This window comes from Physella acuta, unplaced genomic scaffold (assembly GCF_028476545.2).
Source record: "Physella acuta isolate Inbredline_101_S28 unplaced genomic scaffold, ASM2847654v3 ptg000878l, whole genome shotgun sequence".
NCBI lineage: Eukaryota > Metazoa > Mollusca > Gastropoda > Physidae > Physella > Physella acuta.
Window position 1 is genome coordinate 438,850 of NW_026732395.1, and position 65,413 is coordinate 504,262.

General features: G+C 35.9%; 1 protein-coding gene across 3 annotated transcripts; it reads right to left on the reverse strand.

The window, feature by feature from the left end:
• Positions 1-20,980: 20,980 nt before the first annotated feature.
• LOC131952581 (sushi, von Willebrand factor type A, EGF and pentraxin domain-containing protein 1) lies at positions 20,981-56,269 on the reverse strand. Of its 3 annotated transcripts, none has more exons than XM_059315323.1 (33): positions 56,258-56,269; positions 56,006-56,150; positions 54,858-55,044; positions 50,447-50,560; positions 49,079-49,217; positions 48,203-48,327; positions 47,918-48,112; positions 47,329-47,505; positions 40,020-40,265; positions 39,280-39,456; positions 38,723-38,896; positions 36,995-37,243; positions 35,299-35,511; positions 34,969-35,160; positions 34,522-34,757; positions 32,517-32,745; positions 29,501-29,662; positions 29,050-29,211; positions 28,640-28,847; positions 28,304-28,449; positions 27,885-28,037; positions 25,934-26,173; positions 25,594-25,758; positions 25,207-25,368; positions 24,241-24,414; positions 23,911-24,120; positions 23,606-23,803; positions 23,236-23,313; positions 22,878-23,063; positions 22,601-22,711; positions 22,346-22,477; positions 22,135-22,228; positions 20,981-21,383 (listed from the first exon to the last, which is right to left on the reverse strand). In XM_059315323.1, exons 2-33 carry the CDS (start codon positions 56,129-56,131, stop codon positions 21,299-21,301), a joined length of 5,445 nt encoding a protein of 1,814 aa, XP_059171306.1. In that variant the 5' UTR covers positions 56,132-56,150; positions 56,258-56,269; the 3' UTR covers positions 20,981-21,298. The 3 variants fall into 3 exon arrangements, with proteins under 3 accessions (XP_059171306.1, XP_059171307.1, XP_059171308.1); XM_059315324.1 differs by having other exon boundaries at positions 56,248-56,266; XM_059315325.1 differs by lacking the exons at positions 50,447-50,560; positions 54,858-55,044; positions 56,006-56,150; positions 56,258-56,269 and having other exon boundaries at positions 20,983-21,383; positions 49,084-49,111.
• Positions 56,270-65,413: the final 9,144 nt, after the last annotated feature.

Below are 65,413 nucleotides of genomic sequence, written 5' to 3' on the forward strand. Positions count from 1 at the left end.
TAAAAACGTTGAACACGACACCAAATAGGGACAGAACACATTGGAGAATCCCCGCTATCGCCAGCTGAAGACACCTGAGTAAAAAGTCTGAGACCAAAAACTCTCTTGTTTCAGATATAAAATCATAGATATGTTCTTCATCCATTAATAGCAAAATTCTTCGTTAATCTTTAAAATGAAAATTGACGAAATTGAGATATAGAGAAATTAAGGAAGCTAAATTGCATTTAAAATTTAATCATAAATAAAAGTAATTTTATCTTTCAAAATAGTATTATGTAGAATCTGTTTTGTATGGCACTTATGTTACTAGTATAAAATGAACATTGAAACAATTTATAAAACGTATGTAACATTCTGACATTGTGCTGATCCTCTTAAAGGCAATTATCATACGATTAAATAATGACAACGAGCGGAGTAGAATTTAGAAATTATAAATTTCCTATTAGCGTTTACGAAAATTGCCATTGATTTTTTCGGGGGGGGGGGGTAAAGATTATACAAAGCACGTTATTATGACTATTACGTAAGTATTTAAATAACATACTAAAAAGTCTTTTTTGATTTGCTAAACGAAGGAAAATTATACGTTTGTTTTAAGTACCAGCAAAAATTTAGCAAAATTATCGTGAGGTAAAAATTATGGTGTCGTTTTTTTTTTCTTTTTCTTCTGCATTCCAGAGTACACCGATTATACACTAATCGAAACTTAATTATTGGTTTTTTCTCGGATTTCACCAACAAAGACTAAGTTTTTGTTCAATTATTTTCTGCTTCAAACACGCGAATTATTGTGTACAATGAAATGCAACGCTTTAACGTATCGGATGGTTAATTTTAGGGTTGTCCTTGAAAGTATCGTCTTTGGTAGTTCAACCTTTTATTGATCCGTTTATTTTATTCCCCATTTTATTTGATTCTTCTTTTAAAAGTATACAACTGTCAGACATTATTTAAGCTTTCTTACTAAAAATAAAGTGTGAGTGAACTCCATAAGTTTTCGAAAATATTAATTAATTTTTAATAGAGTAGACTAGATTAGAAAATAGAACAGCATAAAGAAAAACTTTGATTGATTTTCAAAGCGTTAGGGTGAAGGGTGTTTCTACCATTCAAAGACTCATGAGTAATTGTGTAAATAGTAAGTAAAACACGGTACACATGACAAAAAGAGTTGATGAGAAAAGTTTAGGGATAGTAAGATGACGTGTTGATAGTGATGGTGCTGTTTACCTGCTGTTTATGCATCAATCTGATTTTTTTTTTGCTACGTTGCTTTTATCTATATTCTACTCAAACTCAAAATTGTTTACAATTTTTTATATTTATTTTTGTTTTAATCGGTGTTTTGTTCGATACATTGTATTGTTTATAAGCAAAATTATAAGTGTTGGATCTTATAAAGCGTGCTTGTAGTAAAAAAAAACTATTAATTTAAAACATGAAAAAAAAACAAATGTTAAAAAGTAAGAGAAATTTAAAACATATTTGTATGTAAAAGATGTTAAGGGTTATTCTCATTATTCAAGTCACATTACCGTATATTTCTCGAAAGAGTGATGATCTTATGGGACACGTGACAGAAATATGAAGAATAAAATACTCTCAAGCCACAAGTGCACATGCTGAATCAACAATCGAGTTCATAACATCAAAACATTCCTGGGTTACTTACGCAGTTCAAGGGTGATACTCTAAACTTGAAGAAAATATACGAACCAATATTTACCCGTTTACTCCCTCATTTATCTGCGATATTTTATCTAACATCATGTGTTAATGGTACTGTTTGTCCAAATATATTTTTTCCGTAAGATCATTTGTCAATAAAATATTTAGTAGGTGATATTTTATCTGATAGAGTAGGATGGGAGAGTTCCAAGAACTTAAAGACACAGAGAGATAAAGAGCAGCAGAGAGAGTTAAAGTGTAAATACTTTTAAGAATGAGACAGAGCGAAAATATAACTAACACAGAGGGCTATATAGAAAGAGGCAAACACACAGAAAGGGCAAACGACCCTTTACAGAACCCAGCTAAATAAATTGTATACACCGAACAGGTAATAATGGAGTAAAGTACAAACATTAATTTATAAATGTATTTACTTCAAGCATTTCAGATGGGCAAATCTATAATTTGTTTTTAGTATAAAAGACATGTACCTGTAAAGTTTGTTCTATGTGGTGTGTAAATATTTACAAACTATCGATGGTTTTCCAATTTAAAGAGCAATGCTCATGGGGTGAAAATCAACAATAAAAATTAAATTAATAAGTTTACAGTCCTTGTCGAAAAAATTCGCTACACAAAATAGAACTAACACAATAAAAACAATCAAATATGGATAAAAAGCTAACTGCAGTAAAAAAAAAAACTATATTATTCATTTTCTTTAATACACCTTTTTAATGCCGCGTTAATTCTCTTATCGTGAATACTAAACTGGATTGTGGTCGTAGTAGTTAAGACTACCAGAGTTTCTTCCAGGCCGCCCCCCCCCCCCCCCGAGGAAAATATATATAAAGTATATATAAAAATATATACTTTTAATAGTGTCCGCCCCCCCCCCCCCCCCGAAAATTTCAAGTGCGCCACCGGAGAAAAAAGTCTGGAAGAAACACTGGAAAATACTATTCATATGGTGCTTTCAACCACCCCAAGAAGGAATTTTTGGTTGCCGATAAAAAAAGCTGTACATTATTTTAACGTTTTAGTGCACTGATTGTCTATTTTTTATCAAACGAAGCGTTATGCACACCCCAGAAGAGGCGTCTAAATAGTCTGTAATGTTAATTTAGCGAATTTCTCCAAGTCAAAGTGACCTTTTCGAAAAAAATTGTCAAAAACAAAAAGAAAATCGCACTACTACCGCTGATTATTTGTATACAGGGTGGAATATGTTCACTTCTGATAATCAAATATTTAATGCACATTTTAATGATAAAATTAATATTGATTATAGTTCAGGAATCAAAATTAACCTACATTTCTCCCCTCAACAAAGGTAAAAACTTAGCCCGAATTTTTCATCTTGTGAACGACAATAGCATCAGCCGGGATAGGCTTCACATGTCCTTTATTGCTTTATTGGTTTTTCAAGAGCGAATCGAAGCGTGACCGATTGAGCCATGGTTCAATATTGACAAGTTTCGATTTTGTTTTGAAAGCGCATGCAGTAAACAAAGAATTGGTGCTAGTCTATTCCTTATCTCCAGTGTGTGCTGTCCTTGTTAAAGGAAATATTTGTTTTCTTTAAAAAAGAAATGTGTATATAATATAAAATTATGTTTTTTGGGAATTTAATTTTTATTTCAAATATAACCAGAGTAGGAAGTGGCGGAAAATTCTATGATAAATGTAAGAGGATATTTCGATTTTATTATTATTCATCAAAATGTGATTTTGAAAATTTTTTATTTTCAAAAATATATTTGAGTAGTCCTGTAATATAAGCTGTGTTCATTATTTAATTATATAGATAATTTAACCAGTTTTAAAAGTCTTTAATAATTTTGTTTCGTTATGTTTATCCTTCTCAACTAAATCCATTTTTAAAGTACATTTAAGTGTAAACTAGCGATACATTGACATCATTCACCTTTTCAGCCAAAGTATTTTTGGTGTTAAGAAAATGTACTATTGTTTTCCCGGTAACGATTAGAAGATAGGTAGGTAAATATTGGTTTACGATTTGAATTGCTGCACTTTAAGAATGAGAGCTCTCAAAAGTTGAGATGAAATACAAAATAAGACGTCATTGTTAGCAATAGGCATCAATAGACGGATTACATTATTCTACTACATGAATTCAAACTGTATGTAATTAACCAATCTTTAGTAAAAAAAAATGTTTTAATTTATATATCATTTGTTGAACATCATTTTTATTTTAAAGTAGAAGCTAGTATTACTAATCTAAGAAAAGTTTTTAACTTTAAAAATATTAGTAAAAACCGCGACTAGGATTTTTTAAAAATTAAATCTGACACATTTGAAACGACGAAAGTAATAATATTTTCTTTCGTCTAAATTATTTTACACATAAGTAAAGTGTTACAATGTAAATATATAATTTAAAAAATATTTACATTAAATTCATTCGATAGCAGTACGGAAAACCATTTTGCTGGAGATTATGCTTAAAACTGAGAGTGCTGTATTCATACAAAACGTGTTTGCTAAAAGAATTCTTCATTGTTTATAATTTTACAATGTTGGTTTATGTTACGCTGTTGATGGTGTGCGATATGATGGTCGATGTTGGCTCGTCCACTACAATTACAATACCGTGTAAGTAGTCCTATGTTAATTTATAATTTGTCATGTCCCTGTGTGTTTCTGTGTTCGTGTGAATGTATGTGTGTAGGATTGTGTGTATACATAGTATCAGTGAGTGTCTCTATGTACGTGAGAGAGAGAGAAAGAGGGGGGGAGAGAAAGAGGGAGAGGGAGAGAGAGTGTGGTGAGGAGACAGGGAGAGAGAGCATGCAAGAAAAGCAAACTGGAATATAAAAAGAACTAGTCTCATTCCCTACAAGGAACAAGGTGGTCGGTGGGAAGAATGCTCAAGTTTGGATTCCGAGTTGAAGTCTACATGTTATCCGTGTCCACTCAGCTCAGCTAAAGAAAGTTATAGCGCCTGGTTATAAAACTGACCACACTATATATATATATATATATATATATATATATATATATATATATATATATATATATATATATATATATATATATATATATATATATATATATATACATATATATATATTAAGATCTTATGAATAGGTGAACTCTACCTCGTCTGCTCTGTAAATTTCTTTATCCAAAGAAGGATACTTTTATCAATAATACTTTCAACACTAGTTTTAAAGGAAACGTATCTACAAACTCTTCCTGTTCATTTATTTAATGACCATACGATATTACTACTAGCTGTTCAGTGGCTACACTATTACATAACCTGTTTAGTGTCCATACTATCTAGTCTAGCATCCGCTAGTTAGTGACCACACTATTACAACCTCTGCTAGTTAGTGACAATATGATATAATTACTACTAGCTGTTCAGTGGCTACACTATTACAGAACCTGTTTAGTGACTATACTATCTAGTATAACATATGCTATTTAGTGACCTCACTATCTATTACAGCATCTGCTAGTTAGTGACCATACGATATGTTTACTGTTAGCTGTTAAGTGACTAAACTAGTACAGAACCTGTTTAGTGTCCATACTATCTAGTAAAGCATCTGCTATTTAGTGTCCACACTATCTATTACAACCTCTACTAGTTAGTGACAACAACTGCAGCAACTGCTAGTGACCATACGATAAGTTAACTACTAGCTGTTCAGTGACCTCACTATCTATAGCAGCCTCTGTTTTTTAGTAAACATACGATATCTTTACTACCAGCTGTTAAGTGGTTACACTATTACAGCACCTATTTAATTACAACCTCTGCTAGTTAGTGTCCATCTGATATAATTACTACTAGCTCTCTAGTGACCACACGGTCTGTTACAGCCCCTGGTTTCAGCAAAAGATACCTGACATACACGTCAGTGACGTCAGCTACACTGACCCAGGCACAAGCCAAAAACGCTTGCGACTATTTGTACGGCGGTCACCTCGTCCGGTTCAACACTCTGGAGGAAGAGAAGAAAGTTCTAGAGGTGGTCAGTGCCTTATCTATGTAAGTTCTTGGATACTTTCATTTCACTATGTTTCTTTATGTACTTATTTGATCCAAACTTGTGATGATGATATTTTTTAAAATATGAATTAAAAATTACCTATCGCAATTTGTTTATATAATAGTTTATTTTAAATGAGGCAAGTGTTTATATATATATATATATATATATATATATATATATATATATATTTATATGTATGTATGTATATATATATATATATATATATATATAGAGAGAGAGAGAGAGAGAGAGAGAGAAAGAGAGAGAGAGAGGGGATATTATATATATATATATATATTTATTTATATATATATATATATATATATATATATATATATATATATATATATATATATATATATATATATATATATATGATTTACATGTGTAGTGCCGAACATTTTTGGATCGGACTACAGTGGTACCCCGACTATATAGGTGCAAACCCTCCATACAAGCTACACTGGGATGATGGAAACTGCACGTCTGTTGTGAGTACTACGCTCTCGCGACTTTATTTTGTCCCTCGTTTGTATCGTGTGCATTGATGTATGTGTAGTTTGCCTGAATTCTCTCAAATATTAACTTCACGACTTTCGAGTTTGTAGTGTTCTTGTGACTTACAGTAATATGTGTCTTTTAAAATGCAGTTTGTCTACACAATAATTCACCAGTAACATTTTTCGTTTTTTACACCGCATTTTTTTTTAAATATGGACTTAGCTCGGTCAATATTCTAAATTCAGACTAATTAAGTTCTGATCCAAGTTACTAAAAAGAATGGTATTAAAACCCGAAACAACGAAATTTCAGTGTCTACCATTTTCTTTTTAATTCTTTTATTTCAAAATGTCTGGTCACACTTTCTTAAGAAATGTTTCCCTTATTACACATCGTCACAAGTGCCTGAATCCCACCTCCGACCTAACAGTGTCACGTCATTTATGGACGAACCTTTTTTTTTTTAAGTTCTAGTCTCCCCTGGTTCGAATTCTCATGTTACCAAGGACGCGAGACTCACACTTAGAAAACAAATTATCTAATCGATTATGAGCTTAAACTCATATATTAAACGAAGGTTTCACACATAAAAACTGTGCACATTAAATACAATGAAAATATTTTTACAATCTAAAAAAGAATTTCAGTACATTTCAGAATTTAAGCTGAAGTTCAAACATAATATAAAAAATTAACACTATGTTCACAGTTTATATCGACGTTTTGAAGCCAAACATTAAATACTGAAGAGCTCTGCCAAAGTTAAAAGGAAAATGAAAAAAAAAATCTTAAACAGTGCCACTCGCACTAGCTCATAAAGAACAGTAAATAACTTGTGTTTGTATCGAATTTGTTGAGTTATTTTCAGTCGACAAAGAGTGTTTTCGTTCTTTTGAGCTTTTTTTCGTCGTTTATTAGTCCTACTCCATGTAAAATAAGCATTGATTTTATTACCTTGGGCGATTTCACAATGTAACAAAAACTAACCCAGAGGCTTGTATTGTCTTCATTCAAAACAAAGGCCCGCAGTTTGTAGAATGAATCAATGACTTTTTTATTATGCAATTATTTCTTAATAAATGTGTTTTAAAGGACCAGGATCAGTAAAACTTTTATACAGAAATCGCAGTTTTAAAGAAACGAAAAATGCAATTTTGAGGTGGGGGGTGGGAAATAATAAAATGTGTGTTGCGTTATTTAAGAGGAGGAGTCTAGCTTTTTACGGTGATGGGGGTGGGGTCGTTTATGGATGAATCCAACGTATACTATGATAAAAAATAAATATATAAAATATATATATGATGACATTTCTGTTGATAAGTAATTCAAATTTAGTTTCGTAGACAATATGTAGGTTTATAATCCATGAGTTAGTAATCGCTGTTTTTACATATTGATGATCTTATATTTTACGGATTAGTTCCGAATCAATTATTTCAACATCCATGTTTAATCTTTACATTATCAGAGAGTAAACTTCGATTGTTAACAATCCACAATCATCCACCATCATCTCTAATTCATTGTTTAACTCTCCACCGACTCTAGCCCCAATATCGATTATCACATGGATGATATTACACTTCAGAAAAAAAATCGATATGATGGAATTGAAAATCGACCTTATAGAAACGCGGATCAGCCCGCTAAAAGATAATGACACACAAAAGGAAATTGGTTTTTCTCTCTCCCAGGATGCCAGGAACAACTACAGAGACACGGCGAGCTCGCTGTACTCTGTGACGGATCAGTGCTATGTAGACCATGGTACGACGGACCTGCTATGGGAGCACTGGCCATGCTCGGACAAGCACCATTTTATCTGTCAGAGCGAGTCCAGTAGGTTCAATGTCCGGTTTTGTCTTATCCTTTAATGTTAGGTAGGCCTACCTCGTTTTAAGTTATGGAAGGTGAAGTAGAGTTCATGATTTTGTCTTATCCTTTAAAGTAGGCCTTCCTCTTTTTAAGTTATGGAAGGTTAAGTAGAGTTCATGATTTTGTCTTATCCTTTAATGTAAAGTAGATCTACCCCGTTTTAAGTTATGGAAGGTGAAGTAGAGTTCATGATTTTGTTCCTATCCTTTCATGTATAGTAGACCTAACTCTTTTTAAGTTATGGAAGGTGAAGTGGTGTTCATGATTTTGTCTTATCCTTTAATGTGTAGTAGACCTAACACTTTTTGAGGTATGGAAAGTGAAGTAGAGTTCATATGTTTCTTGAGTTTTTTTTTAAATCTTGTTTGTGTTCGTAATTGAAAAAAATAATAATTAATACCCTGAAAGTGCCAGCATGTGAAGTAGAGTTTACATTGAAAGCATTGAAATACTGAGATATAACTTACAGAGGTCGAGGTTTTATTGTTGTTTGGTAACAATGAAAAGAAACTTGCTTTTAGACACTGCAAGAGCAAAAACATCCATCATAATTTTGTATGTGAAAAGATTGTGTGGTCAGCATTAAACAGCCAAAGCAGATGCACATGAACAACATAAACATAAGAGCACTTCACGACTTCCATTTCAAACGAGTCACTCAATAAATGTGTACAAAAACTTCTTGCCTATAAACAAAAGAAACTCGTAACACTTAGAGTAGGGCAGACAAATGTTTTGTATTAAAATTTGGTTTAGTCTATAGTTGCTAAAGTTTCCCTTTTAAACCTGACGGTCTATAGGGCAAGTGAAGTAGAGTTTACTTGTTTCTGTGACCTCGGCATATGAAGAGATAGTGTGGTCAGCGCTATGCCCAGCCGCCTTTACTTTCCCTAACGCGAGTTAGGTACCCATCAGAGTTGGTTGGACTCAGGGACGGTCTACTGACTTGAACCCGGATTCGAGCTCGAGACTAACGGGTTGGCAGTCCAGCTCAGTTGCAAAACAGAAGTACTAAAATTTTAGAAACGTCCGTACTGCTGAAATTATTTTGTGTTTTAAGATATTTAAAGTGGTTATATTTTTTTCATAACTTTTGATTTCTCCAAAAAATATCCGTAATTCAGTATGACATTTTTTTTTTATTAAATTCTAACTCCAGTTAACAACGATCCTAGCTGTTCGTTTCCATAAACATAGGCCTACCTCAGCGGGAATTCACCAGTAGTGCCAAGTTAAAAATGTGTATTTTTCTGCTTTGAGGCTAGGGGCAAATCCCTTAAAATCTTGTAGCTTGTGCAGCGGAGTACTTGTTTCACGTACACAATAAGTGCTTTCAAATCTTTTAAGATTAATCGTATTTTTCCCACGTTTTCTTTAACTTGCTTTCTCTGTTTGTTTGTCTTTCCAATCAAATCTTGCGATCGAAATTTCTGGCACTTCCCAGTTAGCTAGCGCGCTGAAATTTTCAGGGAAGCTTTCTTTTGGATGACCATTGAATATTCAATTGTTATTATTACTAAATTGATCAATGGAAACATTTTATTGAGCATTTTAGACCGCTATATAATCTATATATATAATTCTCCTCTGCTAGCCATTAGAAAAAAAACCAGCGACGCGTACCTCGCGCGCAGTGAAGCGAACGATCACATGTCGCCACAGGCTTAGGGGCAGAGAATTTAGCTTGAACCGAGTTTAAACTTACAGGAGGTAGGCCAGTTTGGGGGAGACGATATGGTCGAGTGGTTGGGCACACGATTGCTATCCCACTCGACACGGGTTCAAATCTATGTGTTCTAGTCAGTAACGTATTCAAACAACGTGTTTTTTACGAGTTGTCTTTTTACGAGTTGTCTTTTTACGAGTTGTCTTTTTACGAGTTGTCTTTTTACGAGTTGTCTTCGTTTACCCAAAAAAAGTGAAAAGATAAAATCGATAGCAAGATTTTAATGCAAACAAACAGACAAAGACTAAAAAGTAGAAAATAATAATCATTAAAAAAGTTTTAAAAAACCCACGTTTTCTGATTGAACTAAAAAGTAGAAAATAAACGCTATACATCACAATAATGCAAGCGATCACTCTACTATAAGCGATCAAAAACGTGGGGCGCCGTGATTTTCTTACAGTTTCTAATACTGTTGACTCTCTATAAGCTCCCTAATAAAAGTCAATAGTATTATCTAATCAATAGTAATATAACTTTTACTTCGGCGACCCACGTTTTTGATCGCTTATAGTAGAGTGATCGCTTGCATTATTGTGATGTATAGCGTTTATTTTCTACTTTTTAGTTCAATCAGAAAACGTGGGTTTTTTAAAACTTTTTTAATGATTATTATATAATACTTTTTTTATCACAATTAAACTTTTTTTGGGGTTCGATATCACGACGAAATAAATAAATCAATAACGTTCGTCATAGCAAAAGATCAGCTTATGTTTTTTTTTATTGTTTGATTGTATGTTTTTTCCTGTAAATTCTTCTTCTTCGTTCTTAATTTTAGTGTTGTTAGGGATCCCCCTCCAACACAGTTAAGGATACGTGTCAACTGGTTATGCGCCAATGAGGCCATTGACTCCGATTTCAGTCTGCTTTTCGTTTTGAATTTGCTTCTATAGCCTTTGTCCAACCAAGAGCAAACACCAAGTCAGCGATTGTCCCCAGTTAACGAGCCTCATCTACCCGAGGGTTCGAACTCGAGACTTTTCGGTTCGGCAGCCTTAAGCTTTGCCGACTCGACCACGCCGACCCCTACCTGCAAATGAATGTAATTTTTGTTATACCACCTTGGGTAGCCGGAAGTTTGTTCGTAAGACACATTTACCTGAAGTGCTTTTTCCGGAATGTTTGTTTGTCCAAATTCGATACGTGTTTTGATTTAAGTTTTTATTAAGCAATGGATCTTATTTATTTTAGACAATTTAATAGTTAACATACTTATAAGCATACATGAAAAGAAAGTTGTTTTTGATGTATCTTTTGTAGTGTCCGTTCATAAACCCCATGGACAAAAACGGGGGGGGGGGGTTTGTCCAGGGGGTTTATGTCGCTGGGGGTTTAGGTCCAGGGGATTTATGTCGGGGGTTTTTTGTCCAGGGGATTTTTGTCCAGGGGGGTTTTGACCGGGAGCCATCTTTTGTCGTTGAACCTCACTTGTTCGGGGACAATACTTAATTAAATGATAATGGGATGATGTAAAAAAGTATTTTTTTTTTAAATATGTGCTTTTGTACAATTAATAAATGTCATCAGAATTTCTTACATTTTATTTATTTCAGTTGCGTTTGTGCCAGTAAATGCGACATTTCACGTCATAGAACTCAGCAACAGTGACGTCACTACCTGTCAGAATCTGTGTCTATTTTTACAAGACTGTTTCATCACATCCGTGCTGCAAGACGCATGCGTGGTGGGCATTGTGGGAACCTCAGCAGGGGCGTACACCGTTAAAGTGGACACTGAAAGTAAAGCTGACTGGACATTAATCTTATAGAGAAAGTGTATATGGTTGTAGTACTATTTAGGAGTATCTAATTTTTAAATTTCTATTTGGATAACGAGTTTTATTGTTTCACAAATATGCTTGGAAAAGTTGGAAATTGCATGTATTCCCCCCCCCCCTCCCCGCCCCAGAATAAATAAATACTAATTTAATATATTTATTAGTTGTATAAATAGAACAATATTTTAAATTTTTTGAATGCATTGTAAAACATTTTTTTTTTAATTTAATATTTGAAAAAGAAAATATTTTACTACATTTTACAGCATATATACAAACTGACTTAGATTGGAATGTTCAAATATTGTACACATATTTTTAAGGAATCTTTTTTTTTAGTGAAAACTGCGACCCCGCCTCCTGCAGATCTTGCATTCATTATTTCCTCCGCCATTGCCTCGTCACTGTGTAAGCAGGATGGTAAGTGTAATAGTACTTTATATACAATAATTTATGTAATATGATATCCAGGTTCATTGTATAATTGTATGTTTCTATTACTAAAAGTTACGATAAACAAAACATATTTCCCAATCGACTAAAATCATCCTAATCACTATTTACTTCATACCTGAATAGAGCACAATCAACTATAGAACGCCAAAGTCTTGAGAGAAGAATGATTAGAAAGAAAAGGAGATCTAAGCCTATCTTCTTCCTACACTTTCCTAACAGTATTACATTAATGATTAATGAAATTAACTACTATGTGTAAAATTTAATACACTATTTGGCCCGTTTTTTTTCCAACTTTACCCTGTTTTTTCTTTCCTACTTTGCTGCCATTGTATTCATCAACCTAAGAAAATTCATCATGGCTAAAGATTAAAGTTGTTTGATTTTGGTATTTTCTGTCGTACGCTAACAAACATCATCAAAGCCCTAACTAAAAAGTGTATTCTTTACATGGTGGACAATCGGACCATAAAAGACATTCAAATAAAACTCATGCTATTTTATTAGCTGAGTGAAAGCTTATTTCAAGTAAACAGATTTAAAATATTGTAGATATATAAAGGTTTCAGCTATGACTTTTAATAATTGTTCATTAGTGATATAAAAATAAAATTTACCTAGCTTAAATATGCCAAATCAATTAAAATGTGAAGTTTAATTGTTACATTAAAAGACTTATTAGTATAAAATATCGTAGACACAGGAACAACAGCACATGACTAAGTTAATAAATCACGGTGAAAAACTTCTCTAAACATAAACATCACTTGTTTTTTCTGTTGTTGTTGGTTTAACATGTTTGCACGTGAAAACTATTTTCCCTCAACAGCAGATAAATACGCGGACGTCAACAACTCCACCCTGAGTGACTTTCTAGAACTGAACTCAACCAGAACGGTATGCCCGTCCTACACCTGTCCCCCACCCCTGACCTCCACGGTGACCCTCACTATGTCCGTGACGGGTACGGTTACTAGAAGTGTCATCCAAGTGGAACCGTCGACCGTCACGCATGAGATCTGCTCATACACATCTCGTGAGAGTTATTGTAGATTAGCCATACCTAGAGTTAGTTTAAATATCCAAAGGTTAAGATGTATGTGTTGAATTAAAGATCGCTGGTTAAAATTAGTTATAGCTGTAGTTTAAGTAAGTATTAGATTAAAAAAATTAAGTTTGACAATTATAAGATCGAGTTCAAATTAAACAAAGAGTAAAAATACAGTTAAAAGGAATTATTATTACGGTACATTTAATGAAAGTTGGTAGGAGTTAAAAGATTAGAAGTGTTTAGTGTTAATTTACATATAGAGAAGGATTTTTAAAACAACAAGGTAGTTGGATTGTAATAGGTGGTACATCTCTAATATCAAAGTAAGCAACAGTAATTTATGGCAACTACGATATCGAGTTCTTGAAAACCCACTGAAATACCTGCATACACGAAATACATGTTCGTAATCCTCAATGTTGAATGTGTAATGACGTGCATGTTAAAAGACAAAACAGAAAACGAATTAGGCCAAAAATGTGTACTCAACAGAGCAGCCTGTCGTTTCAACCGTGATGGTAACCATAGCAACAAGCACGCACTACGTGGTATCAACGGAGACAAGAACGGTCACCCATTCTGACTGCAGCATTCTTACAACCACAGGAAACTCCGTCGACGTCATTACAGCCTCAAGTTCGACGCATAACATTTCAGGTAAAACTGTACCATACAATTTGACACGTTCACTTTCACCCATCCCCAAACCCTGTTTTCACAGCGTGTATTTGTGGTTCAAACACACGTGTGGTTGTGGGTTTGTGAATTCAAGAAACTGGACTCCATAACTAGATAACTTTATTTACACAGTAGAAATAATATGAATTTATTATTGAAGGAGTGTACAGCCTACACTTGATGTAAACTAGTATATTTTGTATATACAGTATATTTTGAGCACACCGACTGTCTTTCACACACTTCTCGGGCACAGTCCCGTCTTATATTCGCCTATGGTAGCTGTATGGTGGCTGTCTAGTATCGCATTTACCCCGGGTTATTTAGCCCTGGGGGGGGGGGGGTTGGGGGACGGAGACAAAAGTAGGAAACGGGTCTGGATTATAGAATTGCATATAGCCTGTATGATCTACAAATGCGACCAGTGTTTCCTTCAGAATTTTTTCTCCCTGTAGATAGGGGGGAAACTAATTTTTTCGGGGAGTTGAGGTGGTGATTTAGGTTTTGGTTTTGGTTTAGTTTAGAGAAAAAGAAAACACTATCAATCAAGCGGCCGTTGTATTTCTCCCTCAATGGGCCATATAACTAGCATTTTAATATTAGACTTACTAAAGTACGCTGATTGTAGGTACATTATATATATATATATATATATATATATATATATATATATATATATATATATATATATATATAAATATATATATATATATATATATATATATATATATATAAATATATATATATATATATATATATATATATATATATATATATATAAAACACGTATTGGAACATGAAAGATAAGTACAGTTTAATAGTGTATAGAAATATAGTTCCATTATCATTGAAACACTATAAAAGTCTGAGCCTCGGCGGTCCTCCCTCCTCCCTCCTCGGGTCGGAGAACAAAAAAAAACAATAAGGAAATCATCGAAATACATATACACATAAGTATCTCCTGTTGATACCCGAAGTTATCTGTACTGTTTTTGTTACGATCTAGCTGTCTTGTTTGTGCTTGTCAGTGTTATTCCAAGGATTCATTTGTGACTTGTTTTTTGTGTGGTTCAGTTGTTACCACTATTCGGTGTCATACTTTCTCTACAAAGCGGACTTAAGGTATAGTGACAATCTTTATCAAACATTCATTTATTCTTACCTAATTAACCCAAATAGCCTCCAAAAAAATGCCAGTTACCACAAGATCAGCCTCTGTCGAACCCCTACCACAGACACCAGTTAAAAACACGGTGGCCCCTAGGGGAAGTGGGATCAGGATCCGAATCAAACAGGTTGATGGATCGGAGGTTGCCATAACCTCGCTAGAGGAACGCCACTCGATAGGCATGATCAAGTCTGCAATTGGGCAGGGCTCAATCAAAAAACACATCAAAGTATCTAATGGCTTTACTCTGGAAGTTGACACCAGTAAAAAGCTTCTAGTAAGCCTAGACAAAATAAGGAAAGGGCCCCTCATAGTCAAACTCGCACATGGAGTGGTGGCGACACTGACTATGGTCCAGGAATGTAGAAAGGGGGTAATCAAGGGCGTCCCTCAATCCCACAAAGATCTACATATCCTGGAAGATCTAATAAAGAACGGCCCAGCAGGGGTGCTGGAAGTGGAAAGAATAAAGAGTCGACGGGGGGAAATCTCCAAGGCTGTCGTGGTCACGATAGCAGGCAAAGAAACCCCTAATAAAATAAAAGTCATGGGGGTGTGGCACAAAGTTGAGCCACACATCCCAATGGTCATCCAGTGTACGAAGTGCCAAAAGTTTGGCCACACCTGCAAAGTCTGTAGAGGGGAGGCCAGGTGCCGACTCTGTGCTGGGACACATGACGCCATAGACTGCAAGGCCAAAGAGGATGACAAAAAATGCATCAACTGCAAAGAAAATCATAGCGCCAGATACAAGGGTTGCCCCAAATACCAAGAAACAAAGCGCACCCTGATAGAGGCCACCTCAAAAAAAATCAGCTACGCGGAAGCCGCCAAACAGCAGAGGTTGGTAACCAAACCTCCCCTACCTACAAACTCCAGCTCCCTAGAGCAAGAAGTACTCACCCTGAAACAAAAAGTAAAAGAACAGGAGGCTCAGATTACCTCCCTAAAGAAAATGGTGGAAGAGAAGGTGAGCCGGGAGACGGAAAAAATAGTTGAACTTAAAAAAGACCTACTAGAAATTGAGGCGCGCATCCAAAAAGACGTCACCGAGATGGCAGACCTGAGAAAGTCAAATGAAGACACCCTACAAACAGCAAAAGAACTGCTCGCACAGGCCAAACAAACCCTCCGCCCTCAGGAGAGTGCAAATAAGTCATCCCCAGGAGAAATGCTTAGCAAAACCAGGGAAAAACTTATGAGGGTCCCTGAAAGAAAAACCCCTGCCAACAGTAAGGACAACAAATAAACAAGCTTAACTACCAAATCAATAGTAAACCTCAAATAACAAGAATGGCAGGAACAACGAAAATAATCCAATGGAACTGTAGGGGAATTAAACAGAACATACACTCCGTCATACAAAAACACAACACAAACCACGCAATATTCGCCCTACAGGAAACACTGCTAAAACCTAAGGATAAGTTTAGATGTCCAGGTTACACTGTACTAAGGAACGATAGAACTGAAGATAAAGGAGGTGGGGTAGCTATCCTAGTACAGGAGAATAGTAACATAATAGACTGGGAAAGCTACAGAACGGAAAACTTAGAAGGAATCGAGGTAACCATAAAGTACAAAGAAGGACATCTCAAACTAATCAACCTGTACTGTCCAAAAGGGAAATTAAACGACACAGACCTCACACAAATAGAAAAAAGGTTGATCGATCAAACAATAATTGTCGGCGACTTCAATGCACACCACAATATGTGGGGGAACAGGAAAAATACTTTAGCTGGGAAAAAACTGGTGGAATTCGCCGACAAAAATAGCCTCGCAATACTAAACGATGGTACATTAACCTGGGTCAGTCCAAAAATCGGCCAGGAAGACTCCGCCATAGACCTCTGTTTCACGACAGAGAATTGCCCTAACGCACAGTGGAGCGTAGAAGAGTCAAGCCCGACAGACCACCTACCCATTATAATTACCATCGAAGCCAGGCCCGTCAGAAGCTCAACCTGCTCCAAACCATCCTTCTCTTATAAAAAAGCAAACTGGCCGGCTTTCATCTCAGAGATCAAACATCTCCGCCTAGACAGTATCAAGGACAATGACGTCGATAAGTATGCCGAATCCCTAACCCACAACATCCTCAACATAGCCATAAAACACATCCCAAACAGAAATATGCCGGAATACCTAACCGGGTCACTAAGCCGCCACAGCAGCACACCCAAAAATAGAAACCCAGTCCCCTGGTGGAACGAAAAGTGCCAACAGGCGGTGAATGCAACCAAAAAGTCCCTTAGAAAGTTCAGGAGAAACAAGACTAGGGAAAATAAGGAAACGTACAGAGCCTGTAGAAACGCAGCCAATGCTATCATCAGGGCGGAAAAAGAAACCCATTGGAGAAAATTTTGCCAATCTATAGGCCCATCCAGCCACGTCACAGACATCTGGAGGAAGATGAAGGCTATACAAGGGTCCTCAACAAAAGAAATAATGCCAGCCATAAAGCGGCCCGAGCTTGCAACAACAGATAAAGAGAAGGCCGAAGTTCTAGCTAAACACTTCCACCAGACGAAAGCCTAGGTAAAGCCGAGACAGACAGAAGAGAAAGAATGAAAAATAACCTGGAGGACCGGAACGCTCACACGGGCCACGCCGATTACCTCAACGCTCCAATTACAGTACAAGAAATTATAAACGCTATAAACAAAAAAAAGAACACTGCTTCAGGCACAGACATACTTAGCTATGAATTAATTAAAAAGCTGCCATTAGAAACAATTCTTATTATAGCCGACCTTTTTAACCTTATCTGGAGCTCAGGAAAAATCCCAGTAAAATGGAAACTAGCCACAATAATTCCCATCCTTAAACCAGATAAATCCCCACACGAAGCAGAGTCGTATCGGCCCATATCCCTGACGTCTCATCTAGGAAAAGTTCTGGAAACAGTTGTCAACACAAGACTAAACTTCTTCCTAGAAAAAAATAATTTACTGAGTCTTAACCAGTCAGGCTTCAGAAAAAATCGAAGTACAGTGGACCAGATACTTCGACTGGAAAGCGACGTCAAGGCTGCCACCAAAAAAAGGGAACACACAGTAGCCATTTTTCTCGACGTGGCCAAAGCCTACGACACCTGCTGGACATGGGCGATAACCCACAAAATTAAAAAATTAGGAATAGGAGGCCCCCTACTTAGTTATATAACAGACTTTTTATCAGACAGAATGATGCAGGTCAGGGTAAACGACCAATATTCCAACACATACAAGCTAGAAAATGGAATACCCCAGGGATCGGTCATTGCCCCCACACTATTCTCCATCATGGTGAACGACCTAGATAGGGAATTCACGGACGTAAAGAACTCCCTGTCCCAATATGCTGACGACTCCTCCACATGGCGGTCAGGCAAGTCCATTACTAAAATTAACAGGGAGTTACAGGCTCAGTTGGATAAAATGATGGAGTGGATGAACCAATGGGGATTCAAGATAAACGCAGCCAAAACAGTGGGAATGGTCTTCACTCATAAAAAATCACGCACCATCACCAAACAGGTCTCACTAAAAATTAACAATACAGTCATAAAAATAGCCCAGGCCACAAGGTTCCTAGGAGTCACTCTTGACGCCATGCTGACCTGGAACACACATATAGAAGGCATAGAACAAAGCTGCAAGGGTATGCTCAATATGATGAGATACCTAAAAGGTCACAGCTGGGGTGCCAGGACTGAGTGCCTGTTAACTTTTTACAAATCCTTTGTAAGGGGCAAAATAGACTATGCCAGCATAGTCTATGACTCGGCCTCAAACTACACAAAAAAAAACCCTCGACAAAATACAGAACCAGGCCCTTAACATAATTGCCGGTTGCAATAGTAGTACCTCCAAAGAAGCCCTAGAGGTCCTCCTGGGAGTAATCCCCCTCTCACTCCGCAGGAAGGAACTCAGGCTAAACTACTGGGCCAAAGTAAAACATCAAAACCACCCAACCTCAGCGGCCTTCCTACCAGTGCTACCCAGGGCATGGGGAATCCCCATTGGGAAATTCAGCCCCCCCGCCAGCTGGAAAACACCGGGGGAACTGGAATCCTGCAACCAAACCTCAATCGCGGATCAAAACTTAGTCATCCACAAACCTATAGTCCCCCCGTGGGAACTGACATCCCCATCATTACACACAGACCTGCACAATCAGATAAATAAAAAAGAGGACCCAGTAATGGCCCGTATTGAGGCTTCAAATGAGATAGAAAGGATAACAACCAATAGCCTAACCATCTACACAGATAAACGAGAAAGTGGGAGCAGGGTTCCACATCCCCCACCTCAACCACTCCAAAAGCTTTAGGTTGACAGACGGCGCCTCCATTTTCACTGCCGAACTAACGGCCATCCTTATGGCCCTTGAGTACACCCCAATAACCCCACATACCAGCATCAGCATCCTATCGGACTCCCTGTCAGCATTACAGGCCATTAAAGGGGGAGAATGCTGCAGGGACGACATTGCAGAAGAAATTCTTCACAAATGTTCCGAGTGGAAACAAAGGGGTCGCTCGGTGCAAATGATCTGGATTCCCTCCCATATCGGCATACAAGGTAACGAGAATGCCGACAAAGCTGCTAAAAAGGGAGTGGAATCCAGAGCTATTGTGAAAACGGGAATAGGCTATTCCGAAATGAAGGCTACTATAAAGAAACAAATAAAAGAAGAATGGATTCAAAAATGGAACGCAAGCGACAAGGGTAGGCACGCCCACAACATACTACGTCCACCCGACGGGAGACTGCAGGTTACAGAAGACCAAAGGCCACCCATTAATAAAAAAATTACAAGGCTGCGTCTAGGTTCAGCCTCCTTCATTCACACAAAGAAATGGTGCCACACCTGCAATGAAATAAACACAATAGACCACTACCTAATACACTGTAAGGCATACAACAATCAAAGAAAAGAACTCATCAACTACTTCCAGACAAACAAAAACTCATTATTAACAACAGAAACATTACTGGCTATGGACGCCCCATCCACTCTGCTTAGCCTGTTAAAAAAATTTGTGCACAAAACCGAAGAAACAATATAACAAGCTGTAAAGATAAAATAAGATTCACCCAACAACAAAATACTAATCCCGCACAATAAAAAACCACATCCAAAAATGAAAGGAAAACAAATTAAACTAAACTGTACATACACAAAAACCAAAATCTAACCACCAAAAAAAAAAAAAAAAAAAAAAAAAAAAAAAAAAAAAAAAAAAAAAAAAAAAAAAAAAAAAAAACAGTCTGCGATATAAACGTAAGTTTGAAAGCGGACTTTACACCCCAATCAACAACAACAACATCATACGATGTCTTTCAGTGGAGTCACTGTCGGATGAGATCGTCCGGGACCTGACTGTTCCCGCCTCCTCCACCAGCAAGAGCAGACGTGAAAAAACCAGCGCGGAGAATAAAGTTTTCACGGCCGTTGTCCTGGGCGGTTCCTTCTCCTTCATCTTCGTCATCTTCATCGCCGTCATCCTTCTGTCTGACGCGACGAGAATCATCACTGACCTCCAGATGAGAATGTGCAGGAACATCCGCGGAAGAAAGTAGTGCAGAAACGAGAAATGCTTATTTTGAACTTTGCGAATATTTTGTAATTGTACAATGTTTGCAATATTTCTGCTTAATAAATATACTTGTTGAGCTAATATTATCTAATATTAGCTAATATCATATTAATCGTATCTGTTATTTAAAATTTTAGGTATGCCAAGCAATGCGACATGACTTATTGATGTCCGATTGAGGCTCATTCACTAGAAATATTGCATTCGGTGTTTCTCTCAGAAAATATATACTTTTTCTATACTTCCCATCGCCCCAGAAAATTAAGTCTGCCCCCCCCCCCCCCCCCCCACCAAAACAAAAGTTTCAACAAAAACAAATGATTTCATTCCATCCAAAATCAGTCAGCTCTCTATTTACAGGTGATCTCTGTGGTCATAATGAGAGTATCTTTTAAAATTAACACAATATTTTAAAAGTAAGCTTTATTTGAATAGGCCAATATCATTATGTTACATAAAATATGTTTTTAATCAGTAAACAGTCATCTATTTACTTAAAAGAAATGAATAATAAAAAATGTTTGTTTAGATTCAAGGTTTAATTTTAAGGAGGAAAAAATATATCTTTCAATAAACTACAAGTATTTAATATTTGAAATTTGTTTTTAAGCGGTGAAAATAATTGGGTTTTAACATTTTAAAAAAATCTAATAGCAGTATTCACATTAAAAATGTAAAACAAATATAACCTTTACCAATGCTATATAAACTAAAGCAGTAAGTATACACAAGCGCATACACGTGTAATGAGAGTTATAGAAAATGTAGTTAGTTGGTTTGTAGGTCATCTAAACTCAAGTTAGCTTGGCCTTTGTTGAATCCACCAAAAGATGTTTGATTTCGTTTATGTTTTCTGTTAGAAGAAACAAAATATAACTTAAGCAAAGGCGTAGTGAGGGGGGGGGTGGGGGTGAGGAACGCACCGGGTGACACCATTTAGGGGGGGGGGGATGAAACCAAAGCAAAAAATAGCAAAATATATAGAGAAAAACTTGAAGGGGGTGCAAATCGAAAGTTTTTGGGGGGGGGGAATGCAAATCTAAAGTTTGAGGGGGGGTGCAAATCGAAAATTTGAAAGTTAGCCCCCGGGAAGGGTCGCTATTACTCTGGGGGGTGACACCATTAAGTACCACATCGGGTGTTACCCGACCTCGCTACGCCACTGAACTAAGGTAGTGTATTTTTCTATATTCATATGATTATTTACGTGTTTGTGTATCTACTAGTCACCGGTTGCCGTTACTCGTGAATTAAGGCTTATATATATTTTAAATGTTATGCTTGTTTGAGAAATATATTTTATATTATAGTTATTTACCACACGTTGAACGATATTAGTGACAAATCAAAGAAATAACTAAATAGCTAAAAACATAGGCTTCAAATATCTATTAGAACTATTAAAACCAAATTATATACATTATTCATCAACACAACACCGTATTAAATTCCCGTACTGATTAAGCGACTTGGATGATTAAGTTAAAAACCCGTCTATTCAATTGTATTTTCGTTATTTTAATCTAATTTATTTTTATTATTTTTGGCCGAGAATTTCTTAATAAAATGTATTAATGATCAAATCATAATTTAAATCAACTTACCTTATTAGGATGAACATTACAACTGCAACTATAACGACACCTACTACAATACCAACGGTCAGACCAGATATCAGAGCAATATGATCATCGTTCACTAAAATAGAGAAAGAAGAAAATAAAAAATTATAAAAACGATCTTATTTCAATACATTAAAAAACTTCAAACAATTATTCCTCAACAACCATCCACATTTTAAATAACGTAAATTACCATTCACAGTAATGTCCTTCTTGGTATTTAGATCATTGCTGGGCAGTAAGTTTGGGTAAATATCCTGAAAAGTAACCGGTTCATTTGTGCATTGGTCCATGGAATAGGATCCTTTGCTTGATGTTGTGGTGTCTGTGGATGTTTGATAAAGACAAATGATGCACGTGAGCCTAAATCTTTAGTCGAAAATAAATTTTAAAAACTTATATTTCTAACATAACAAAATGTAATTATTTTAAAAATGTGATTAATTACCTCCTGGGCATTTATTGCATTGACTCATTTTAGGCTGCTCTTGGAAATACCCTTTGTCACAAAGTACACAAGAACCATTACCATCTGAATAAGATCCTGCTGGGCAGTCCACTATGTAAAAAATAAAAACAAATTAGATCATACAAATTATTTATTTGTTAAAAATATTTAGATTTTCTGTGCTAAAATATTCAGAGTATATTAACTACTCTATTTAGAGACTCAAAAAAGAGATTTTTTTTTGTGTTTAATTTCACAAACTACCATTACTTCTCACCACAAAATCCATTGTAATATCCAGATCCTTTTTGACAAACGATTTTGGTTTGAACAGATTCCACATTTCCACTCGGATAATTTGGACCAAGAAACAATATTAACCCATCTTCAGTTTTGTTTACCAATTGGTTAAGAAGATTTTCTAAATTTATCAGCTTTTCTATTTCATGCTCTGCATAATTTTCTGAAATTAAGTCATAATGTTTATTTATTGATTTACTAATTTAAATGTTGAGAGGACAAAAGGTCCAACGTTGTAAATGGGATGGGGAACATTTTTTTTTAAATATTGCTTTTCTTTCTTTGTCTATATAAAGGATTTTTTGCTAAATAATTTAATTAAACGAATAGTTTACCAGGAAGGGAGGAATTTTTCGTCGGGTCAATTTCAGCACTTCTTGTCAATGACAAATTTATAGTTACTGTTAACGTTCCTGAAAACAAATGTGGTTAAATTAATTTGGATGTGAAAGCAGATAGTATTGTTTTAAATTATATTATAAGTTATGTTATGAACATGCAGGTCTAGTTAATTAATAATTAAAACATTAATTAATGTTGTTCGAATTATTTCAGGATCTCTTTCTAAAACATTTTGAAAATTATTATTTATAAAATTAAATGAATATATTTTCATTTTTCAAGTTATATTGGTTTGATTAAAAGTAACAGTGTCTGTATTTCAATTTTTAAAAAAAGAAATGGTTAGAAATGTCGAGTGTGTACCGATGGATCTCCGCCTGCTACTGCTGCAGTTTGCGGCTGAGTCTATATCAAAGTAGCAAGAATTTTCCTCTATACATCCGTGTAGTCTAAACTCTTCTGATATAATGTTTTGCACTTCTTGTTTTTGTGTTTTGTTATTGCAATCCACAGCAAATGTGGTCACAAGCGTTGGCTCAACTTCTATAGGCACTTTCATTTCTGGGGAAATAAAAGTTCAAAGTAAAAAAAAAACATATTTTATAGATAATAGTAAGTACGCAAAATATAGTTACTGCAAATAGATACGAATTAATACAACATAATACCTGTACAATCAGGAAGTAAGCCAGTAGGATTATCAATAGTCTGATGAGACCAGGTGTAATTCGTTATTGCTCCACACGTGAAGGTGTTCTCAAAATCTATAACCATAGTGCCGGGAGCACAGACTATATTACAGATTAGCATTTGATCTTCTGTAGAATTTGAACAGTTCAAAGATGTGTGCCATGTCCGCAATTCTGGCAATTTACATTCTAAAGATTTTAAGAACAAACACGAGGTATAAATAAAAAAAAATCAATACACACATTGCTATTAAAACGTTAGAATTGTTATATTGTTATGACAGAGTACTAAGAAAACTCCAAAATTACCAGGACAAGTTTTAGCATTACAAACGATTTTCTCAACAGCCAGTGAACTGTCACACTGCTCCCCGCCGTTACTTGGTGGAGGATTGTCACAAAGCCGTCTTCTGGTGGAAGTGCCCCCTCCACACGTAGCGCTGCACTGTGACCATTCGGACCATGCGCCAAAGTTACCGTTCACTGTGTCAAAATCGTAGAAGCATATGTGAAAATGTACACTAAATAATTTTCACATACATTTTTTCAAGAAAAAAGCTTTTACTATATTGATAAAAACAAAAAACAATTTACATATGAAAAAATGTATCGTAAGTAAAATATCATTTTAGTTTAGTTTAGCTTTACTAAATCCAAACGCTGGCATGGTTATACTAAAAGCTTGAGCGCTCACTAAAGCATAAAATATTCCCTTTCGTACGAAGCTCCTTAATAATGCTACGTTCTATAACGTAATATACGACTTTTTTCAATGTTCATCATCGAGCGGAGAGGCTTTTGGGTTGTTAAGTTGTGAAACATAAAAAGTTAAATTATTAGTTAGACAACAAAACAAACCATCCAGGTCATTCATGTTACATCGTACTAATCAAGTTCACAGCTAATAATATTTTATTTTAAAAATGGTTTTAACTCCATAGAGATAATTAATCAGAGAACGTATGTTAAATAACTTCATATAAAACGTCAAAAAAATCCCTTTTTACAAATATCTGTGCCTAAGTTATTTTTACAACCTGCTCTTACTATTTAGGTACGGATTAAATTGAATAGAATGCGGAATAAAGACTACATGTTTTTCTCGTTGTAACGAGCTATTAGGTGTGCCTTTGTAAACACACCTCAGTAAAGATACTTGTTGATTTGAATTGGCTAATTTCGCTAACGTCTCGCTAGTACACGTGACATTATAAAACGAAATTCAGAAATTTTCACTAAGGAATAAGTACTTTTTTTACTTTTAAAATAAATTACCTGGACATGCTGTGAGATTGCATTGAACAACTGTTTGAACCAGTCCTCTGCAAGGCATACCATCGCCTACTGAATCCTGTAAAATGTTTCTTGTTCGTATAGCTTGTTGGTCTCCGCAGGTCCCAGAACATGGAGAAGTTACCCACTCACTCCACTGACAGTCTTTTTATGTAATCATAACGTAAAGGTTTACACCTAATACGCTTAGTAACAATACATGTAATATTTAAAACTCTATATTTCTTTAGGTACCTTCATGGTTAACAATACAACGTTGAATCTTAACTTAAAATAGTCTTTTACCAGAGATTACCAGAAAAATGGCATGAAACCTGTGTTTATAGCAGTTTATTACAAAACATGTGCGATGTTAAAATATAATCTTACCTTGACATGCACTCTTACACACTTCTGTTTCCGTACCACCACCTAGACACCCGTCAGTCCCGGGACTGTTACACTGTCGGGTTCTTGTCCTCTCGCCTGACCCACAGGCAGATGAACATTTCGACCAGGAGCTCCACGCACCCCAGCTTGTAAGTTGACGCGTTACTTAGAAAAATAATTTCAAACACTGGCACAACACAACCAAAAATTTTCTCGAGAGATAAAAAACAGTTTATGTATTTTGACTATGTCTGTCTAAAGTTTTTTTCATGCAATTTACAAATACTAGCATACAAAGACAAAGCAAGAAGATATATTTGTAAAATCTTCATAGACTGACCTATTTTCTTGTTACACAAGACTCCGTAGAACCCAGGTGAACAAGCACAGGTGTAGGCTTTATTCTCAGGCCTGCTGATACAAGATGACCCGTTGGCACACAAGTTGTCAGCACAGAAATTTGTGACATTCTGGCACCTGTCACCTGACCAAGGACTGTCACACAGGCAGGTCAGCGTTTGGCTACCGACTACACAGACGCCATTTTGGCCGCAAGGTCGATCAGAGCAAAAGTTGTTGTCTAATCGTGGACAAATATTCTTTCATATTAAAATGTAAATTACTTAATTAATATTTTTATTACTTTCCTTAAACTCAATTTTAATTATTTATGTGATTAGATATATTGGTGTATATTAATCTAATGTTAGTTTTAACATTATCATCTAAGTTTACAATTTCAGTTTAGTTCGTAATCTATTCGTTTTCCAACATGATATAATGGTACTGTTTTATTTCAATAAACGCATCTCTTTTAAGACATTAATCATTTGAAATGTATCTATTAAAATTTGAAATGATTATTTACCTGTGCTCACTGGCTTAAACCGCTAGTCTAACCTTGATTTCTCTGATATAGCAAATTCTTAAGCAAAAAACTCAACGGTTGTATACTTATACTAGCTGCATACCCGTGCTCCGCCACGGTAAATCTTTTTAAATGTAACAACTTGGGAACAGAACAAAACTAAACACAAAACAAACATAACACAAAAGAAAACACAAACACAACACAACCACAAAAGAAAACACAAACACAAAGCAAACACAAATGAAAACACAAATGCAACACACAAACACAAAAGAAAAAACAAACGCAAATAAAAACACAAATGAAAACACCAACATTATGCAAACACAAACCCAAAAAAACACAAACGAAAAAACAAACACAACACTCATAACATAAACACAACTTAAATGCAAACATAAACGCATAATGCTCACAGTTTAGCCCGTGGCGCCAAATCGAACCCTGTCCAAGCGCCGGCGGACGCGCCTGATTCAGTGAATGACTATAAAACCCCCAGCTTGTCCGCAAACGGAATGTTAGATTAATAATTAGTAAATAGTACTTTCAGTGTAGAAAATAAATAAAAGGCAATATTTAAAATATCCGTGTTTTGTACTATATCAATTCATGCATTTTTTTCAGTACTCTAAATTTTAAAAATTTACAATAGTTTCGTGACTAAAACCATAGCGCACCTAATGAACTTGATGACGTGTCTATAAAAGTGCAAAATAGTTGATTAAAAATTATAATTAATAAACAGGACGTTTAGTGAATAAAAGAAATAAAAGATAGCTTTTTATCAATCCATGCTAATTATAATTTTCCAACAATAATGTCCTCTTACAATAATGTCATTTGCGGATTTGCATTCACATTTTGCTAATTATATAATTCCAACAATAATTCCCTTTTCGAGATTTTGCATTCACATTTTTGTATTAGCGTGAGTTGAATTTATTTTTAGATTACCTCCCTTGGCAAAATTACAAAACAGTTTAATTAATTAATTAGATAATTCGACCTTACTTTTATTGAAATGTATCAACTTTTTATGGGAATCAAAACGACAATTATATTTGACATTGATCCGTTTAATATGTTTTAGCAATTTGCGTGTATTTAATATTTTCTTTACGTTATGCAAAAGAGTAAAAACTGTGGCAACTCTAAAATATATTTTAGTCGTTGTAAAAATAAACCCTACTATAATACTTATAATAAGACACTGCGATGCACTGAAAAGCACTGCGTCACTGTGTGATGTTTTCTTTTATGGTTCCAAAATCTATAGCGATGACACGAGGTCTTACACACTACCAGTCCGCTTATATCATAGATAACTAAAACATTTAGTAAGAAAGGATGTATTACATTAATCTGTTAAAGTAAGTTCTTGATGTGACATAAAATCAAATCAAACTTTTTCAGTTATTACCACTGCAGGAGCTTGGTGTCATCAATGTTATGCCAAAAGGGTCCGGAGCTAAGACTTGTTTGTCGACCTGTTTGGTACAGGAGAGGCTAAACTCTTTGATTTGAGAGGCTGAGTAAAATGTGGTCGTCATCTGTATGCCGCTTGTTACAATATCTGAGCAGAACACAATTGTATTTTTTTCAATTCCAATCAAATGTAAAATCATTATTATATTCTTCATTTTACTTTCTTTTGTAATGCACTGAAAATATCTCCTGCTACTAAAAATAATAAGACTACTTTAAAAAGTTATGAAACAAGCGTTAGAGTAGCTTAATTGTTTAGTGGAATACTGTTTAAAATTATTAAAATTTAATATGTGTAGCTACTTTGCATACAAAGACGGATAAAACCGCTGTATTTCCTTAAAATTAACTTACAGGGGATATCTTTAGATTTTTTGAAGTACAGAGACTTCTTGTTTAGATTTGTGAAGTTCAAGCCTGTAGAAAAATAGATCTGCTGGCCATTAAGGTACACTGTTCCATTTCCGCTTGAGTATGTCAGAGCCACATGATTCCATTTTCTGAAAATAAAATTCTAACCACTTCAATATTCCATTGTTAGATGTCTAGAATGTATTACAGAAAAAAAGTCTAAAATAGAAAAACAAATCAGATATTCGTGGATCATTTGTATTACTGTTTTCTTTAAGTGTTAAACAGTTTGTGCAAAATTCGATTCTAATTTTAGAATATACCTTTAAAAAATACTACCTTAGGGTTCTGTTAGAGTCAACAGTTTCTGGAACTATGTTGACTACAAACTGGTCTAGAGAGAATTTCGCTGTGTTGTTATTTACAATGTTTAGTGATGAAATTGTTACATCCGATATCCAGGTCATAAATGAGAATCTTTTTGGTACTGCATCAAAGATTTGGATTACTGGGCCTGTGCTGTTTTCTGTTAGCTTAACATCATAGACTGTTGACATATTACAGATACCCTATTATGCTAATAATATTTAAAAATGGAAGTTAGGATATATTAATTAATGTCGATAATTATGAGATTTTCATGAAAATACAACTAGAATGCGAGATAATTTTGTCAGACGTAAAATGAGAACTGAAACAAAAAGGTATATTATAAGCGCATCTTGAATTAAACTAAAAATATTACTCACACTTGCAGTTGGCTTGTGACGTTTGTCCGGGTAATGTCGTCGAGGTTCCATAAGGACATTTGTTGCAGAGTGTCATACCAATAGCAGACTGGTATGTGCCGGTAGGACATGGCTGACAGGGTTTAATGCCAGTCTGTGACACAGAGCCAGCGGTGCATAAATCTAAGCCAGGGACAGAATAGTTACTAACAAATATGATTTTATTTCAGTAATTACTACTTAAAATAACATTATAGTTTACTAGTATTTATATTCAATAAATTAATTTTAAACTAGTCTACTTACCTTATTTTAAAAAATACAAATTTTAGATATACAATTTTGTTTAAGTAAAAGTGTAAGTTTTGATTCAAATTATTATTTCCTCACAACAAATTAAGGTTCATACAGCAAAAGTTTCAAGAAACGAAAAACACTCAAACAAATACCACGACTGTAAAACATTATTTACCAAGACATTGGTTGAGAGCTGTAGAGCCTTTGTTCTTTGTCGTTTTACCAACAGGACAAGGCGTGCATGAAAAAGCAACTTCCTGGTCCTGATATGTCCCCACAGGACACGCCTGGCAAGATTCAGTTTCGTTGTTGAATATGTAGCCCGTTCCACATCCAGCTAAAAGCACAAATACATTTAAAACAAGTTAATAAAAAGTCTAGTGATAATTTAAGCGCAATTTCCTTATGTTATCCACATCAATTTTTAATTTTTTGTGACCGAACGAAACGATAGTTTTTTGCGCTAAAAAAGACAACTATATTAACCTATATCAACGGAAATAGTTTTATTTTAACGAGTAGGCCTACACGATGCTCAGTTTTAAAAAAAAAGTAGTAAATATCATCCTAGGCCTACACGATGCTCAGTTTTAAAAAGTAGTAACTATTTCTTTGTGACCGAACGAAAGGATATTTTTGAAAACTTTCTTCGGAAATATTGTTCTAAATTATGGCAGGAATCGATTGGTAAATGTTTCAAGTCGCTAAGTGGTCGGGTTGCCGACATATGGGCCAAAAACTGCATTTTTTCGAGGTTTTTTGGCTTTTCCGGGAAATCCAGGAAGGAATTCCGGGAATTTGTTTAGCCCACAATCATCCTCGGAACTTGCTTAACATATTTGCTTTGGAACTAGTCCTCGATATTGCTTCATTGAGGAGGAGATACGACTTAAAGCTGCGGACACACATCTACCCATTGCGGACACACATCCATCCATCCATCCAGAAATGACGAGTTAATAATCGCAATTCCTGTAGGAAATTGCGCTAAAAATTACTCAATGAAAAAAAAATTATCAAAATAAATAAAAAACGGTAATGGGTCAATGAAAAGATCACTAATGCAATTGGTCCTTTCGAGAGTTTACTGAACATAGTCACATAAGGAAGATGTGTAAGTATGGGGGTGTCACGCGAACCAACAACAATATTTCAGAGCGCGGTACCAAAGGGAGTACAAGGGTAAGATAAAGCCGTCAATTGATAAGGGAAATTAAACGTTGGACGGGACAGCCCGACGAATAATTACTCAGAGCAGCAGAGAACCGAGACGGCGAAAAATTATGAAAAAAAACTAGCGTGCCCGTCCTCGAGCGTTGCCGCGGGGTTAGAAGAAATTCCGATGATAGCCCTTGGCAAATCGCACCCTACTGGAGCGTCAGCAAACGCGCCTAATTCAGTTTAGTAAACGACCATAATGCCCTATTGTATCCATAGTGTATGGCAATGTTTAAAACGAACGTATGCGTCTAAAGTCTAAGCGCTCACGAGATAACCCTGGGCGCCAAAATAGCACCCTGCTGTGACGAAGCCCGTGCGAAATTGAAAATTTAAATTTTTCGCACAAATCTCATTAGGAGTATTCTCAACAACTTTCCAATGTTTCATTGCGATCTGATTAAAGTTGTAATTGTGCATAACCTACACTACAGATTAGCACGCGAAAGTGTGTGCCGTATGAAAGCTTAACGAGTACATTCATCACTCACCGTAATATCTCCGTTAATCACTCACTGTCTAAGTGTCGGGGACGTAGAGGGGCGCTCTCATGAGCCCTCGATTACACTACCGCAGGGGCGCCGGGTACGTCCCTTGCTCAGTTTAATCATCCCATGTCGTGTGCCGCCTTGTCATTATTGTAGGGTGTTCCTTAAAATTAACGTAGGTGCGTAGTGCTCATAGGATAGCGCAGGGCGCAAAATCACAGCTTGCCGATGTGCCGGTCGACGCGCCTAATTATGTTTAGGAAACATTTATAATGCCACATTGTATCCATAGCGTATCGCACTGTTTAAAACGAACATAGGCGCTATAGCGATCACGGGATAGTCCGGTTTCGTCAAATCGCACCCTGCAGAGACGCCGGAGGACGACCCTGATTCAATATATTGATCGACTGTAGCAACTTATTGTATTCATATCCTGTTTAAAATAAATGTAGGCACCATGTTGCGCCAAATCGCCTCGTGACATGGCGCCGTAGAACACGCCTGATTCGATAAATTTAACAATTATTGCTGCTCATTGTGTCTTTAGTGTAAGACATTTTTTTAAACGAACATAGAAGCCATAGTGCTCACACGGGAGCCCTGAGCGCTTCGGTTCGCGCAATCGACGGGTCGCCGGCGGTTGCGTCTATTGCAGTTTCACCGCAGAATATAGTAGTACCCCTTACCATCTATGTAGGACGCCCGATTAATGGATATCAAGTGCTAACATAGCCGCTCTGGGTGCAAAACCGTGTATTGACGAAAATAGCTATCTCCCGGGCACCGCTCATAAGTATTTTCATCATCTACTCCCCAAATTTTCATGTACTCGGATGAACAGTGTTCAACCGCATCCGACCAGTATTGTTAATAAACCACAGGTAGAGAAAAATCGCACCCTCCCTGGGCGCCGCCCTTGCAAAATTCAAAACAAATGTTTTGCAGAAGCCTCCCCTGGAATGTTCTAAGCAACACCCCAAAGTTTCATGGTGATCGCATGAACGGTGTCCAACTGAAATCGACTTTTATTGTTATATACCGTATATAGAGAAGAATCGAATCGCGCCTGCCAGGGGCGCCACCCCTGCAAATATGAAATTCTTTTTTCGCAGATATCTAGCCTGGAATATTATCAACAATTAGCAAAGTTTCATTACTAGCGGATGAAATTTGTATTCATGCATAACAAACAGACACACGCACACACACATACATTGCTCTCTCTCTCTCTCTCTCTCTCTCTATATATATATATATATATATATATATATATATATATATATATATATATATATATAAACTGTGGTGCCCAACGACCCCTATACGGGTTAAGTAATTATTGAATGATTAAGTAATGTAAGCAGCAATATATTTTGTATTCTCACTACTTAAAGATTCATAAAATGAATACAGTTATCTATTTTTTATATCAATGCCTACTACCAGCATAAAAAATGTTTTGCTAAAACAATTTGTATGTACCGCATGCCATTGTTCTCTGCACCATTTTAGTCCCTGGTTCACATTTAAGTCCTACTTGACCATATTCAAACATGTCAAAAGTGCCGATACTGGGTACATTCAGGAGACCTGCATCAGCTTTAGCTTGAACTTTGTAATTGATGCCCATCACAATGTCGTCATAGTACTTGAACGTAGATTCAGCGTCACCCTTATATTTATATTCACCAATATTGATGGTTGCAGTGATCTACAATGTAAAGTACATTCTGTGTACATAATTTATCACTTGTAGCATGATAATGTCTAATTAACACATGTTTGAAATTTTAAGTTAATATTTAGTATAAGATGTTCAAACTTCATGTTATTCAAACACAGGAGTCACTTAACGTGCTTTAATCAACCAGTAATATAAACGGAACGTTATATTGTAACGGCAAGAGTAGACAGAGGTACAGAACATAGTCCAAGTAGAGACAGAGCAGTTTTTAACCCAACGGGATCCGAACCACGCGGCATCAAGACAGACTTGTAACCACTTCAGCCAATCAAGTGGTTATACGTCTGACTTGATGCATGGACGGCGAGGCAATTTAGTACCTCATGGAATGGTAGGTTCGGGTCCCGTTGGGTTAAAACTCTTCTGTCTCTACTTTGACTATATTCTGTCTCTCTGTCTACCCTTGGGGTTGAAATATCGTTTTCTGTTTATATTGCTATTTAAGTAACAACGCCTGCTTCCATCCTCTTTACACCTTTATTCAACCACAACCTGACGTTATTGTGTTTTATTTATAACTAGGCACGCTGCCCAGCTTCGCTTAGGCTTTCGAAAACATTGAGAATTTGAATGCTTAATTAATTCGCCCGAGGGTCGGTCTACGACCTAAAGACTTATGAAGAGGTTCCTCCGTGGACATTTTTTTTTCGATTTATAGCTCATATAAGGCACCGGTCAGTCGAAGTCAGTTTTGACCCCCTCATCGTAGACTTTTCGGCCCACCGGCCCCCGTGTTCTGTCGCCCCAAGGCAAGATCCTGCCAAATTTGAAGCGCCTGCGGCGCCGGGAAGTGCCCTATCGGACACCCGACAATCTAGATCTAGATCTAGAATCCTAATGGAATTTTTTTTTAAGTTTAGCCCGAGCATAATAAAAAAAATACATTAACCAAGTTGACTTGGTGTGTCTCGAACCCGCACCACCTGCGTGGTTTAAAGTACACTAACATATCCGCTATTTAGGCACCTTATAAAATACGGAGAACGAAACACGTATTTTAAAATCTTAACTCACGCGAATATGCCTATTCTTTCAAATACATTTTTGTATCCCAAATTAGCCAGTTCCAAACAAAGATTTTGTATAAAATAAATAAGTCTTGAAATAGTTTAGTCCTAATATAGAAATTTATTTTTAGAATAGATTTTAGAGAAGTTAGAGTCTAAATCTAGATCTTAGCGTCTACGTCTAGTTATTGCGTAGATTTAGATTTAGTCTAGATCTAGAATCTCTAGTTCTAGAATCCAAATAAATAAAATAAATTTTATGAGTTTAGGCCGGAAAAATTGTGTGGTATACATTTCATAGTGTACGTAGATCTAAATCAAATTTGAATGAAATAGTTCATTTCTTTTTTTTGTAAACACGGCAGATGATGTCATTAATGTATAAACATTAGTGACGTCACAGTTTTATGCGTTCTTTTTCACATCTATAAATGCTTTTCCGGTTGCATAAATAATACTGTTTCTCTACATTCGAATACGCCTTTATTTTTTATTTTTCTTCTTTAAATAAAACTGTGGTTATACATTTTAAACATCTAACATATTATTTTCAACAAAAGTCCGTATAAAGGTATCCATGTATTGCTGCCGATTCTCACTTGATGTCCGGCGAAAATATTTTGCAGACAGAGAGAGAGAGAGAAGAGCGCACATGGGCTTTTATATATTAGGATGTATACAGACATAACTTATTGTATTTAGTGCCATCTAGAAAGAACTAATATATTTTTTTTACCTTATATTCTGTAGAGGAACTGCTTGTGTCTCTCTTCCGTCTACGGGCAATAATGCCACATGACACTGACACCGTGTCCACAGTACATGGAAAGTGTTCTGAACACAGATCTCTGAATATACTGCTAGAAACAGCTTCAACAAAGTTGCCCTTGATGTCAGCGCTATCACTAGAACACGTTCCAGTGTAGTAGTAAAATACAAGATCGGTCTCTACATTGACTACTTTTCGTCTAGCTGTTTAAGGTGAAATAAAACATCAAAGTTAATAGACAGATAATTGTAAATAAGCTTTCTTGCCTTAAAAATAATAATTTAATTTCAGTTTTTAGATTACAACTTACAAGTTAAAGTAATGAGACAACATTACATTACGACCAAATTTAATAAGCATACTCTGTTTTATCTTAAAATGTATAAAATGACTAGCAATGTGAATTCGACCAACCGACACAATCCCGTGTTGCTTCTCCAGGTGACCAGGTACCATTGCCCTTCACACAGGAAAATTGAAAAGGATCTTGATAAGGCCAGGAATAGTTTTCATTGCACATCAGAGTGCAAATTTCACTGCCACCACCAAGCAAATCACACGAAAGAGCACCATTATTTGGGACTCTTAATTTACTGCAGGTCTTTGCTGTAAATATTATAAAGGTGTTCATAATGTTAATATGACTACGTAAGCCCGTTGTATTTCTAAATTATTTTATCATACATTTGGGATTAGAGAAAATATTTAACTGTACCAATATGACAGTATAGTTAGTAGACTTACGGTCGCAAATTGGACGGGAGTTTCCTTCCATTTTCCATTGTACACTATTGTTGCCATCTACTTTCTCGCATCTGATCTGGGTGGGGCCAGTTATCGGGTTTCCATTCATGCAAGATAAGTCGCAGGAAGACCCAAACACATATTGATCAGAGCAGTTATACCTAATCAGATTTTTTCCTGACGTATCAATGTTGGGGGCGTCGCATGATATAGCTTTGAGTATTATTTTTGAAAAGAAAAGAGTTATAAATTAATAACCAGGGGAGCGTGGTAAGAAGTGGGACAGAGCATTATTTTAGTCATTTTGGACACAAATTTCAAAAACAAAACTACTCAGCCGTTCATTATATAACATTAAGTTCTAATTTTAACGGAATGGTTTCATGTTAACGGTCAAGTGCGAAGTCTTTACTTTATATTTTTAAGTATTTAAACCATCTCTTGATGTAATAATATTACTAAATTACTAAATAGACATCTGTATACTACTAAAAGAGAGAAGTTTGTATATTTTATTATTTTTGTGTCTATTCATTTAGAGATAAAAGCATCTGCACTATGTGTAGAACTGTAAATTACGTATTTATGTTTTGAGTAATGTTCTTTTTCCCAAACTGTTAAACACACATTTATTTACAGAAATTAAATAATTAATTTCATGTATAGTACTTTATTTTCAGAAAAAATATAAACGTCCACAGGCTTATTGACGTCACTTGATTTATTTATTTATTTTTACAAAAAATATTGTGGCTTCCATGGTATGCCTTGTAGGCAATTTAAAAGTTTAACGCATTATAAAGCTAAATGCACAGTGTGAAATCACAAGAGACGTGATTTGTTTTAAATCATAAATATTAGTTTGACGTTAACCTTAATAATTTATTCATTTATTATTCAAATAAGGTTCGAGCTCAGAAAATATTATAGAAATAAAACGATTTTTTAAAAAGATAAAAACATGTAAGCTGAGGTGTGAATGCTTTTTTGTGAGGTTGTGTGACAATGGGGGGGGGGGGGGGGAGATAAAGATCGTCAACTAAACAGTTATCCAGGGATAACGGGTAGTCAAGCATATTATAATCAACAGACAGGACGCAAGTACATTAGAAAAACAGCAAAGACTCATGCTGACCAAAAAGATATCTTTGGTGTTGTTAAAAGTGTTTTGAAAGGAGAAAGCGTGAGCTTTTTAGCAGACAATCGTTGACTCTCCCCGTCTGCACAGCATTGCTTTGTCGCTAAGCATGGACAATCGATGGGCTTCGTTTTGCAAGAAGAATCAGAGTTGTATGTGTTCCTTTGCTCTACCGTATGCTTCAGTTTTACCACTGAAATTGCAAGAAGCCTACCATACCAGATGGCAGTTGTCAGAAACATAAATTTCCTTCTGCCTTGGGAAAAAAAAATAAAAGCAAAGCAAGTGGAGCAAGCGTTGATAGAGTTTGACACAAAAAGTATAAAAGATTTTATGTATTTTAGTAAGATAGACGAAGTGGGGGATTATGAAGTAGTATACATCAAAAAGAAGGTTGTCCTTAAAACTGACTCTCTCCTAAACAGAAAATATAGGCTTTTGTTAAAAGGTATTAGGGCAATAAACGTTTTTAGCAAGAATGTTTACACAAACGTTATCTCTTTTATGATTAGGAATAGGATTAGTTCGTGCGAGAACTAAAATACGATCTCTACTTACTCTTGACTACAACAAAGAATGAACATTTGGATTGAAGACCCAGTGTGTCGGTCGCAGTGACCGTTACTTTAGTGGACCCCGGTGCGAAGATAGTTCGGGACACCGGCTCTGACTTTACTATGACACCGTCGCCTGAATTGTCAACAGCTACTGGCAGTGTAAAGCTAACATATGTGGGCTGTCCAGCTGCAGAGGCAATAACTTCGAGGTCGTGAGTACATCCATTGGGAAATGTTGGTGGCTGGGTATCTGTAAATAATTTATTAAATAATATGGATTATAAAGAAAGAACAAACGTTGTTACACTAGCTTCATTATCCACACACAACCACTTACCCAGCAACATTAATACCACTCGACAGGCCATTCACCAAACAATACACGAAATAAAACGCAGTAGAAATATTTAGAAGAGATTGAAAGGGAGTAGAAAGGATTGTTATTGATTGGAGAGTAGTTTAGTAGAGATGAGAGGAGATGTAGTGATCTTTTAACTATCACCATGGTCCATGAGTTCATTTAAAAGAGTGCGATAAGCTGTTGGGAAAAAGAGTTACAATAGTCGTTCACTAACTCGATACTAAAGCGTCCTCCGGCGCCAGGACAGGGTGCTTTTGGCGCCCCGTGCCTTCAGGTGAGCGCTAAAGCGCATACGTTCGTTTAAGTGAGTGCAATAGACTATGGATAAGTTGGGGTATTACAGTCGTTTACTAAGTTAAATCAGGCGGTTCCACCGGCGCCCCGGCAGGGTGCGATGTTGGAGCTTTTGGCCCCTCGGACTAGACTGTGAGCACTTTGCGTTTATACTTTCATTTGAGTTTTTGTTTATGTTCTGCGTTATTACTTGCGTTTAGATTTGCGTTTTTGTTTGCGTTTGTGTTTTTGTTTGCTTTTGTAATTGCGTTTGTTTTTGCGTTTTTGTTTCTGTTGGAATTTGCATTTGCGTTTGCTTTTGTGTTTGTGTTTGCGTTTTTGTTTGGGTATGTGTTTTTGTTTAGGTTTGTGTTTGCGTTTTATTTTGGATTTGTGTTTGTGTTTGCGTTATATTTGTGTCTGTTTTTGTTTTGGATTTGGTTGATTATTTTTAAGATTAATTCGAAAAGTAATATATTTCCTAAACCCTAGAATTTCATTGTTTGACGTTCACTTGGTGTGCAATTTTACTTAAAATCATGTCTATATACCCAGTTGCCATTCCCAGTAGTGTTATATTAGAAAAATTTTAAAAGTTTAGGGGTGTAAGGGAGATACTTCCCGCTTTATTTTTATTTGCCTGTGCTTCTATTTAGTAGTTATAAAATTGTGACCTGATGTAATTGTGTATGTCGTTTTTTTTTTACATTAAGAGCTGTAAATAGATAAAACTTTTATCCTCACTGTAGCAGAAGCAGACCGTAATTTTTAAATAGTTTACGCACAGAGTAAACATTGTGTGACAGTAAAATTTATCCCGATTCTCATGCAGGGAGTTTATTTAACCTTTTAAAATATATAGATCTGAGTGATTATTTTGCCTACTTGTCGAAAGTGGATTAAGAAGGTGCAGATAATTGTCCTTAAGAGATTGCATGCTTTCTGATCGGGTATAAACACAAAGATTTTTAGTCGTAACCTATGTGATGTCAACTTCTTTTAAAATAAGTTGATAAAAAGTGGAAAATAAAACAAATTTAAACAAATCTTTATATAAGCTCAGTTGTATCCTTTAAGTAGCCTACACACAATAACCTTTACAGTATCCTCCTTGTGTCCATTCTACCAGAATGGTACACAAAATTGTCGTTGGTGTTACGGGCTGGAAGCCTGGGTCACAGTTTAGGGTACACACGTCTTTGTACTTCGTTCCCGAAAGACACGTGTAATTTCCGTGTGCAACATAAGGGGGTGATCCGCAATCTCGTGCTTAGAAAACCATTGAAAATCATGGGTAAAATACTTTAGTTTAAATACTTAAGCAAATTACAAAACTTGTGTTGTAATTACATTACTAAATTCAAACTGTAGATTTACAAAATCAGACTAAATGATCTAGTTTATATACATTGAAATTCCAACTTGTTTACTAGTAGTTAAAATCGATATATATGTACTTTTTTTCTAAAAATGGGAAACTTTCTAAATGAGGTTTGAAATCATCTACAAAATCTTACGAACAGTATTTAACAGTTAAGTGCATACTGCTAACCCATTGACTCCAATTTGAAACGTTTTCTCTTTTAATTTCTTTTTTTAAAAATAGTATTAATAAGTTGGTGACATGTTAAGTATACAATTGGTGTACTAACATATGCACGTTGGTTTCGATCCACTCCAAGTTTTGTTTTCTTGACACGTCTGTGAATCAGCTCCGACCAACAGATAACCATCGTTACACACAGAAGTACACACGGAACCGTAGGCGTTGCTATGGGAACAGCTAACATTAGCATTTTCATCGGGCTCGTAGGGTGGACATCTTTTGACTGTTAAAAAAATAAAATTAAAAACACTAATCTATGCAGATTTCACGAAAATTGTTTATATTATTAATTATTTTACTTTGCTCATTTAAATAATGAAGCGTTTGGTAAAATATATTGACACTCGCCGCCCATTTCTGACTAGCATTTTTACAGAGAACAACCTTACTATGCAAAATATTTCACTAAGAGAAAGTGCCAATCATTGTCGAAGTCAATATTTACGAAATATTTTTATGAAGACATTTTGAAGGAATTCCTCCGTAATTATTAAAATGTTTATGAATTTATTAGGGCATTCTCTATTCAATATATATATATATCTCCTCAATATATATATATATATATATATGTATATATATATATATATATATATATATATATATATATATATATATATATATTGTAATTATGTATTTATTGAAGATATTTATGCGTTAAAAATATACTTACCAAAAAATTAAAGCATAAAACTTTAATGACAGTCTCTTCGCGTGAATTAGATCAAATAATTGCTTGTACTAGTCACAAACAAAAACAATATACACATTTAAGAAAAAATTCACCTATGACTGAAATAGTTTTTGTACACCGCCCAATGTTTTTTTGCTTGTCCTCAGCTGTAAACGTGACCGTGATGACGCCAATGTCAAAGAACGCCCCTGATTGTATGTCACTTTCAACTGGATAACTGAAGTTAGAGTTGTCTACCGCTGTTACTGGAGGCCATTGTACTGGAACATTTGAAAGTTTTGGTCCAGCGTACACTTCAATCTTTTGCGCTCCACAATTCAGTACTGGAGGCGCAATATCTAAAATAAATATTAGCACAATGTTTGAGGCTGCCTTAACTAAGCAACGAACAGCAGCGCACATTTATTGTTAGACATAAAAATGAAACATTATTTTAGAAAATCACATTATTTTTACTTTACCCAACACTATTTCTAGCTAGTTTAGTATTTGGCATTATTGTGGTTGTTCCACTTTGTTTACTCTAACCACAGACCAATTTGGTCAATTGTATACTTGCGCCCACGTAAGCCCAGCAGTCCTTGCCCCACCTTCTACTGATTTCTTTGGCCAGCCCACTTTCCACTACCGTAGGGAATGCCAATCTGATGATTGCATTGCGACGTTAGCCTCTTCCCTTCTCAGAGTCGTAAAGCAATACCTCCTTAACATTTGTATTGAAGATCCTTATTCTTCACTAGAGTGACAAGGCTGTGCCATTCCAGATCGGGGTGTTTAAGTTGAAGGCATATCTGGCTTTAGTGATACGGCTTTTTATACTCGTGTCTGCTCCCCCCATCTTTAATTTTATCTGAAATGTGGCATGCTTTACCTGGGTGTAAAATGTAAGCCCCCAGATCAATTACATCCTCTCTATTACCACCATGTGTAATACATATACATATTATATCATATCTATTCCTTTCCCGCCCCCCTATAGCCATCTCTAAATCCCTAGCTTTACATAAGCAAAACTATATACTGAAATCTTCACTCTACGCATTATAATCGTTACGTTACCGTTACAGATACAGTTCTTTGGTCGTGATAATGTCCTGGTAGGTAAGGTATTTGAACTGGGGGGTAGTGACGCTCTTTAGTTTTCTCAATAATTTAAGGCTTTCTACTTACTAACCTTTTGTAATTAACTATTGAATAGCAATTTTAAAAATAACATGCACATGCCCTATTGTGAAGTAAATAACCTTGTGCATCGGAAATTGCGCACCAAACGCACTAATCATCTTCACGGATTAACTGTTTATATTTTGTTTACTTCAGCTATCAATTTTTAAAAAATCCTTTTTAACCAATAACTAGCCCTCCCGGTCTGGCTCTGCAGTGGCTTTTGTAAAAGCCTATCCGTAAAGAACGTGTGTGTTTATTAAGCATCACATTCCAGGCGCTGCAAATATATAAAAATAAATAACACAAAATCTAACTCTTAACCTAAACATAACGACAACCAATCACTATCACAAACATCTTCTTAAATGAACATAAAACATAGACATAAGCCTTCTCCCCGCCTCGCACACATATAAACATATACCATAACCCTCATCACAACCTAAAGAATGAACGTAAATACAAACAAAAACATGAACCAACTCTCACCACAGCCACAAACATATACATACTCTCTCCCCTCGCCGCACTTCTAACAACCACATAAATTAAAAACATATACAAAACTCACCCTTGAACAAAAACTTAAACATAAACACTAAGCGTCACTAAAACCTCAAAACATAAACACACAAAAAAACATATATATATATATATATATATATATATATATATATATATATATATACACATATATATATATATATATATATATATATATATATATATATATATATATATATATATATATATATATATATATATATATGTATATATATATATATATATATATATATATATATATATATATATGTATATATATATATACATATATATATATATATATATATATATATATATATATATATATATATATATATATATATATATATATATATATATATACATATATATATATATATATATATATATATATATATATATATATATATATATATATATATGTATATATATATATATAAATATAAATATAAATATTTTATTAATGAAGGTGTGTTCGAAGAGAGTTTGTTGGCTGGTGTGATACTCCGTGAGGAGAAACCTCTAGAAGAGAGGGAGTTATTATAAAATGAAAAGGAGTTGGAGGCTAAAATTGCTTTAGATAAGAGGAGGTTGGAATTAGAATTTGGTAAGGTTAGTGGTGATGTCACTTCTCTAGTGGATCCTAAAAAGTTGTCGGTGAGGCAGGTGATTGCCAAATTTGGGAAATTAGTTCCTAAGTTTAATGAAATAGATTTGGTTGTCTTCTTTAACCCATTCGAGAGTTTAGCGAAGGCATGTGAATGGCCCGAAACTTCCATTACTGCTTTATTGAGCACGGTTCTCACAGGAAAAGCTGCAAACACATATCAGGCACTCTCTCAAGACGTTCAAACTAACTATGGGCTGGTCAAGACTGCCATTTTGAAAGCCTACGAATTGACTCCAGAGGCCTATCGGATAAAATTCCGAACACTCCGCAAGCTACCCACTCAATCCTATGTGGAATTTCTCTTCGAAAAAGAGAAAGTTTTCTCAAGGTGGCTAAATTCAGAGGAAGTTTCAGAGTTTGAGAAACTCAAATCACTTGTTCTGAGGGAGGAATTCCTAAAGTCCCTACCTGAAGACATACGTCATCACATCCTGGATAGTAAGATAGTCGACATCAAGAAGGCTGCTGAGTCGGCTGACACATATACGTTGGTGCATAAGAAACCACCAGTGTCAGGAAACCGCCTCAACCCTGTACTTCCCCTTTTTGGCAACAGTCCCCCTGTTGGCCAACACTTGAAGTCGTTATAGTCCAGAGAGAAGCCAAGATCAACTCTCAGTCGTCGAGCAGTATGCCAGTTCTGCAAGAGACTTGGTCACCTTATCAAGGACTGCTATAAGCGTCATCAATTTAACAGAGAGGTGGTGCGTACCTCTGCGCACAATGCTCGCATCCATCAAGCAGCCAGTTCAAATCTGAACTCTAGTCTTCGGAATGACACTAACCCTAAGTGTCCACAGGAAGGAAATCAAGTCTCCACCCATTACGTTCAGTCACATTTTGACTGTTCACGCCACATTCCAGTTTCTTCCGAGTCTACCGATCTCGAGGGATCGAGAAAGGTTGACTTAACATCTTTCATTGCAGAGGCTGTCATTAGCAAACCAGGTGATCCGTTGTCTCAGCGGAATATCACCGTCCTAAGAGACACAGGAGCGTCACAGTCACTTCTTTTGAAAAGCTCAATGGACATTACACCGGAGACGAACACCGGAAATGTTTCCATTATCCAAGGAGTGGGGGCAGAATCCACTGTAGTCCCTCTACACAAGTTTTCCCTGAAACATCATCTCGTCGAAGGTGAAGTCATTTTAGGAGTGATAGATAGTATTCCTGTCCCAGGAGTACACCTGCTTCTAGGTAATGACCTTGCGGGAAGCAAAGTATACCCCTATACGGTTCAAAACCCTTTGTCAACAGTTCCAGATAATGATAATGAACTATATCCTGCATGTGTGGTGACAAGAAGCCAGACCAAACAATTGGCTGACATAGCGCATGAACCACACCTACCATCATCGTCGGGAATCCATCTCCCAAACTGGAGTCTATGCTTCCAGAGAACACAAGCCTGGGCTTACCCCTGAGGATATCTCAGGAAGACATCATTAAAGCTCAACAAGTCGACGCGGAACTCAAAGCAATGGTCGAAAAATCTCTCTCAGCTGACGACGGGGAGTATTTCTCCGAGAACGACCTCTTCTTTCGTCGCTCTGTACCAGTGGATGCCTCACCTGCCGAACCATGGTTGGGTAAAAACCAGCTGTGGGTCCCTCCACCTTATCGGCATGAAATACTGAAACTGGCACATGACCATCCGATGTCAGCGCACCCAGGAGTCACGGAAACAATGGCGAAGATCAAAGAACTGTTTTTGTGGCCAAAGATGAAAAATGATGTGTCGCGTTACTGCAAAAGTTGCACGAGCTGTCAGTTGGCCGGGAAGCCAAACCAGAAAATTCCTAAGGCCCCTTTGAGTCCGATTCCTGTGTTAGAAGAACCCTTTTCCAAAATCATCATGGACTGCGTAGGTCCCATGCCTAAAACTAAGGCGGGCAACGAGTACCTACTTACCTTTATGTGTTCAAGTACCCGTTTTCCCGAGGCGTTCCCCTTACGGAACATTAAGGCAAAGACTGTAGTCAGAGCCATGACCCGGTTCTTCACTACCTTTGAGTTACCTAGAATCGTTCAAACAGACCAAGGCAGCAACTTCACCAGCCACCATTTTCAGGAAGCGCTAGCCAAGCTAGGCGTCACCCACGTCACCAGCTCAGCTTACCACCCTCAGTCTCAAGGTGTACTTGAGAGGTTTCACCAGACACTGAAAACCATGCTGAGAACGTTCGCTAAAAGTAACACCCAATGGGATGAAACTGTTCCATGGATTATTTTCGCCGCTAGAGACTGTGTTCAGGAATTTTACTCTCCTTTTCAGCTTGTGTTTGGACATTCTGTCCGTGGTCCCCTGAAGCTGATCCACGAGCTTTGGACAGATACCAGTAACCATCCAGTGGAGAACTTTGACGATTTTCACGTTCGATTGAAAGCGGTGTGCGAATTGGCTCACAAGAACTTAAGAAAGGCCCAAGTGAGAATGAAAGGACTGTATGATAAGAGTTCTCGTAAACGAACATTCAATCCAGGCGAGAAAGTTCTTGTGCTCGTGCCTAACCTGAACAATGCGTTATCCTTAAGATATTGTGGACCCTTTAAGGTGCATTCAAAATTAAGTGATTTGAACTATGTTGTCAATACGCCAGACAGAATAAAGAAACAGACAGTGTATCATGTTAACTCACTGAAAAAGTATTATGATAATTGTAGCAATTTTCATTCCACAGCTAAAATTACTTTACCTGTGTGTTCAAATGTTTCTGATGATGTGATACATGATAAACTGAAACCCCCAAAATTGGTAAATTCTTCCTTTTTAGATCATTTAAATGACCACCTTATGCATTTGTCCACTGAGGAAAGCCATAAATTGTCTCAGTTATTTGAGACATTTCCATCTATTTTTGGGGATGTCCCCAAAGAAGCAAAGGTACCACCTCATGATGTAGATGTAGGAGATGCAAAGGCTGTCAAACAACACCCCTATAGAGTTAACCCAGAAAAAGCTGTTTTGATAAAAGATGAAATTGATTACATGATCAAGAATGATATCATTGAACCCAGTTTCAGCAATTGGAGTTCCCCCTGCCTTTTAGTCCCGAAAGACGGTGGATCTTTCAGGTTTGTGACCGACTTTAGGAAGGTCAATGCGCTCACCAAAGCTGATTCCTACCCATTACCTCGAATAGAGGACGTTATTGATAAAGTTGGTCAAGCTAAGATTATTTCCAAAATTGATTTACTGTCAGGATACTGGCAAATCCCCTTATCTGACCGTGCAAAAGAAATATCTGCTTTTGTAACCCCTAATGGTTTTTATAGATACAAACGTATGCCTTTTGGTATGCGAAATGCTGGTCAAACCTTCCAGTGGGTCATTAACTCTGTCATTGCTGACATAGACCAATGTGAGGCCTACATAGATGATATAGTAGTATTTTCTAATACTTTTGAAGAACATATTGTTCAGTTGACTGACCTTTTTAGAAAATTGTCTGAAGTTAATTTTACTGTAAACCTGCATAAAAGTGATTTTTGTAAAGGTTCAATTACCTATTTGGGTTATCAAGTGGGAACTAACCAAGTTAGGCCCATTGAAGCTAAAGTAGATGCTATTGTGCAGTTGCCTCCTCCCAAAAATTGTAAAGAAATCAAAAAGTTCCTTGGGATGGCAGGTTACTACAGGCGGTTTTGTAAAAACTTTTCAGCTGTAGCTGAACCACTTACTGCCTTATTGAAAAAGGGTGTTGAGTTTGAATGGTCAACTAAATGTCATGAAGCTTTTTTAACCATTAAGTCATTTTTATCCAATGCTCCTGTTATGGCTGCACCAGATTTCAGCAAGCCTTTTAAACTTGCCATTGATGCTAGCAACTTAGCCATTGGCTCAGTCTTATTTCAGGAAGACAACATGGGGATTGACCATCCAATCGCTTTTTTTTCCAGGAAGTTAAATGAGAACCAAAAAAATTACTCCACTATTGAAAAAGAAGCTTTAGCTTTGGTTTTGTCCTTACAACATTTTGAAGTCTATGTCACTTCTTCTATCAATCCAGTCATGGTATTTTCTGACCATGATCCTCTTAAATTTACCTCTAAGTTAGGACAAAAGAATCACAGAATATTGAGATGGTGTTTATATTTCCAAAATTTTAATCTGGAAATTTCCCATATTAAGGGAACTGATAATGTTGTGGCTGACTGTTTGTCAAGGATGTAAAATTTTATTACCCACATTGATCATGTGACATGTTTTGTGGTTAGTTAAGACCATATAACAAGTAGTTTGTTTGGGTGACACTCACATGAATGTGAGTAGTCTCAGTTTTGAATTGTTTTTTCAAAATTACAATCACGTTGAATATTTTGTTTATTTTCAGGTGAACCTTATTTAAAGGTGGTTTTTCATTATATGTAATCTTTTATGATAATATGTCTCATATGACTCAGTTGATATTGTAGCTAGTCATTGAAATAAAGGATTTACCTTGTCGGGTTTACCACTTATAGTTCCACATGGAAATATTGTAATACCCCTTTCTGAGGGACTTTGATGTATTATTATTTTTTTAAAGGGTTACTCCCCTTTCACGAATTGTAACAGATTAAGTTACTTCCCTTTTATTTCCAGGGATGTTTTCACCTGGTATTAAGATTTTGGTTCACTACATTTGTAGAACATTTTATTTTATGCCAGATTGGTTCCTTATGTATGTTTTTGTGGAACCTATCTGCCACTTTCAAAAAGGGAGGGGATGTGACCTACTTAGGTCTGGTAATGTTTATTTTTACATTTGTTATAATACCATATATGGTCTGTGGCGGCCGAGGTTCGAGGGTGGCCCTGTTACGCAGTGGCCTGGATCCATTTATTTTTTTAAACAGATCTCTGAATTAGGTGATTATATTGTGACTGCTTTTACGAAACGTGTGAGAAGACTATTGTATTTAATGTAAGTGTTGTAGTAATAACTTAATAATAACTAAATAATAACCTAATAATGTCTGAGATGAATTTGATGTAAAAGGCGACAAAAATACTTAGGTTAATTAAAAATTATTACCTCTGCATATGCCAGGTACTGTCCATGATCTATTTGAAAGACATCTAATGGTGTCTGTTATATCAACGACGTAACCGGTTTTGCAGGTGAGGATACATTTAGACATATATGGGTAGCCTCCAAGACAACCGGTAAATTTACCGTTTTCTACTGTTGGTGGTGCAGCACATGCTATAGCTAATTTATATATATATATATATATATATATATATATATATATATATATATATATATATGTATATATATATATATATATATATATATATATATATATATATATATATATATATATATATATATATATATATATATGTATATATATATATATATATATATATATATATATATATATATATATATATATATATATATATATATATATATATATGTGTGTATATATATAATTTATGTTAAAAAAATTTAAACCGTTTTTAACGAAAGTATTATAATATTTGAAAACGATTTCTTCTTTTCCTTCTGCGTTATTAATTGAGTTTATGGCGGAGTATTTGAATACTCTCTTGCATAAGTATTTCGGAATATGTGTTTTAAAATATAAATCCACACACAATGAAGGATAAAGTTTTACCTCTGCAGAAGGGTTTCTGTACAGACCATTGTTGATTTTCATTACACTGAGCATTCGAAGATCCACTAATTTCGTATCCATCATCACATTTATATTCACACTCAGATCCGAATATAGGCTTATAGTTGTTCAGTTGAGGCTGACATGAGACTTTCCCGTTTTTTAAATTCGTGTACTCATTCGAACAACTCCTGACTTAAATATAAGGAAAACATTTTTTTTTAAATTCAAATGACATCCGTAAAAAAAGCAATTTAATTTTTTTTTTAAATAGATGGTTATTACCTATAACGGTAAACATTGAACTGCAATCAGCCATCCCTCCTCTATTGTCTTTAGCAATGTAGGTTACCTTATGAGTACCTTCCAGGAAATAAGTTCCAGACGACAGGCCTTGCGTCTGAGCAACACTATAATCATATATATATATAATTATATATATATATATATATATATATATATATATATATATATATATATATATATATATATAAAATTATTATTCTTCGTTCCCAATTGAAATATGGGGATTTTATTTAACACAACTAAGTGTTACGCGTGAAGATTTTATATGTCACATAGGCTGTTGACACCGATTTAACCCTGCTTTTCTTTCAGCATGTGCTTCTGTTATTGTGTCTTTTCCAAAAACTCGCTACAAGGCAGTAGGTGTATTATTTTGGAGTTTTTCTATTAGTCGGGTTGCTGTCCCAAGATATCGAGCCTCATCCTATCGAAAATGGGACTTTTCAGTCTAGCATCCATCAGCTTAACTGGCCTGACCACACATACCGCTTTGAATAGTTATTTAACTATAATATCATTAGAGTAACTAAATATTTTGCAACTCTAGATGTTCTATCGACACTGGTTTTATTTGTTTTATTGCATGTTTTTTTCTTGTTTTTTTTTAATGTAATGCCATCTTCCACTAGTCTGGACATAAAAAAGAAAGTATTTTTTTAACTGAAAAATTAAAATATCTCCTAGTAGTTCCTATAATACCTCCTGGAGGCTTCTGAAACTTTCTGATTGTAATTATAAAAAAATTATAAACGAATGTCTACTGATGTCTTTAATCCTAATGTTGATTTTTCACTTTTAAGTCATCTGCATTATATTCAAAGAATAGCTTTGAGTATTTTGTGAAATATATTTTACCTTACTTTATCCCCATCTGGATCTCTGGCTTCAGGTTCTTTCCACGAAACCAACACGGACATTTTGTTCTTCGGCGTATACAATGGTGAAGCTATAGTTGGACATGTTATTGTTGGTATTCTGTTCGGTGGCGGTTCTCCTAAATGAATAAAAAATGTCATGTGTCAAGAGACATTAAAAATGCAGTTATTCTATCCAGTATGCATCTATTCAGGATTGGAACTTGACTTCTCGTGGGTTTTTTTTTTTTGGTGTTTTTTTTTATTTTATTTTCTTTCATCCTCCAGGTTTTTTTTTTATTATAAGATCAGCAACCATAAATCGTTAATAAAAAAAAGCTAAATAAAAACTCCCGGAAAGTTCAAAACCAGTTAAATGATGGAATAAAATTATTTGTCATATTTTCACTTGCCGTATACTGAGAAAAGAGGAAATATTGTAATCGTGCACAAAAATCACATGGAATTTTGACAGTTTTCGCAGTTTTACACCTCAGTACTTCATCGTATACGATGTATTGGTGACTTATTTTAATCGGGCAAAAATTCTAAATCGAGATTTATCAAAATATCGGCGTTGTACGCGAAATCGAGTCGGAAACATTAGGCTTTGAAATTCTGTCCGTGTGTATGTGTGTCTGTGAACACGATAACTTGAGTACCGTTACAGCTAGGTTGATGGAATTTCATATACAAGTATTGTGTCAAATTTATAGTTCTTTATCAACTTTTACCCATTTCCGATAACCGGAAGTTGAACTTATTCTACTTTTAATTTTTCAAAAGCCTATAACTTGAATAGGCCGACTGTTTCAGATAGATAAATTAAATTTCACATATAAGTAAAAGATTTATTTATCTGCCTTATGTTTAATTTTGAGTAATTTATGTTTACCGGAAGTAGTAGTTTACCCTATTTCCAATTTCTCAAAATCGAATATGAATTTATAAAGTACTAATATTCTGCACTATTATACGCATATTGTTTTCCGTTCTCGTAGTGCGCCATTTTTTTCTACGTGATTCTATACTATTTTTAAAAGTTTAAGTTATTAAAAATCATGTCTATATCCCGAGTTGACATCCTCTATAGTGTAATAAAAGAATATTCGAGAAAGTTTAGGGTAGATCACTCCCGCTTTATTTCTTAAAAGATAAATCAGTTTTAAACGCAGAAGATAACCTTAAAATAGTTACATTTTATTCAATTACGTTAGCGTGTTACAGATCGCGTTAACATAATTTTGGTATTTGCTTTCCTATCAAGATATCGAAGTTCTAATAATTTGTCCACTAAATATTTCTGGCATATATTTTAAAATCTATTAAATTTAAAATTTAAAAACTAGTACACACAAAAAATACTTACTTCTCCGACGACAAAAAATAAAACATAATATAGCGCCAATTACGAGTACACCAAACAGAATTAGCCCTACTACACGTTTTTGTCTGTGATGGCTATTGGGATCAGAATCTGTAACTGTAAGAGAGATATAGATAGAATTATTAATACAAAATATAGCTACAGTGGTACATCGAGATACGAGTTTAATTTGTTCCAAAACATTGCTCTTATGTTACATTGTTCGTTTCTCAAAGCAGTTTTTTGCATTGAAAGTATATGAAATGGTATTCATCCGTTCCTATTTGCCTCCTAATTATTAACCCCCCTGTTATTGTTACGTATTTTTCATTTTTAAAAATGCGTTTTTAAATAACAATTTTGTATAAAAACATAATAAAGGAAAATGTGAAGAAATAAACTGGTTTTATAAAGTTAATATTCTTTAGAAATCGGCTTACTAAAGCTTATTGGAGCGGGTGGGGGAGGTGGAGGGTGAATGAGCTTTATTTAGTTCACTTACTCTATAAACTGTTAATGCTAAACTCTTTTGGTCACTTATTTAACTTAGGGGTCATCCATATATGGCGTCACGCTTTTTTTAGCTATTTTTACCCCCACCCCCTCCCCTCCGTCACAAAAAGCCAGACCCCTCCCCTAAAATGACGTCACACCTCAGCCTACAACCCCCTTCAAAATTACAGCTGAATTTTTTTAAAACATCGATATTTTTTCTATAATCTTGTCTGACCTCATTCAAATACAGTATTTTAATCAATTCCTATTACAATTTATTAAAACAGTTTTCTAAAACGTGAAATATCGTCTAAAATTCTTTTTCTAACATTGCTTTCTTATAATGCAAAAGTGTGACGTCGCATCATCTAACCCCCCCCCCCCCCCCTCTCCCCCTCTCCCCCTCATCACACATCGCCACAAAATTACGGAACCACCCTACGAGTGTGACGTCATTTATGGACGACCACCTTAACGTTGCACCTTTAATGTTAAAGGTTATCCCTAAGCTTAATTAAACAACTAAAATTCACTAAACACAGTGACCTTAAATGTTACTTGATAATCTCTATACTACTAAACCTCAAGTTTGTTTATTTGTTTGAATATTTATTTGTTTGTCTGATTTCGTACTGTAGAGAATCTACGCTATATAGAGAGCTGTAAAATACTATGTAGGTAGAGAACATTTTTTTCTTTTTAGACAGACTGTTAATCACAAATTTATTTAAAGACGTTAATTAATTAATTTATTTATTTATAGGTAGATTAACCACGTTAATTTTAAAGTTTTCAAACATTGACTTTACTTCTGGGAAAAGTGACGTCACATGTATTTGTTTACTTTTTAGTATAATAAAATGGCGGCTCCAATACAATATTTGGTAGCCTATTCAGATCTTCAACGCGTTATAAAGCTAATTTTCTGTCGGCTTTAACTTTAACAATACGTCCGTTTGCTTTATTTATTACGTTCCAACACTTAAATTAACTTTCAACTGTCTTTTTCATTTAGTTTTACAATACATTTTCTCTAGCTCTACAATCTGTCCAAGAAAGTTATTTATAGATCTAGATCTAGAATCTAAGTCAAACCAAAGATTAATTAGTTAAAAATACAAACCATTTTAAAGTCATATTACATTTTTGAGTTTCTTTATTAAACTTTAGTCTTTACATACTTGGTATAAATCTTTGTGATTTATCTATCTAGATCTAGAATAGACTCGGTCTAATCTAGAATCTAGCCAGCAAGAGTTACGCAAAAATAAAAACTAGACTTAAGCAAACCAGCTGTAGAATCTAGATAATTCTTTCTAGATCTAGATAATAATGAGTTTCTACAGTAAACTATTTCAGCCCTTTATTATTTTATATAAATCTTTGTTTGTTTAGCGATGCAATTGGCTAATTTAAGATAAAATTTAATTTGAAAGTTACTAGATCTAGATCTAGATGCGCGTAAATCAACTTGCGTAAGAAGACTCAAAGTATTATTATATAGCACAAAAAACATCAGTGACGTCACGAGTCTAGATAGCTAAGTTGTTAGTGTAATAGGCTTTCATGCGGGCGGCACGGGTTCTTGACACATCATGTCAATGTTAAAAAAAAAATTCTATTTTTTTTTAGATGTGAATGATAAAGTTGCCTATCTGAACTTGGCAGGATACAGGGCTGGTGAAATAGAGTTCATCTGTTTCTTTGTCCTAAGCATATGAAGGGATAGTGTGGTCAGAGACATGCTAGGCCGGAATCGTTTTTTTAAACGATAAAAACTTGTTGTCTGAGATTTGGCGGAACACTGGGCAGGTGAAGTAGAATTGAGTAAGTCACCTGTGACGTCAGTATATGAAGGGTTAGTATGGTCAGACCTATGCTCAGCCAAAATCGGTGTTAAGATAAAAAACGTCTTTTTGAATGTGGGGTCTGGTTATTTTGTGATTATAAGTGACAGATGTGATTTCATTTATGGATGACTCCCGAAACCCACAGTTATCCAAGGGATGACCGGGTAAGTCTAGTTTATTGTTACTTTTGCTTAATTTTCGTTACCGCTTTTCTCTTTAATCCTCTCCAGAGTTTCTTCCAGGCATCTCTTCGGGGGGATTTTATATAGAAAATATATACATTTAACGGTGTCCGCCCCCTCACCCCCAAAGAAAGTCTACCGCCCCCTCCCCCCCCCCCCCCCCCCGAAAATTTCAAGTGCCCCCCGGAGAAAAAAGTCTGGAAGAAACACTGATACTCTCTGACTTTTTCGCCACGATTTACCCATTTTCACTTGATTTGCTTTAAATCCCTTTCAGAATGTTGCGGAAATTAGTTAAACAAAGTCACAAAATAGCCTTAATGTACGATCAGTTTGAACTAGTTCAAATTTTTGTTTGCAATGAACTCTAAAACACACGGATCCGACTACTCGTATCTCAAATTTTTGCTCGTAATTGAAATCACTCTCTCAACTGCTCGTATCTTGAAAATCTATTTCGAATTACTCGTGGTACTACTGTCAAGAGAAACAAACAGATACATGTCCAATTAATGGTTAATACATACAGAGATACAGATGCGGACATATTCACAGATAGTTCTTAAAGTACAAATAGAAATACATCAACATGTACAGGTACATAAACATGTACAAATAGGTAAAGAAAAAGGTGAAAATAAAATAAGTAGAAGCGAGAGCAAAGGGAAAAACAGATTCAGTTATAGGTGAAGGTAGAATGACTAGAAACAAGAACGGGTAAGGTACAAGCATAAAGTGTAAAATATGAGGTGTGAGATGTGAGGTGTGAGGTGTGAGGTGTGAGGTGTGAGGTGTGAGGTGTGAGGTGTAATTTGTAAGGTGTAAGCTTTAAGCTGTAGGTGCAAGGTGTGTAAGGTGTGAGTTGTCAGGTGTAAGATGCAAGGTAAAAGTTACAAGGTGTAAGGTGTAAGGTGTAAGGTGTAAGGTGTAAAGAGTAAGGTTAAGATGTAAGGTGTAAGGTGTAAGGTGTAAGGTGTAAGGTGTAAGGTGTAAGGTGTAAGGTGTGAGGTGTGAGGTGTAAGGTGTAAGGTGTAAGGTGTAAGGTGTAAGGTGTAAGGTGTAAGGTGTAAGGTGTAAGGTGTAAGGTGTAAGGTGTAAGGTGTAAGGTGTAAGGTGTAAGGTGTAAGGTGTAAGGTGTAAGGTGTAAGGTGTAAGGTGTAAGGTGTAAGGTGTAAGGTGTAAGGTGTAAGGTGTAAGGTGTAAGGTGTAAGGTGTAAGGTGTAAGGTGTAAGGTGTAAGGTGTAAGGTGTAAGTTGTAAGGTGTAAGGAGTAAGGAGTAAGGAGTAAGGAGTAAGGTGTAAGGTGTAATGTGTAAGGTGTAAGGTGTAAGATGTAAGGTGTAAGGTGTAAGGTGTAAGGTGTAAGGTGTAAGGTGTAAGGTGTAAGGTGTAAGGTGTAAGGTGTAAGGTGTAAGATGTAAGGTGTAAGGTGTAAGGTGTAAGGCGTAAGGCGTAAGGTGTAAGGTGTAAGGTGTAAGGTGTAAGGTGTAAGGTGTAAGGTGTAAGGTGTAAGGTGTAAGGTGTAAGGTGTAAGGTGTAAGGTGTAAGGTGTAAGGTGTAAGGTGTAAGGTGTAAGGTGTAAGGTGTAAGGTGTAAGGTGTAAGGTGTAAGGTGTAAGGTGTAAGGTGTAAGGTGTAAGGTGTAAGGTGTAAGGTGTAAGGTGTAAGGTTAAGGTGTAAGGTGTAAGGTGTAAGGTGTACGGTGTAAGGTTAAGGTGTAAGGTTAAGGTGTAAGGTGTAAGGCGTAAGGCGTAAGGCGTAAGGCGTAAGGTTAAGGTGTAAGGTGTAAGGTGTAAGGTTAAGGTGTAAGGTTAAGGTGTAAGGCGTAAGGCGTAAGGCGTAAGGTGTATGTATGTATGTATGTAGTATTTTTGTATTTTTGTATTCACTTGACATCCATTTTCCGTGTATGCATTCGACTACTTTTGCTGTTGTATATCCATCATTGTCATCATTAATCTCACAAACTGTTCCTTCTGGCAGATACTTTCCGTCATGCTGTGCATATTCTAATTTCTCTTTATTTATGTGCGTACATGACTCCATGTTTATAATAGTCTCTTCTGAGCATGCAATCTATAATAGTGGGACAGAAACAAATATATAACCTTTTTGGGAAAGTAATGCATGTAGTTAACGTTGCTTGTTTTTGTTTTGTTTTTGTAATTCTGAAGCTATACTCTGGTCTTAAGTTCGTTGTCCATTACTACGTTAGACCGAGTCTGCTAAGTTCTTCAAACATATTAGGGAAAGCAAAGGTGGCGACATTATCACTTTATAGAACGAGGTTAGCGAAACAGAGAAACTCTACTTTATCAGCCACATTGATCACAACCAGTGTTTCTTCCAGACTTTTTTTTTCTCCGGGGGGGGGGGGGGGGGCGATAGACTTTCTTCGTGGGGGGGATACTGTTAAAAGTATATATTTTCTATATAAATTATAAAAATATCATTTCGTTCGGGGGGGGGGGGGGGGGGGCGGTAGAAGAGATGCCTGGAAGAAACTCTGACAACAATGACCAAAACAAAACAACCATAACGATAAATTGCGCGCAATAAAACTGAATTATTTATCATCTGACGGTCGGATGTTTATTGCATTTTACAGATTGGGTTTCGAAAAAAAATTTAATAATTAATTTTAGCATGCAAAAAGGGGCATACACAGGACCACAAGATTCTATTAATTTCACAATTGAATTGTATAGTTATGTATTTCCACTTTTATTTATAAAGCATCTATTTCGACAGCACAGTCAATTCGCGCTTTAACAAATCATGTGGTTTTTTTTTGTAAAGTCAAGGGTCGCATTTCTTTTTTTTATAAAATTTATAAATTTATAAATGAAATTATCACGACTTGATAAACAGAAACCTACCTTCATAATTGATAACAAACACAAATCGATAGCATTTAACAGTTTGAATACAAAACTAAGGACTTCCAAAAAGCATGTTGCTAAATCAGTTTCCCTGGTACTACGCCTAACCTACTAAACAGTTAAGTAAAAAACAGAAAGAATCGTTAGTTACTGACCTCTGGGTGGGCGAGTTGTCCTTTTATGTCTACTTCGCTTGCTATACTGCATTTTGGCAAGAAAAAGATTACCGACAATAATAATAGCAATTCAAAATTCAACAACTTAGACACACTCCGCGGCATTTTATTTTTTGTTCACCAACTAGAAAGCAAAAGCATTCAATTGTATATATATATATATATATATATATATATATATATATATATATATATATATATATATATATATATATATATACTGAAACAGACTGCTCAAACTTTTCTCAACTTAATGATGCATAAAGTATGGCTGTGACTACTTTTACCAGGATGTAGTGCTGAATTTACAACTCAGTGGCGTATAAATCTCGATATAGAAGTAATTTTAAACTGTTGGTTTTTTTCAAGGCTATATATATATATATTTATATATATGTATATATACAATGTACGTATGTATATTTGTCTGCATGGTATGTATGCATTATTACACCTTTCATCCGATCGCCATGAAACTTTGGGACGTTGTTGGGAATTTGAGATTACTCCTGGGGAGGTTTTTGGGCAAAAGAAAATTTCAAATTCGCAAGATGGCGCCCCAGTAGGGCGCGATTAGATTTTTCTCTATACATACGGTATAAAAACTAAAAATCGATTCCGGTTTGACACCGTTCATTCGTTCACCATGATACTTGGAGAGTTGATGAGAACACCACAGGGGCGATTTCTGCAAAAATGGCTTTTTTAAGTTCACAAGGACGGTATAAGAAAAATAAAAATCTAATGTGGTTCGACTACGTTCATCCAAGTGCTATGAAACTTGGTAAAGTTGATGAGAATACTCCTGCGAAAGTTTCTGCGATAAAAGATTTAAATTTCTAATGGGCGTCGCCTGAGATGGTGCGATTTTGTTTAAGATACGGTTTGGCACCTATAGTTCCAGAGCAGTTAACTTAACACTTGTTATTCGTTAATTGGGCGTCATGCATAGCGTGGTAAGGGTACTACTATATCCAGCGGTAAAACTGTATAAGGTGGAGCCGCCGGCGCCCCGGCGATTACGTAAAACGAAGCGCCCTGAGCACCTCTGTGAGAACTATGGCGCCTACATTTGTTTTTATAAAAAGGCTATACACTAAAGACACTATGGACAACAATAATCGTTGACTATATCGAATCAGGTGCATCCTCCGGCGCTCCACAGGGTGCGGTATATCTCCCTGGGCTTTCCCGTTTTAAACAGTTCGATTGAATATGGTTAAGATGTAATATTATAGTAGTTAACTACATTGAATCAGGACGTAATGAAAGCCTTAAGTGTACGTTAATTACTCACAGTAATTTCACTGTAACAATAACTGCCTAAGAGTAGGGCACGTAGAGGGGCGCTATCGTGAGCCCCCGATTACACTACCGCAGGGGTGCCCGTACGTAACGTGGCTCGGTTTAGCCATTGGATGTCATTTGCCGGCTCGTTAATATTGTGGGGAACTACGTAAAACGAACGTGCTCACATGATAGAGCAGGGCTACAAATTGTACCCTGCTGGTGTGGCGGCGGACGCACTTGATTATGTTCATTGTAAGTCTCTAAAACCCCATCTGAACGTAGGCGCTCAAGCGCTAACGCGATAGTCTGGGGCGCCAGGTAGCATCATTCAGGAACGTGCTTATTCAAATTGGCAAGCGACTATGACGCTCCATCTAATCCATTGTCTATTGCACTGTTTAGAACGAACGTTGGGGCCATTGCACTCATGAGAAAGACCAGGACGCAAAACCGCAACCTGCCGGGGCGCCTGATTCGTAGTTAACAGGGAAGCCCAGGGCGCTTCGGTGCACGCAATAGCTGAGGTGCCGGCGACAGTTTTTAAAATTTGCAAGGGGTGGGAGCATTTCTATTCTTCACTATATATAAAAATTACATTAGGTTAAAATTAGGTTAAAATTAAAAAGGTTAAATTAGAAAAAAATTGAAACCTCTACAGGAGTTTTTTTTTTAGTTTTTTTAATGACAAATAAAAGGTGTCCGCCTCTGGACGTCTAATAAATATTGAAATAGTGGGTAGATATTAATTCAAACGTAAGCATATTTACACAGGTGAAGTAAAGCACACTCGTATGTTACATATTTGCACACTTTTCCTGATCTTGTTTACATTATTACCTAACGTAAATTTCAAGGTAAGATGAGTGCAGGAAAAAATATTTTTAAATTATTTAGAATTCTAAATTTTCTCCTTCAAAATCAAACATCGACTAGTGTCGTGATGCTCTATTATATTGTACGCAGTTGGTTTAGGTTACGTTAGGTTAGGTTAGGTAGGTTAGGTTAGGTTAGGTTAGGTTAGGTTAGGTTAGGTTAGGTTAGGTTAGGTTAGGTTAGGTTAGGTTAGGTTAGGTTAGGTTAGGTTTGGTTTGGTTTGGTTTGGTTTGGTTTGGTTTGGTTTGGTTTGGTTTGGTTTGGTTTGGTTTGGTTTGGTTTGGTTTGGTTGGGTTGGGTTGGGTTGGGTTTGGTTGGGTTGGGTTTGGTTGGGTTGGGTTTGGTTGGGTTTGTTTGGTTTGGTTTTTGGGACGGTTTGGTTTTGTTTGGTTAGATAAGATTGGGTTGGGTTAGGGTAGGTTGTTATATTACAAATATAATATTTAAAAATCTTAGCTAACAGTGTTTATTTTTTTCCACGAAAGTACTTGAGCCTAGAAAAAAATATATTTTATGAAATTAAATAGACACGTAATTCTTTTTTTCTCTGCTCAAACAAATCACTGCCAAACTAAAAATTATATGTTTACCTTCCTTATTTGAATAGTTACGGTTTATTGAAATCAATTCAGCCACTAAGGGTAGTTGGTCTTCAGAATGTCAACAGACATATGTCTTAAACATTCGATTCTGGTATTGGCTTGTCTGGCCGGTTAAGCTTTTGCTTGTAATCCCTGTGTAGACAAAAGCGTTACAGGCAAATAAAGAAAGAAAAAAATACGCATGGCGTATAGAATATTGACACTTATTGTGTTTGTGGGGAGGGGGGGGGGAATCCATACATACTAGTTTATAAAGAACGAGGTAGAAAAAGAAGAATTATTTACTCAATTAATATTTGTTACATGCATTGGCGTAGGCAGGGTGTTAAGTGGTTAAAACTCCACCCCCACCCACGCCCACCCCCATTCATCTAAAAAAAAGTATTGCCATAATACCTCTGTAACTTACTTTAATCTATTTCTCAATAAAGAATACATGTAAATATATGTTCAGATATTATTACAGCTATCTAAAAACTGACGCTATGTACACTTTGCTTATCCCACCCAACCCACCTTACTTCCTGAACGGGACAGGCCGTACTATTGTACAGCGGCTTTAATGAGTCAACACAAGCACGGCCTGTCCCGTCTAGGTGGTAAGGTAGTCCTGTCACTTCAGGTTTATAATCTTAAAGAGCAATTATTTACTTAGCTTATGCCCAAACCAATTGGAGGGCCAGAGATAACACATGTAGGGTTAGATGAGACAGAGTAGTTCAGTGCACCCCATGCGTATTGTCTCAACGACAAAAACGTTGAGTTTCTCTCCAACAGTGTTGATGAGAATAAGACCCTTCCAATCGTCTCAAACGAGACTGTCGTAGAGAATTAATAAAAAACTCAAAACTCCGAAGACTCTATATTTTATGGTTAAAAAAAAGAAACGAAACGAGAAATGTAGCTGAAGATTCCAGCCATTTTGTTTTGACGAGAGCTAGTCCAGATCTAGATCCTCTAGATCTAGATCTACTTGATCAACGATTTACACTGATGTATAACCTACGTAAATCTGCAAGATCTAGATTTAAATTTAGATCTAGAATCTAGAAATCTACATTATTGACTAGAGAGAAAAGTTAAAAGTATGCCTAGTGCCTCGTAAGTAAATGATAGACTTAGCTAGATCTAGAATCTAGAATCTAGATCTAGATTGTATTTAAAAAAGTATTTTACCTAGTAAGACCAAGTCATTTGTGATGATTGATACAATATGTATTTTTATAAATAATTCTATATCTTTTTAAATGTTTGTTTTGCAAAATATGCTGATTTGCAGGCAGGATATATATATATATATATATATACATATATATATATATATATATATATATATATATATATATATATATATATATATATATCTTACATTATCATTTAGTGGTTTGTCTTACAAATTTGAATTATTTACTTAATTTGTCTTAACTGCTCAACAGGAACTAGGCATACCTAATGAGCGTCAAGCTGATACAGTAGATGTACAGAAGAGTTTATACACAAGGTAAATATTGATAAATTTTAAGTTTTCCTTTTTTTAGGGATACATGTAGTGTTTTGGGAGAAAGGAATTAAATTATTTAAATTAGGCCTAATAGTTTATTTCTCTAGCTTATGTTTCACTTAAAAGAACTTAAATTTTTCCCCCTTTATCACTAAAGCAAAACTTTATAGATATCTATGCCATGATTCATCCCATTAAATCACTTTTTTCTTGTTTTGTTTTGATGTATTAAACTAAAGATTTTTTTTTTTTGCTAATGTTATTATTTCAGATGGATTTTTAAGAAAATCATTGTTTTGTTTCAGGAAGTGAAAAGTGTTGTGAAAGGCAACTAATACTTCCATCTACCATAGTTAAACAAGAATCTGCAAATGGCGATAATTGCAATAATCCTGATATATTCATGTTTGGCTGTATATGCATAAATAAATTATTTCGCAAACTTTGATGTATTTGGTTTTCTTACTGTGTACATAAGATGCGAGTGATTGAAAGCTGAAAAGTGTAGTATGTAGTAATAGTATTCCCAGCACAATTTAACATTAAAACAGTTGAAGCCCTGTGACCTACTTAGGTCTAGTAATGTTTTATTTTTAGTTTGACATTTGTTATAATACCATATATGGTCTGTGGTGCAATAACCGGTTTTTTCCCGCTGTCTTACTAAGAGAGTCTTAGACTCAGAAATTTCCCATCGAGAGATGATTGATTGTTTCAGACCAGATGACCACCCCAACCAATGGTCTTATGATTTGAAGGTGACCTTCCATGTTACCTAAGTCTATAAATAGATCGCCCACAGGTGTCTCGCGGTAGTCTTTGGTCAGACGTCGTTGAAGAGAGATAAGCCCCGTGTGTTGCCGTGCAGTATTATGTTGTTTAAAGTAGCATATCTTTATATTACTTGTGATTAAGTAATTCTTTATGCTTATAGCAGTGTTATGTATACAGTGGTGATTTTTCTGAAGTGTTTAAAGCTGTGATAGTGTATCATACTATTTATTCCCACGCATTGTAAGTTGGGTTTTGATCATTCTGTATATCCATTTTATTCTTGTATAAATCTAGTGTTCTGCCACGACTTTGTACACTCATTACAAGTTATATGCAGATTAAAGGTTTTGTTGGCATCATTAGTTTCTCTAGTGTTTCCCCTAGACATCAATTACGAGTCCTAGCGAACTAGTGAGTCAATTTTCTTTTATTTAGGCTTATCGCCATCTGTGTGTAATCAGTTAAACGAATCCGGGAGCGTTCGCCATCTATCTGGCTGATAGATTGGTGTCCGTTATAGCCCTTTAAAAAAAACAAAAAAACTAAAAATAAGACACTCTAGGAATGCTGTTTCTATTAGCTGAGCACTTATTTGGAAAATAACTTGTTTACCAGAGAATACTGTGACCCAGTTTGTACTCCAGGCAAAAAGTGCCTATGTTTATTAAGTTAAAGAAAAGTATCAAACAAACAGGATAATATTAATAATAAAGATCTCCACACTAGAGAAGTATGGAATGAGTGTTGCATGGAATCCAAATCAACTTTGATGTTGCTAATTGCTACACTGGCCATAATTGGCCTCCATTGACTTTTGCTGAGGTAGGCAACTGTTTTTGTTTGACTTTAGATGTCGACTAAATAAAGAAGAAAACTGACACGCCAATACCAAAATCAAGAACTTGTAAAGTTCGTGGTTGCTAAACCGAGAAGTCCTAAATTCAATCTCCCGTGTAGATGAGGCTCTATAGTTGGGGATAGCAACCTATCTTGGGGATACAACACTTGTTCTTGGATTGACAAAAGATAAGAAAAGAAATCCAGAAAGAAAAGCAACTGAACGAAGAAGAAAAAGGCTGGATATATTCGGTATCAACTGTACAATTTTAACAGACACACATTTCAAACTACACATGCATTTCAATGACAAAGTTCAGTGAAGCCATAATGTTGAGTTTGAATGAAGAACGATATTGTTATTTCAAGCAAAGTTAAGGTTTATTGTCTTAAAGACATTTTCGTGGATTGATTTAGACTAAGACTTCCCTGTTAAATAAGCCTACAACGATGGCTCTTCTTATTTCTCGTCTTTGATGTTGCTTTCAAGAACTTGTATGAGATTAGATTACCTACAAAAGGCTACAAAGTTTGGAATCCTGGCTTTCTAATAGTGGACCTGGCTACATGACATTACCCCCACCCCGTCAATTACCCCCCCCCCCCCGGAGGAGACCCCCCCCCTCCCGTATTTACCCCCGGGGCAATTACCCCTTGTCAATAACCCCCGTGGAGAATCCCCTCCCCTCGGCCTCAAGTTATGATCCTAACTCAAACTCTATACCTATGTATTTCCTTAATCCTAATCGATTAAAAAAATGACCAAACCCTAAGCATTCACCTCAGCCTAAAACTTAAAACATAACCAAAACCAACTCTAGACTTAGGTTTCAGCCTAACCTTGACTATAACACTAACCCTAATCCTAGCCTTAATCCTAACCCTGACCATAACACTAACTCTAATTCTGAACCTAACCCTAACCTTAGCCCGAACGCTAACCCTAACCTTAGCTCGAACGCTAACCCTAACTCTAGCCCTAACTCTAACCCTAGCCCTAACGCTAACCCTAACCATAACCCTAACCTTAGCACGAACGCTAGCCCTAGCCCAAACTCTAACTCTAGCCCTAACGCTAACCCTAACCCTAGCCGTAACCCTAACCATAATCCTAACCTTGGCCAGAACGCTAACCATAACTCTAACCCTAGCCCTTACGCTAACCCTAACCCTAGCCGTAACCCTAACCATAACCCTAACCCCAGCTGTACCTTCAGAGGTGTGTCCGTGGGGGGGGGGATGTCCTCCTTGGCGGGGGATAAATGACAGGGGATAATTGCTTCAGGGGGGGGGGGGAGAACTAGTAATCTGTAAGTCCTACTATTCAATACATTTGGTTTAACACAATGTCGTCACACATGTAAAACAAAATAAGCAGTGTTTTTATTATTTGTATCCTTACAAAATGCAAAATAAATGCTACGCCATTAACTCAACCCTCTTTTTTCTCGTTACATATCGTCACATAAAGCCACCGCCCAAAATGATGGTGACGTCAATATACAATCATAAAGTGGTCACCCATTAACGACAACTCACTCTTCAGACGATTTTGCACCCAACCCCCCTTCTCTAATTGTAACACATTTTCACAAAAAGCCAGATCTTCGCTTCCCCCCCCCCCCCCACCACCACTCTCTTTAAAAACACCACACCTCAACACATAACCCCCTCCGCCGTTCCCCTGAAACTGCATTTTTACTTTCTCGTATATACGAAGTATAGAGAAAGTCTTGTAATCGTGCAAAAAAAATCGAGATTTTTTACAAATCTCGACGTTTTACACCTCACTGATACGGAAAAACATAATTTTGCAATCTTGTCCGTATGTCTGTGTGTCTGTGTGTGTCTGTATGTAAACACGATTACTTGAGTACCGTTACAGCTAGGTTGATGAAATTTCATATATAAGTACTTTATCAAAATCGTAGATCCGTATAAACTTTTGAGCGATTTCCGATAACCGAAAGTGGTACTTTTTCTACTTTGAATTTTTCAAAAGCCTATAACTTGAGTACTATTTCAGATAGATAAATGAAATTTCACATGTAAGTAAAAGATCTAATTCTCTGCCTTCTGTCAAATTTTGAGTAATTTCCGTTGACAGGAAGTACTAATTTAGGCTATTTCCGATTTCTCAAAAAACGCACGTAAATTTATAAAATACTAATAATGTTGCGAACTCTTATGCACATCTTTATTTGACGCTCACTTGGTGTGCACATCTTTTTTCTACGAGGTTTTATTCTATTTTAAAAAGTTTAAGTATTTAAAGTGGATTAAAAATCATGTCTATTTCCCGAGTTGCCATTCCTCGTAGTGTTATATTAGAATATTCGAGAAAGTTTAGGGGAGATCACTCCCGGTTTATTATATGTACTGACCTCGATAAACATTGAGTTAATAAATGAATTAATACCAAAAGCAACCTTTTAAAGCCCGAAATAACGGATGAAAGCAAAAATGTGTCGTCACACTTTCCGATCACCCCTTCCCATAAATGAAAAAAAAAGCCTGAACATACTAAAGGAGAGTATGGATGTTGATGGAGGATCCCAACGTTAAAAATTAAAACAGGGCAAAATTTCAGCAATCCATGTTACATATTATTATTTTCCTTAGGTATAACAAAGGTATTTACATTGTGTTTTATATTTTACGAGCCGCTATCATACGCCGCTATTTAGTTGTTTCATTTTCTACTTTTCAGTAATTCATAATTTGTGAATTCGACAGTAACAATGCTGCCACTGAAAATATTTGCTTTAAAACACTATCTAAAACACTATCAGTAGCTCGTTAAGGACGATAACCTCCCCCTCCCCACCCTCCTTTCCCACAAACCCTATCCCCCCTCCCAGTGAAAGCAGCCCCCTCTGAGTTACCTCCACTAAGTTTAAAATAGTTTCAAACTAAATTATGTGCCCCTAATAGCTGTCACTAAACCCGGCTCTACGATTGTAAACATTTAGCTTGAACCACAGCTCATCAGACCATGTAGGGATCAGGGTGGTAGGGATAGAGAGAAAGAGAGGGGGCTGCTAGGGGCGCTTACCGCTTGGTGTTTTCTATGGTATCCATGAAGAGAATTATTTATTTGGAAGAAATATATATTAAACCAGCGTACCCGTCCCGCGCGTTGCTGCGGTCTCAGAAGACAGACTGACGCAATATTTTAAGAGGATTCCATAATTACATTAGCAATCGCGTATTTTTTACGCTTGACATTGATTTCTAAATCTAAACAATTTAAATGTAATCAAAGCCTGTGTTATATTGCTTTCATCACAGTTGTTGAGGCGCAAATTCTACCACACACAGTAGCCCATTGTATCCATAATGTTTCGCACTCTTTAAAACGAACGTAGGCGCAATACTGTTTATGAGGGATCCACACAGAGGCGATAGACCACACGCCAGTGGTGCAGTAGACAAAAGTTTCCCTACTGTAGGGCGCTCTTTTAAAACTCATAGTGTTCCTCCCGAAGCCAGGGGCGCACCGGGTAAAAC

What these genes read in the sequence shown, in the direction of transcription:
- LOC131952581 (XM_059315323.1), bottom strand. Translation starts at nt 56,131, where the DNA reads ATGCCGCGGAGTGTGTCTAAGTTGTTGAATTTTGAATTGCTATTATTA. An exon ending in CTTACTTCCTGATTGTACAG is followed by an intron (nt 23,804 to 23,910) that starts GTATTATGTTGT and finishes TTATTTCCCCAG; the next exon opens with AAATGAAAGTGCCTATAGAA. An exon ending in GTAATGTTCATCCTAATAAG is followed by an intron (nt 21,384 to 22,134) that starts GTAAGTTGATTT and finishes TTCTTCTAACAG; the next exon opens with AAAACATAAACGAAATCAAA.